At 42.9% G+C, this 60948-nt stretch overlaps 2 protein-coding genes and 3 pseudogenes across 3 annotated transcripts; 1 reads left to right on the top strand and 4 right to left on the bottom strand.

Annotated features, from left to right (window-relative positions):
• Positions 1 to 3498: 3498 nt before the first annotated feature.
• Positions 3499 to 5839, bottom strand: LOC116271751 (annotated as a pseudogene).
• Positions 5441 to 9074, top strand: LOC101023192 (ATP-dependent Clp protease ATP-binding subunit clpX-like, mitochondrial). The gene is given in 3 exon segments (XM_021933819.2): positions 5441 to 7641; positions 7676 to 8460; positions 8463 to 9074. Coding segments are annotated over 3 exon segments (1890 nt in total). The 5' UTR covers positions 5441 to 7054; the 3' UTR covers positions 8981 to 9074.
• Positions 9075 to 18973: 9899 nt separating this feature from the next.
• Positions 18974 to 20651, bottom strand: IGFL3 (IGF like family member 3). 2 transcript variants are annotated; one of them, XM_009199863.4, is made up of 4 exons: positions 20515 to 20651; positions 20161 to 20214; positions 19748 to 20049; positions 18974 to 19202 (listed from the first exon to the last, which is right to left on the bottom strand). In XM_009199863.4, exons 1-3 carry the CDS (start codon positions 20537 to 20539, stop codon positions 19775 to 19777), a joined length of 354 nt encoding a protein of 117 aa, XP_009198127.1. In that variant the 5' UTR covers positions 20540 to 20651; the 3' UTR covers positions 18974 to 19202; positions 19748 to 19774. The 2 variants fall into 2 exon arrangements, with proteins under 2 accessions (XP_009198127.1, XP_003919413.1); XM_003919364.5 differs by having other exon boundaries at positions 19779 to 20049; positions 20515 to 20649.
• A 3360-nt stretch (positions 20652 to 24011) lies between these two features.
• Positions 24012 to 25398, bottom strand: LOC110742446 (annotated as a pseudogene).
• Positions 25399 to 35187: 9789 nt separating this feature from the next.
• On the bottom strand, positions 35188 to 37436 carry LOC110741860 (annotated as a pseudogene).
• Positions 37437 to 60948: the final 23512 nt, after the last annotated feature.

Raw genomic sequence — 60948 nt, 5'->3', positions numbered from 1 at the left:
CACTAATACCTGTAAGTTTCTGTTTTTCATCTGAGCTGCATAACAAAGGTCACAGGACATGCTCGAGTGATCCTAGATTGTAGCCATCTAGGCACCACAGCAAAGGACATAAGTTTGGGCAAGACTCCTTTAGCAAAAGCTAGATAACAGCCGTAGGGGCCACAGAGCAAGAGACATATATAAACCTGAGTTATGAGCCTGTCACTGTTTGATAAACTGCCTTTGTTCTTCTTCTTTACATTCACTTTTATGCCACTCAGAAGAAGGTATATAAGCAAGACCCTGTCTTTGTTCAGGGCCCAGTTTTTGGACATTAAGTCTGCTGGGTCTGAGTGCACTCAGTAAAGATCCTCCAATATTTCACCCTGAGGTCTCTCTGATCCTCCTGGTTTCTGCAACAACACAATCACTCACTGCCTTTTTTGGCTGGGGATGGGAGCTCCCCTTGCCCCCTGTGGCTCTCCAGGATTGGTTTTAGGATACATCAAAAACTGTAATGTTATACTTTCATATTCTCATTGCTTATTTCATATCAGTGGCTGAAATTTTCCCAAATAGTTTAGTATACAGTAAAAGTGGCAATGTAGAGTTTACTTAATGGACTTAAGTTATAATTAGGAACCACTTTTATTTACAGAGAATCCATAAAATACAACTTTTTTCCTATTTTATCCTTCAGCTATGCAAAAAGTTGTTCAACCTTTACTGTAGGTGTTTAAGCATGCAAATACAGTTTATAGTGGAGATACCTTCTGACAAGAAGTAAACACCCAGAAGTGATTTTGGTCTTCATCAGAACTCATTATTATTTGTCTGTTTTCCAAGATGATATGATACACCATGTTCACTTACATTTTAAAATTCTGTTTATATATGTAATTCAAATAACAATTATTTTACTTCTACAATTAATGTTTCATTCTATATTTAAATTTCCTGTAAGAAAGATTCCTTGATTTAATAATGAGGAGCTTTATTATTTTTTTTAAATATGGTGACATGTTTCTATATAATTGTGTGCAATTTTTTTACTTCCAGCAACATAAATACTGAGTCATTTATTCTTTATTGCTCATACCCTGGGGTAGTTGTTGAGTTATCTAACATGATGTAAGTACTGTCTTTTGCAGTACTTCATACTCTTTGTTTGTTTTGTTATAGCCAGAACATTATAAAATCCAGTTCTTAGATCAGACATATGTTGAAAGTAACCCTTTTTCCACTTGAATTGTTAAATTGTTTACTCTAGGGTCTTTACTCTATAACTTGCAGTGCTATTCTTTGTTCCAGCACATTGGATGTCACCTCTATATCAGTTGGTCCTGTCCCAATAGTGGCAGAATGATATCAAAAAGTGAAGGTCTCAGTGTAATATGAAGCCTTCAGTTTTTTTCTCACTCTGTTGCCCAGGCTGGAGTGCAGGCGCGATCTTGGCTCACTGCAAGCTCCGCCTCCCGGGTTCACACCATTCCCCTGCCTCAGCCTCCCGAGTAGCTGGGACTACAGGCACCCACCACCATGCCTGGCTAATTTTTTGTATTTTTAGTAGAGACGGGGTTTCACCATGTTAGCCAGGATGGTCTCGATCTCCTGACCTTTTGGGAGGCCCGTCTCGGCCTCCCAAAGTGTTGGGATTACAGGCGTGAGCCACCGCGCCCGGCCGAAGCCTTCAGTTTTTAAAAGTAGTATGTATATCTGTTGGATATTCTGGTGGTAGTCTCAAAAGGATGACCTGATAACCTCACAGGCATCTTTAGTTAATGGGACAACACTGAGAAGTATTCATGTGGCAATAAAAAGGAATAGAAGAGTTAAGCAATGAACCACCCACACTGCTCTGTGAGCGTAATGGATATGATCACACCCACATTGCCAAGTGTCTCTGCCAAAACATATGGAAATACATCTTTCTTCTAGCATTCATGCCTCATTAATGGCTGTGACTCTTTCACAGTCATGGTGTCCGTGTATAAGATGCAAATGGCTATGATCAGATGAGTGACATCTTCATTGAGAAGCTCAACAGGTATTGTTATGAGCATAGATACCAATCAGGTTTACTGCCAGCCCTCTAGCTGAGACTGGTGTTAACATGTGTATCTAATCCTAGATGATCAATTGAGCCACCGACTAACACAAAAACAAGTTTTGCCATTAGAAAAATCTATTAATAGAAACCCAAACCTCACCATTATGAAGTATATCCTTGTAACAAACCTGTAAATGTACACCCCAAGTCTGTACAAATAAAAAATAAAAATAAAAAATATTACATTATGATGAAGCAGTGAAACATAAAACTTTGTTACATGGAACTTTTCCTGTTGCATTCAAAACTGCTTCATTAAATAGTCCTCCAGAATAGACTCTACGACTTTCAAAGCTAGGAGAAATTGGAGTGACCAGTTTATTCCTTTTATGAAGATTTATCCCTGAGATGCTGAGCGTCTATGTGTCAGAAGCTCCCATCTAACTTTCAAAAGGCAGTTTAATTTCCAATAATACTAATTCAACAAAACTGAGAGTTTAAATTAAGCAATTTAACTAATAGGCAAGTATTCTTTGTTGTGCTTCACATTTATTTTGGAGGTCCAAGATCTGCAATTATGACAAAAACCACTACCACCACCTGAGGGTACATTCTGTTTGGCCTTAAATAATTATAGTGGCCCCCACCCCATGTCAGAAATTGGTTTCAGAGTGAACTAGTGACCCTGTTTTTCCAATGAGAAAGGGAAAAAGCTATGGGGCGTCTAGGAAGGTCCCTCCTTCCTAAGAAAAAGACTGAGAATCTCTTTGGATCTCTGGACATTACTGTGTTTGGATGTGATACCAAAACTGTTGCATCCATGTGCCAGGAGCCTGGAGGTGAAACCAGTACAGTCATGACCACAAAGCCGAGATGAACACAAGCTGGGACCTTGAGGACATGGATGAGCAGCTGAATCAAGCAGCCCTGAAACTTGTTTGACCTTAGAACTTCCAAATATGTTAGAGAACAGATTTTCTGATAGCTTAAGCCTGGGGAGCAGGAGTGGGAGTAGACAGCCTGTCACTGTGATTGCTGCCAATGGCTGAAAGTGATTTGGAAGAATCATCACATTCTGGATGTAATGTAATGTTTTGGTTTGGTTTTTACAAATCTGCTATCAAATTGATGATGTGGCTCATACTTAGTGATGGTGTCAAGGAAATACAGTACATTAGAGCTGCTGCTCAGAGTGGAAAGGTGCATTTGAGGGAAGACGTCAATTCCTTCAAAACACTTGTAAGTTTGTTTTAATACTAATTGAAATACAAATGGAATTTTCTTGGAAAAAAGAAAAAGTCTATTAATAAATTGAGAGAGAATTTCTATTTGGGTGCACCCATAGGAGAAAAATCCCCATTGCATTCCATCTTTTCATCAGGGCAGCAATAAATATCGTGACTAAAACACAGCAGTCATAGAGTGTGTGAAATACATCTGAGATGAGACCCAGACTGCTGGTCAACACATCACAGAATGATTCTACAGAGGCAAAAAGCATTCCGTCCTCTCTTAGAGGCAGATGAAAAGACATTGGTAGACAAAATGAAGACCTAGCACTCACTGCCACTCCTCCAGACAGAATGTGTTCTGCACTTTCCTGGTATGCCGTTTTGTTCAGACTGTTGTTGGATGTATTCAAAAATTTCCAAAGCACTAACAAAAATGGGAAAGGATCAATTGTGGGGACATTTGGAAACTTCCATTTTGACTGAACAAATGGATTCCACGTAATCCAGGATTACGACAAAGAAGATAAGCATTGTGCAAGGCATAAAGAGAGAAAACCAAGATTTATCTTTAATCTCAGTTGTCACAGGAAAGATAATGACCCATGGGCACAAGAGAAGCGGGAAATAAGATGGGATAAAGCTTGAAGACTTTTGGCTCCACTGATGTCTATAGAGAGCTTTCTGGGAGCTGTATGAAAACCAACTTTACACCACAAAGCCAAGACTAGCAATAATATTCCATGCTTGTTATCTGCCATGCCTAAGAAGGCAATGGTTGTGTAAAGCATGTAAGTTAGAGCCCTGGACTATCCTAATTAAATAGGATGTTCAGGCCGGGCGCGGTGGCTCAAGCTTGTAATCCCAGCACTTTGGGAGGCCGAGACGGGCGGATCACAAGGTCGGGAGATCGAGACCATCCTGGCTAACACGGTGAAACCCCGTCTCTACTAAAAAATACAAAAAAAAAAAAAACTAGCCGGGCGAGGTGGCGGGCGCCTGTAGTCCCAGCTACTCCGGAGGCTGAGGCAGGAGAATGGCGTGAACCCGGGAGGCGGAGCTTGCAGTGAGCTGAGATCCGGCCACAGCACTCCAGCCTGGGCGACAGAGCGAGACTCCGTCTCAAAAAAAAAAAAAAAAAAAAAAAAAAAAATTAATAAATAAATAAATAGGATGTTCAGCCGTTTTTGCCTTGAGATCATCACTGTCAAAAAGCAGCAACAAATAGATGACAGCAATAATGAAGAAAGCAGTCCCCTGTATTGAAGTTCTGCTCTGTGTTACAAAAAGAGCTTGGTTTATGGCTGTATTTCTCAGAGATGAGAGACAAAATATACAGACAATGGCCAGACCACATATAAAAACAGAACTCTGACCCATGCCCTACAGCTACCTGCCTAGGAAATCAACCCACTTTTCTACAATAAATAGCCCAGGAAGCCACTTGCTGTAAGTCACACTTGTAGGAAGTCAGACTATCTCTAGTAACAATCCAGGAAACTAAACAATAACTCCAGTAACAGTCAGCTCCAAATGGCCAGGACTTGATTAATAACTGACAGCTTCCCAAATTTTTGTTCCTGTTTCTAACTTAGGAGCGACCTAGGAAAGCCAAATATGTACCCTAAACCAATCGCATAGGATGCCGTACATCTAGTTAGCTATCCTCAGCTTCCCCATGCCAACAGCCTCAAATCAGGGAACATGTGAAAAAAAGGATGATACCTTTTCCACTGTAAAGCTTTCCTACTGCTCGGCTGGCCTTTGAGTCTCTCCCAAAATGGAAGTGATGGTGGCTGACTTATTTGTTGTAGAATAGATGGCCTTTGCTTTCTCATCTGGTTAGTCTTTATTTTCACAGAAGTTATTGGTGAGCTCCATTTATTAAAGTCATGGGTGCTGATATGGTTTGGCTCTGTTTCCCCACCCAAATCTTACCTTGAATTACCGCATGTGTTAGGGAGGGATCTGATGGGAGGTGATTGGATCATGGGGGCAGTTTCCCTCATGCTTTTCTCATGATAGTGAGTGAGTTCTCACGAGATCTGATGGTTAAGAAGTGTGGCACTTTCTCTCTCTCTCTCGCCTGCCACCATGTAAGATATGCCTTGGTTCCCCTTCATCTTCTGCCATGATTGTAAATTTCCAGAGACCTTCCCAACCAAGCAGAACTGTGAGCCAATTAAACCTCTTTTCTTTGTAAATTACCCAGCCTCAGGCAGCTCTTCATAGCATTGTGAAAACTGACTAATACAAGTGCTTTTTGAATATGCAGATCCCTGGACTCCCCACAGATTTACAGAATCAAAATCTCTGGGAGTGAGGCGCAGGAATTTGCATTTTCATCCATAGCCCTAGTGGCTCTCATGCATACTAATAATGAGGACCAGCGTCCTAGAATATCTGGCAATTGTCTTTCTTTGGCTTTTGTATCACAACTATGTTATGTGTATGAAATACCTAACTATCTCCACTTGTGTGTTTCAAAAGGTCCTTTTGCCTACAGGAGCAGGCTAAATCTCGTGACATTCCCCACATTCAATCCTCACCCAGAATTCCTGAGCTCTGGGGAAGGTGCCATCTCGAGCCTGATTTGCAAGCCAGAAACACAGGCTTTCTCTTACAGGGAAAATGAAAATACATTTTCAAAATGTGAATAACCCCCAAAATGTCAGGTAAGGCACATAAAACGAAAATCGGGCAGCTTCAGTAGAGAACACAAGACAAAATGAAATGCGACAAATCACTGGAAACGTTGAGGGAAGTAGCAGTTCTGGGTCGGGGAGGCAGAAACAGCTACAACTTGGGAGCTGTGGCCAGTGTGTTCTCTGAGAGGTAGCTATGCAGACCCAAGCTGTCAATCAACCCCAGAAACCTCTGAGGCGGTGAGTCTGGTAAGGCACCCTGACTCTGGTGACTCAGCCTGAGTGGGAGCAGTTTCACTCCCCAACTCTCTGTGTAATCTCATCTTGTGTTTGCAGCCAATACCTACCCAATACAGAAAATTAATGTCTGGGAGGAGGCCAGCAGCTCTTGACATGCAAAGTTCAGATTATTTTCAAGCCTCAAGAAGGGAACCAGCAACAGGGATGAATGAATGAGTAGAGCCACTCACCAGCAAAAAGTGTTGGAATTTTTTCTACGCCACTCCAGCTCCTCATTGCAGTGTTGCTGTAGAGAACTGATGTCCCCAGTTCTGCCCATCTCAGGTATACTCCAGGAGGCTCCCTGGCTGACAGCTTCCTTTCTCTGCCACCTGTGTGAAGGAGCTGCCACTCTCTGTTCTCAGGTCTTAGTGACTGAGGATGGGTCCATTTTTCCTTTTGTTGATGTTGTAAGTGGGACTAGTAATTCTATTTTTGGATTGTTCATTTCCCAATCTTTTAAGAAAGGATTTTCTCTGTGAGTGTGAGTTTACAGAAAAGAGCTCTCATTGTCTTTGTGGCAACACCACCAGATAATATTGATAATGCATTGCTGGCAATATCTACCTGCGGTTTTCTGTAAAAAGTGCTATGAGTTTGAGGACATTTACATAATAGTCTGACTGGGAAATCCTAGATTTTAGTAATTAAAAAAATACATCACGAGGTCGGGTTGGGTGTCTACTCTGGTGAGTAGAGGGCTGTGGGGCACAGAAGCGCGAAGGCCTGGCTGCCGGGGAGGTGAACTCTGCACGGAGTCTGGGGCCCGTGGAAGGGTTCGGAACCGAGTCAGCGAGCCTTGTGAGCAGGATTCGCACTGCAGAGACCCGGAGGTCCTCAGGGGGTGAAGCCCCAGCCTAGGCCCCGCGGAAATGCCCAGCTGCGGTGCTTGTACTTGCGGTGCAGCTGCCGCCCGGCTCGTCACCTCACTCACCTCCGCGCAGAGAGGTATTTCTGGTGATCGCATTCATATACCAGTTTTAGGAAGGCTTGGGACATTTGAAACTCAGATTCTGCGAAGAGCTCCTCTTAGATCCTTTACAGAAACACCAGCATACTTTGCCTCAAAAGATGGGATAAGTAAAGATGGTTCTGGAAATGGAAATAAGAAATCAGCAAGTGAGGGAAGTAGTAAGAAATCAGGCCCTGGGAATTCTGGGAAAGGCGGAAACCAGCTGCGCTGTCTTAAATGTGGCGACTTGTGCACACATATAGAGACCTTTGTGTCATCCACCCGTTTTGTCAAGTGTGAAAAATGTCATCATTTTTTTGTTGTGCTATCTGAAGCAGACTCAAAGAAAAGCATAATTAAAGAAACTGCATCAGCAGCAGAAGCTGTAAAATTGGCATTCCAACAGAAACCACCACCTCCCCCTAAGAAGATTTATAACTACCTCGACAAGTATGTTGTTGGCCAGTCATTTGCTAAGAAGGTGCTTTCAGTTGCTGTGTACAATCACATTGTGGTGGTTCCATTGCATAAGTTCCGTATGTATTATGGGAATACATGATAATATCCCAGCTAATCTGAGACAGCAAGCAGAGGTTGAGAAGCAGACATCATTAACACCAAGAGAGTTAGAAGTAAGAAGACGGGAGGATGAGTACAGATTTACAAAATTACTTCAGATTGCTGGAATGAGCCCACATGGTAATGCTTTAGGAGCATCAATGCAGCGACAGGTAAATCAACAGATACCTCAGGAAAAATGAGGAGGTGAAGTATTGGATTCTTCTCATGATGACAGAAAACTTGAAAAAAGTAATATTTTGCTACTTGGACCAACTGGGTCAGGTAAAACTCTGCTGGCACAAACCCTAGCTGAATGCCTTGATATCCGTTTTGCTATCTGTGAGTGTACAACTATGACTGGATATGTAGGCGAGGATATTGAATCTGTGATTGCCAGACTACTCCAAGATGCCAATTACAGTGTGGAAAAAGCACAACAAGGAATTGTCTTTCTGGATGAAGTCGATACGATTGGCAGTGTGCCAGGCATTCATCAGTTACGAAATGTAGGTGGAGAAGGCGTTCAGCAAGGCTTATTAAAACTACTAGAAGGCACAATAGTCAATGTTCCAGAAAAGAATTCCTGAAAGCTCCATGGAGAAAGAGTACAAGTTGATACAATAAACATCCTGTTTGTTGCATCTGGTGCTTTCAGTGGTTTAGACAGAATCATCAGCAGGAGGAAAAATGAAAAGTATCTTGGATTTGGAACACCATCTAATCTGGGAAAAGGCAGAAGGGCTACAGCTGCTGCAGACCTTGCTAATAAAGTGGGGAATCAAATACTCACCAAGACATTGAAGAAAAAGATCGGTTATTGCGTCATGTGGAAGCCAGAGGTCTGATTGAGTTTGGCATGATTCCTGAGTTTGTGGGACAGTTGCCTGTGGTGGTTCCATTGCATAGCCTAGATGAGAAAACACTTGTACAAATACTAACTGAGCGACGAAATGCTGTTATTCCTCAGTACCAGGCCTTATTCAGCATGGATAAGTGTGAACTGAATGTTACTGAGGATGCTTTGAAAGCTATAGCCAGATTGGCACTAGAATGAAAAACAGGTGCACGAGGCCTTCGGTCCATAATGGAAAAACTGTTACTAGAACCAATGTTTGAAGTCCCTAATTCTGATATCGTACGTGTGGAGGTTGACAAAGAAGTAGTAGAAGGAAAAAAGGAACCAGGATACATCCGGACTCCAACAAAAGAATCCTCTGAAGAGGAGTATGACTCTGGAGTTGAAGAAGAAGGCTGGCCCCGCCAAGCAGATGCTGCAAACAGATAAACTGTCATATTGCTGTCCTGTATATACAGCTTTTCCTTCTTTTGTTTAGGATCATAACTGTCTCTACAGTCTGATATTAAAGGCATTGGATCTATCTTGGATATCATACATGGTCAGAGAAGCCTTTAGGATAAGAATCAGATCATGTATATTATTGTAACATCACATTGATTTTACAGAGGACGTTATGTGGACTTCAATGACACAGTGTTTAGAGATAAAATGTACATTATTTTGGTTCAGTTTTTTAAAAAAAACTATGCTTTAACAAAATTCTTAGGAATTATTTTAAGCAATGCAGGTATTGCAATAACTGTAGATGTTACAATAATGTTACTCCACAAATGGGAAAATAAATTCTTTAAAATTGAATATTGAGAAAAAAAAATACATTGCTTTGCCTCTAGCAAATAAGAACAATATCTCTTTGCTGATTCAGCTATATTGAATCTTTCCAAAGCATTTGCTTCAGTTAAAGCAAGTTTCAATTAGTATTATTCTAATTAGAACAATTTCTAAATTTTTACAGATGAGGTTTCACTATGTTGCACAGGCTGGTCTCAAACTTCTGGCCTCAGGGAATCCTCCTACCTCAGCCTCCCAGGTTGTGGGGATTACATGTGCATGCCACCGAAATGGGCCAATTAGTATTTCTTTTAATGGACAAATTATAATTGTGTGCATTTATCTGATACAGTGTGATGCTCTAATTCATGTAACGGAGTTCTGGGAAAGGCGTACCAACCCACAGTGGTACCTGTGTGGAAAGATTAAATCAAGCTAATTAACATGCCAATTACCTTGCTTATATTTTTAGTTTTAATAGAGCCAGTAAATCTTTTCCACTCGAATTTAACTTATATTAAATTATTTATATTATATAACTTACACAAATTAAATTAATTAACTTGTTTATCTTACATTAAATTAGGCAATTATAATAACTAGTAAAAATTTTATATACTGGTTTGGCATAAACTTAATTGGTTGGAGTAAAAGTAGGCAAGGATTCGATTTTAAAATGAAGCCTTAAAATCTTGAGCTGTATTTGGACTATTTTTTTCTCATTATGTAAGGTACTTTATTATTTATTTGAAAAGTAAGTTTAAGCTTTAATTGAACTAAGCTTATTCAGTAAGTTTTTTCAGTATACCTGGAGAATAAAGGTTAATTGAGGCTGCAGTTAGGAAGTTTTCTCTCTTTTTAAATTTTTATATTTTGTAGACATGAGGTGTCGCTGTGTTGCCCAGGCTGGTCTTGAACTCCTGGCCTCAAGTGATCATTTTACTTTTGTCTCTCAAAGTGCTAGGATTACAGGTGTGAGTCATTGCAGCAGGCCAAGAAGAATTCTCTTAAAAGTCATTTTTAAAAATCTGATTGAATTGGTAGTTTTCAATCCCTTCTTTTTTGTTGTTTTGTTGTTGTTGTTGTTTGTTTGGTTGATTTTTTTAGAGACAGAGTTTGTGCTGTCACTCAGGCAAAAGTGCAGTGGTATAACCATAGCTCACTGCAGCCTCAAACTCCTGGGCCCAAGGGATCCTCCCACCTCAGCCTTTCCAGTAGCTGGGACTACATGCATGTGCCATCATGCCTGGCTAGTATATATATATATATATATATAAAATTGTAGAGACAAGATTCTCACTCTGCTGCTCAGGCTGGTCTCAAACTCAGGGCTCAAGTGATTCTCCATCCCTGGCCTCCCAAAGTGCTGGGATTACGGGCATGAGCCATTGTGCCCGACCCCAATCCCTTCTGTTACCAACTTTAGGTTTATGAATGTGTCCTATTCAGCTATGTGACACACACACACACACACACACACACACACACACACACACACACACCCTGTATAGTTTTCAGGTTGTTTTTGTTTTAATAGAGATGGAGTCTCATTATATTGCCCAGGCTGGCCTGGAACTTTTGGGCTCGAGTGATTCTCCCGCCTGAGCCTCCTGAGTAGCTGGGACTACAGGCATGAGCCACAGCACTTGGCTTTCCAGGTATCACATTGACACTAGGGGGTCTCCTATCTTCCTTGAGTGGCATAGCCCAGGAAGTTATACCACGCTGTTGTTCTCACACATGGGCAGATTTCTGCAGTCAAGAAAATTAGATCTTCACAGGGACATAGGCAGTGCAAAAATTCTACCACTGATGGACAGTCTGACAATTCCTGCTGCTGGCGTTGGTTCTGAGGTCCAGTTTAGCTCCTAGAACTTCATCTGTCTCCTTATGCCTATCACTCTCCTGTTAGCAGATTCACCACCCACATCAAACTTCTAACTTTTGCTATCTCCATCCTGGAGCTTGTAATCCCAAGCAAGATTTGTTTTAAAAATGTTTGCATTTTGGGCCAGGCGCGGTGGCTTATGCCTGTAATCCCAGCACTTTGGGAGGCTGAGGCAGGTGGATCACCTGAAGTCACGAGTTCAAGACCAGACTGAGTAACATGGTGAAACCCTGTCTCTACTAAAAGTACAAAAATGAGTGGGGTGTGGTGGTGGGTGTCTGTAACCCCAGCTACTTGTGAGGCTGAGGCAGGAGAATCGCTTGAACCTGTGAGGTAGAGGTTGCAGTGAGCCCAGATCGCGCCACTGCACTCCAGCCTGGGCGACAAGAATGAAACTCTGTCTCAAAAAAAAAAAATTTTTTTTTTCATTTCTAGTCGAGATTTAAAACATTCGGTTTGTGTGGGAGAATTGTGTTACCTTTGATTTTTTGTGGTTTCCTAATTCTGCCTTTCAAACAAACACTGTATTATCTAAGAAGCACAGGCATGTGTAAACGTCTTCGTGCGTAAGTACTGCATAAGACCTAAAATTAAGGCCCAACATTATATACGTCCTTGATAGCTGGGGACATTGGGAGGGCCTTACAAGTCTGAACCACAAAGTTTGCCCCTCATGCTGCTCCTGTGGATAAGGTCTCTCAGCCAAACAACCCTCCCTATCAAGGAGACCGGTTATAGTTCTTGTTTATTCCTGAATAGCTGGTTTCAGTTCCCTGCCAGACCCTGAAATCACTTAAGCAGCCCAGTCACATTCATTCTGTGAATCCATTCGTTCTTTTTATTTTTTATTTTTTTGGAGATGGAGTCTCATTCTGTCGCCAGGTTGGAGTGCACTGGCACGATCTCGGCTCACTGCAGCCTCCACCTGGGAAAGTTCAAGTGATTCTTCTGCCTCAGCCTCCCAAGTAGCTGGGACTACAGGCACATGCCACCATGCCCAGCTATTTTTTTTTGTATTTTTAGTAGAGACGGGGTTTCACCACAGTGGCCAGGATGGCCTCAATCAAGATGTGGGTCACCGCGCCCGGACTACCATCCATTCTTTTTTTTTTTTTTTTGGAGACGGAGTCTTGCTCTGTTGCCCAGGCTGGAGTGCAGTGGCCGGATCTCAGCTCACTGCAAGCTCCGCCCCCCAGGTTTACGCCATTCTCCTGCCTCAGCCTCCCGAGTAGCTGGGACTACAGGGGCCCGCCACATCGCCCGGCTATTTTTTTGTACTTTTAGTAGAGACGGGGTTTCACCGTGTTAGCCAGGATGGTCTCGATCTCCTGACCGCGTGATCCGCCTGTCTCGGCCTCCCAAAGTGCTGGGATTGCAGGCTTGAGCCACCGCGCCCGGCCCATCCATTCATTTTTAAAATGAATCTTGCTTGGGACTACAGGCCCCAGAATGGAGATAGCACTTCCTCCTGCAGGAACCAGGGACCACCTCACTCTCTTGACACTACAGAGCCTGCCTTCCGTAGCCCCTGCTTGTTGGGTGCTCCTAAATGCAACGTTTGTGGCCATTCTTAGCATGCAGTGTCCTCCCTCAGGCTGTGAGCATAGGTGGGGCTAATGATCTACTGTTGATTTCATCCACCCAGAATTAACGTCCTGTGTTTTGCCATCCCCACAGCCCTAGGGTGGGAATCCTTTTCTTATAAACGAGGTAAACAGGAGGCAATTAAAACAATAAAAAAAATTAAAGGAAAGTTTAGTGTTCATAAATGTGTTTAACATTAAACCACCGATAGTCTAGAAGCAGCCTTTGAAACTTCTGTAATTTGGAATAGACTTTGGAGCAGCCTTTTACACTTTGGAAGCAGCCTTTTAAACTTCTGTAATTTGGAAGTTCTGTAGTTTGGAAGTTCTGTAATTTGGAATAGACTTTGGAGATGAATCATAATGGCTGAATAGATGCAGGTAGGTGTCCTCCACAGAGAAAACCAGAATAGCAAGTAGATACTCACATTTCAAACAAATGGTCTAGGAGAGAATGCTGGGGTTCACCAGAGAAGAGATGGGAAGCACCAGAAGTAAGCAGAGGGTCCGAGGCAGCTTGCCCGCCTGGGATTGACTGAGCTGGGAGAGACTCCTGGATGTGGGGGGGCAATAAGAGGGACAGCCCCTGGGCTCCACACTCCCAAACGGGCTTTTATAGTCTTGGCTGTGGGAGAAACACCGGACTCACCAGGGCCTCAGGCCCGACATACGAAGCTGCCTAAAGATGTTGCTCCAGAAAGGGAACCCACACGCACTCCCACAGGCATCTGAACCCTGGGCAGCCTCAGATGGGCACTATTTTGAGCCCAGACATCAGGTATCTACGGACAGCTGCTGCCACTGTGCTGCTGCAAGAAGGCGGAAGGGAGACCAGGCACCCCTGGGAGGGTCACTGCCGCCCTGCCGAAGGCTGCAGTTGAGACTTAGACATGAGCAGACTGCATTCCCCATAGCTTCTTGCCCATGCTGCTTGCGTGGGAGGGACCTCAGCCTCTGTGGTTGCAGGCCCAAGGTGCAGTTTTCATAGTTGAAGTTCAGGCTGTGCCCCACCCTTGGCCTCAGTTAGAGTTGACTTGGCTGCAGCTGTGGCCCGGTTTAGGAGGGACAGGGAGTCCAGGCTCTCCTATACATACTCAGGATAATACTCAACACCCTGCTGTGGGATGATGCTTTTCTAGGAGGGGTCTCTGTCTTGCCTGGTCACAAGCCCACAGCTGGCACCATTTTAAGTGTTTAACACTTGGCTGTGCCCCGCCCTCCAGGTGAGTTTGAGGTGATGTGTTCCACACCCTGCTGGGAGAGGAACAGGGTAGACCAAGCTCTCTTACCAAACAGGGTAGTCCAAGCTCTCCAGGGTACACCACACACAGGACAATGACCACTGCAGTGCTACAAGTGACTGTGGGACTGGGGACAAGCCTGCCAACTGATCGCATCTTCTTATAACACCAACATGGAGGGCTTGAGTCCCAGTGAGCTGCTCCCCCACTGCTACTGCTATCTCCCATGCCACACCAGCTGTCCAGGGGCCTGAGAACCTGCCCACACACCGGGATCATCGCTCCCACTACTAGCTTCTAAGCCAGACATCTGGAGGCCCAAGAATCAGCCCCTAGAACCCACTAACTCGAACCAGGGTATACGGCTCTGGGGCCTAAAAACAGTCACTCTCATCCCACTGCTGCCACTACTGGGGCCAAAGACTGGCTCAGTTGACATCCAAGTCCCCAGTTAAACTTTACTACAACCTCAACTAATAGCTGTAGCTTAAGCCTCTGAGGAAATCACAGATACCACTGACCCCGAATACTGCCAAAGAAGTCATACAAAGACCACTCTACTGCAGGTCAACCGGGATAATTTCCCTAACCCCTTCATGAGACTTGTGACAGGGGTACTCAAAATACCTGTAGCGCTCAATTGCTCACCAGTGGGTGGGGTGGGGTGGGGGTGGAGCATGCTGGCAAGGGGATGCAGGAGCCAGGGCAGGCGTGTTTTGGGCACTGGCAGGAGCACAACTCTGTACTGGCCCTGTGGCAGCATCTGGGGGATGCTCACAACCCATGAAGCCTCAGAGGGAGTGTCGCAGTCAGTGCTCTTTTGGCTCTGCCATCCACGAATGGCTTAGGTGTTTAACAGCTCGTTGTGACAGCCCTGTGTATCCTGAGCTCCTGCTCAGTGTCCAGGAAGAATCAGGTTGCATGAACGAATTGAAGATAGTAAATGTCGGGAATTTTATTGCCAATGAAGGTGGCTCTCAGTGGAAAGGGGAGCTGGAAAGGGGATGAAACAGGAAGGTATTTTTCCCCCGAAGTCTGGCCGTCTCCAGCTGGGCTCCTCTCCAAAGCTATGCCATCAGGCCATCCCTCTGAAGTCAAGTTGCTTCTCTCTGAAGTTCATCTGTAGTCTCTGATGTCCAGCTGCTTCTCCTCTTCTTCCCTTCTCTGCTCTCTGCCAGTGGAGCCTGGGGATTTTATGGGTACGGGACAGGGGCAGGGGTGACGGGGCAGGCCAGGAGTGGTTTTGGAAAAGGCAACATTTGAGCAGGAAAACAGGGATGTAAAGTTCCCCCATGGGCCGTGGTTCCAGCCTTGAGGGTGGGTCTCTTACCAGGTACCCTGCCCTTTTGTGCCTAGAATTTTCCTGCCTCCTGTTCCTATCACAGTGCCCCAAATCAAAGTGTCTTAACAACGTACATCCTCAGGAAAAAATTATCCCCTACAAAAGCAATTTTAACAAACTGGAACAAGTGACTTGGCTGCTACACCCAATGTGTAGATATCAACAGAAGGACACAGTCACCATGAAAAAGCAGGAAGATATGACACCACGTGAAAGATCATAACAATTGTCCAGCAGTAGATCCCAATAACAAAGAATTCCTCAAAATGCCAGATAAAGACTTAAAAATATGGATCTTAAAGAAAATGTGATGCAATAGAAATCTGAAAACCAACACAAAGAAATCAGAAATTCAGTTTGGAATATGAATGAGAAATTTACCAAGAAGATACAGATATCATAAACTTCTATAATTTGGCTATTGCACAGCATGATGCATATAGTAAAAGAAAATGTATATTTCAAAATTATTAAGAGAGTACATTTCAAGTGTTCTTACCACGGAAAAATGTCAAATATTGAAGGTAATAGATATGTTAATTTCCTTGAGTTTAATTATTCCACCTTGAATTCATCAATCATGCTGCATCCCATAAACACAACTATAATTTGTCAATTTAAAATAAAAAATTAAAAAAATAAACTTAAGAGGTTTATTTTTACTTTTATTTTTATGCTTTTTAAAATTCACATCCAATTTATAGCCCTTTAAAAATATATTTACATTTCAAGATACACATTTGATGGAACATGTACATTTGTCAGTGCTTAGAAAGTTCCAGTCCTATAGTCCCAAAAAAAGACAAAAAAAAAAAAAAAAACCAAAAAAAAACAAAAAACAAAGTTAGCCAGATGTGGTAGAATGTGCCATGTGAGTGTAGTGCCAGCTACTTAGGAGACTGAGGTAGGAAGATCACTTGAGCCCAGGAGGTTGAGGCTGCAGTGAGCTGAGATCATGCCACTGCACTCCAGCTTAGATGACAAAGTGAGATCCTGTCTTGAAAAAAAATAAGAAGAAGAAGAAAAGAAAATTTCTAAGATTTTCCTCCCATCCGCTCACTCCAACACTCATAGCCTGAGCATCTTCCCAAGATGCATCTCAACAACTCACTGAGATGAGAATTATTTCCTCTCAACTGTGAAGAAAGAAAAATTGAGGAATTATGAGACAAAGACAAGGAGAAGAGAGGAAAGATTTCAGAATTAGCCAGAGATAAAACAACAGTGTCTCAGGTGATGACTCTCTAGGATTGGTGTCACGTGAGTAGTAAAAAGAATTCACCAAGACAGTTGTAGGTAAAGAAAGGCAGATTTTTTAAGCAAAAATAGAAAAATATGTTGCAAGAAAGCAAAGGCAAAACAGCAAGTGGAGAGCTGACTGCAAAGAGACAAAGGCTTGCTGGGGATTTTATAGGATGGTGCTTGTGCTGGAGGGAGCTACTTACAGTACTGATAATGGCAAGGTTGCAGTGAGCTGATTTGCATTTTTCTTTTTTTAAATGAAATTTAGGCCGGGCGCGGTGGCTCAAGCCTGTAATCCCACCACTTTGGGAAGCTGAGACGGGGGGATCACGAGGTCAGGAGATCGAGACCATCCTGGCTAACATGGTGAAACCCCGTCTCTACTAAAAAATACAAAACACTAGCCGGGCCAGGTGGCGGGCGCCTGTAGTCCCAGCTACTCGGGAGGCTGAGGCAGGAGAATGGCGTGAACCCCGGAGGCGGAGCTTGCAGTGAGCTGAGATCTGGCCACTGCACTCCAGCCTGGGCAACAGAGCGAGACTCTGTCTCAAAAAAAAAAAAAAAAAAGAAAAAAGAAAGAAATTTAACTTGGCTTTTACTGCATTTTTAAAATGTAAAAATGTAAAAACAAACACAACATAGTATTTCAATGCTGTACCTTTATGCAAATGACTTCATCTATCTTTTTAAAACTTGCTGTGATATAGCTAATGCTAAAACTGACACAGCTTCACTTTCTTCTTTTTCTCTATACTGAAAGCTGCAGAAATACACCTTTAACTCCAAGGCAATTTGGTTGAAGCCCTCAAAATAAAAAGTATACATCCACTTCCACTGCCCTGACTTTCCCCACATTGTTAATTGTGATTCTCTGTGCCATGTTAGTAGATTAGGCAGGCTATATATAATTTGTACAAAACATCTTTAGCCAGGGTAAGGCTTTAGAAACTATCTTAAAAAGAAACTTGTCAAAATATTTTTGATATTTAGGACAAATACTAAATATTATAATTTTCTCCCAGCACATCTGTTTACACAGCCCAATTAGCTAGGTGACCTGTTAAAGACCGGCTTATGGAATGAATAGGTGAAGTCATTTCCTGAGCCAAAAGATACAGATAATAAATGTTAATAATAGCAGCAGACTAAAAAATTCCTTTTTGTTGTTTTCCATAGTCAACGGTTTTAGCAAAAGAACTTTAGAAAATGACAGATTTTTTTGGTAAAGTTAATGCCTGAAAAGAGTTTAATAAAGAACATCCAAGGCCTGATTGCTATTTTTCTGAATGTCACTTCTAGTTACTTTCTGTAAGTTACATTCAGTTACCATCAGACATCTTACTGATGCATGGAAAAATGCCCCAGAAACTTGCAATGGTTTACATACATTTTACATTACATGTATTACCTCTTAAAACCCCCAACAGAATAAAGTCTTAGCAAACACAAATTTTAATTTCTGAACACCCTTCCAGTAAGACTGTAAAGGTGGGAGGAAGGGGAGGAAGGATTTGTTTTTTGTTTTCCTAGTCTACTTGATTAAAATTTAATCTTCCAAGGGTTTGTTTAGCTCACTATCCAGGCTGCTAGCATTATGATGAACATTATGACTTCTTTCCAGGGTCAAAAAATGACATTTGAAAGTAACGTAAATGCTATGACATGATTTTCCCAAGCATGACCTCATCTTGAAACATTAGAATATTTAAGAATTCTAAAGATTGGTATACCACCACTGCACCAGATTTTTTTTATTTTATTTTATTTTTTATTTATTATTATTATACTTTGAGTTCTAGGGTACATGTTCATAACGTGCAGGTTTGTTACATATGTATACTTGTGCCATGTTGCTGTGCTGCACCCATCAACTCATCAGCACCCATCAACTCGTCATTTACATCAGGTACAACTCCCAATGCAATCCCTCCCCCTCCCCCCTCCCCATGATAGGCCCTGGTGTGTGATGTTCCCCTTCTCACGTCCAAGTGATCTCATTGTTCAGTTCCCACCTATGAGTGAGAACATGCGGTGTTTGGTTTTCTGTTCTTGTGATAGTTGGCTAAGAATGATGGTTTCCAGCTGCATCCATGTCCCTATAAAGGACACAAACTCATCCTTTTTTATGGCTGCATAGTATTCCATGGTGTATATGTGCCACATTTTCTTAATCCAGTCTGTCACTGATGGACATTTGGGTTGATTCCAAGTCTTTGCTATTGTGAATAGTGCTGCAATAAACATACGTGTGCATGTGTCTTTATAGCAGCATGATTTATAATCCTTTGGGTATATACCCAGTAATGGGATGGCTGGGTCATATGGTACATCTAGTTCTAGATCCTTGAGGAATCGCCATACTGTTTTCCTTTAATTATTCCAACAGCTACAGGAATTTTTTTATAGTTTTTTAATTTTATGAAATTAAAGCTGAAGAAAATAACTGATTTAGAAACCATAATAAAAGGAGAAATCCTTAGCCAGAGATATCAGTTCTTCCTGAAAAAGGATAGGTTACCTCCTCTCATTGCAGTTTTTGTCAAGGTATCTTAACTGGTTTCAGGTAGAATTAAAAATTCACCTTAAAAATAGAAACAAACAAAAGGGACATTAACTAATAAAAATATGCTCAAATTTACTGACAGAATCATGGGCACTTCATACAATACTTAGACTCTACCAGTTTTAAGTAAAATAACAAAAAAATTACAATTACAAAGCCAGTCTTTTCCCTTGGGGAAACCAAAATCCACTTTTGACCAATTGTTCCCTGCATATACATATACTGTATATTATTATAAACTTCTTCAGAGAAGCAAAGCATCTTTGTCTTCCCGACACTGGATTATTTAGCATGTTAGGTTTTTACATCAGGAAGGCAACTGCATGACTTATATTTTTCTACCAGCTGAGGATCTGGTGATAGCTGGGTGCAAGAAGTTTGTGAGTTATTTATACAGGAGGGCTATTTGTCCTGGACCATGAAGAAAGGCAGACTTATAGCTTATCTGCTTCTTCTTTTTGCTTTCCCCTGCTCCCACCAGGCTGACTCTTCTGCCCTTATTAGAACTCCACAAACAGGAGTTCCCCTTCAAGCCCTCCGTATCCCTCATCCCTCCCTCATACCTTTAGTTAAGAGCAAGGTAGGGGCCTTTACCCGATACAGCTCCGGGAGATGGGAGATGAGTGACACTGAGACTTCATACCCAGAACCTTCAGCTTCACAAGAAACTTCTGCTGGGGGCCAAAAGACTCGGGACAGCAGAGCTCAAAGCAGGGCCAGAAGGTGCAGTTGGAGCCACAGCGACGGGTCTGCTCTAAGGACAAGATGGCATCATCGTAACAGCACTGCTCCGAAGGGTTGTAGATCTTGTTCCCACACCTGGGCGCCGGCTGGCACAGCCATGGTCCTGAGTCAACAGGAGCATCTAGGGGCAGACATTGATGGTGTGCATCCAAGGAAGAACAGATACTCAGTTCCCGGTCTCTCTTCCCAACGTCACCTCTTCCCTTTTCATTCTTCCCTGTCCTGTCCTTACCTGTAGTTCCTTGTGAACAGTGGGAGAGGAAGACTGTTATCCCCCAGACAAGAACTAAGGGAGAAAGAAAAAAGGTTCAACATGGAGCTGAGAATGTGACAAGTACGGAAACAAACAAACAAAAAAAACAGGGGTTAGGGTGGTTTAAAGGTGGAGATTATCACTTGGGGCTAAATCTGTATGGGATCCTGTTCAGGCAGGCTCTGAGCAGCACGCTCGTCACGCTTTGAGATAACTAGAAGGTAACAGGAGGCTGGAATAATGTTAGAGATAAAGGGGAATGAATTGGGTTGAGGTTTGGGAGCTGCACTGGGGATGGGATGAGATGATGTTTGGATTTGGGGTCCTACTTACCCAAGATGCAGCATCGTGGCATCATGCTTCCAAAGAGGCTCTCAGAGAACTAAAGGAGAGGGGTAAAAGGCTGGAACTTATGGATGCAGGCTAAATGGGCTTGTCTGTTACCCTGGTAAGTTTACTGATTGGACGGTTGCTGATCGTGCCACCTGCAGTCTCCCAAGCACACTCCTTGAAAGTAACTGAAGTCTCCCAAGCACATTCCTTAGTTTCTGTAAGGAGGAGACTGGGTGGCGTAAGGGACCAGAGAGCCGAATATTGCAGACTGACTAATTGCATTCTCTGTATACTGTTCCCAGACCTCAGGGTGAATGAACGTAGGTTGGTCCTACTCCAAGTTAGGCTTCTAAGAGTTTTCGAGCTCTGGCATTGATGAGGAGAGAGTGCCCAACTAAGCTCCAATCAGAGAGAATACTTCAGCCACTTCCCCATCTGGTTTCACGTTCTTCCCTTCCTAATGCTTGTTTCTTCTAAATTACCCAAGCACGATGTCTCTGGAAATGTCAAGGGGACCCTTTCTGAAGCCACTTTGTTTTTTGCTCTGGAGTCATTAGAGTTGTCACCTGCCCTAGCAGATGAGTCATGGCTCTGGAAACTTCAATAAGGGGGGTGGGGGTGGAGAATAGCAATGGCCTAAATCTCCTGGTGTGCTTGGTGCAAGGATTCAGAGACCTCAAGCATCTTAGTTACATGGTCAGGGAAAGTACTAAACACCTGCTTTTCATAATCATATTATATTAGTGGCCAATGATATGTGATGTAGTACTTAGATGTGTGTAGTACTTAGGTGTGCAGACGGAGGCAAGGGAAAGGCAGGGCAAACTGAGGCCTGCCAGGCAAGTGCCAGCTAAGGAAGGGCTTGGACAATTTCAAATAATCCCAAAGCTGTGGAAAGGACCTCAGCCTTCATGGGTATGTGATGATTCCATCAGAAAATGTCTAAGGATTGGCCAGACTTTCCATCCTCCACTTGCTGGCACAGCACAGGGATGAGTTCATCCAGCCTGTACGATAGCCTTTGAAATGGTTCTCCTTTTCTGAGCTTCGTTCTTAGCTTCCTGTACATGTGCGGAGGTGTGGGGTGTGGTTTGGGTGCACAAGGCTGCTTTTCCCTACCCCGGAACCTAAGAAGGCCAACCATGTGAAGATTCCTAGTGAGCCCAGGCTATCAGCTTGTTTACTACCAAATGTTAAAAAGAAACGTTCGAGTTTGATTAGGTAAATTACAAAGGACAAATAATAATATCTTTAATATACAATTTTCATTCTTCTTCCAGATGAAACTTCAGCTTGACTATTGGGCATTGGGAAGTTAATGTGTACTTAACTTTTCATCTTACAGAAGTGGAGAGGGGCAACTTGAAGGGATAATTTTTAATACATTTTATAATGATAATCATTTAGATAAATTATCCTTAATGTTGTATCTCATTAATACTAAGATGTCATTGAAAGACACACTGTTGTTTTACAACTCTAAGCTGCAATCTCATCACTTAGAATGTTTATACTTATTAACGGAGCTTCTTGCTCTGTTGAGACGTAGACTTTTGGAAGGCAAATAGAAAAATAAAAATATGTGGGAAACAAATGTGTTAAAGATTTCTTAAAATGTCTCCACATTTGGAGACTGCCTCCTATGAATCATCTTTCAACCCCAGATTGGTTCCTGTGCTTTCTTACACAACATCGTTCTCAGTTCTACCGACAGCACTGGTCATGCAGAGTTTGGTTTTATTCTAAGCTGCTGACACCCGTGCTGCAAGTTATCATTGAACTGGTGCCACTAGCCCCTTCTTTCTTTGAATTTTCTTTCATCTACTCCTAGAGATTTTGACAACTCCTTCTGCCTTTCTTTCTTTTTTTTTTAAAATTATACTTTATGTTCTAGGGTACATGTGTACAACGTGCAGGTTTGTTACATATGTATACATGGGCCATGTTGTTTTCCTTGTGCTAGGCAATCCTTTTGTGCCTATCTCAGAAACAAAATGTGATACTCTTCATCCCTTTGTCTTCTTGTGCCCCATAAAGCACTTGGTTATTGATTTGCAAGAAAATATGTACCTGGGTTTATTCCTAAAACAATGAGTATGTGCTTCATTAACAGTAAATTTACATCATGGTCTTCTACTAATGTGTCATTCTGCACACACAACACACGAGCCAAATCATGGTGTTTTCTGATATTTAAAATGACAATTACACTCAACACATGAAACATAAGCAATCCACACAACTTAATTGAAGTGTCAAGAATATTAACCTGAAGACTTAGTTTGTCCCTGTACAAGCGACAGCAGCTATGTCACTCTGCTTGTCTGACAGCTATTGCAAGACCTTATTGATGATAAGTTGCATCACTAGTTCAAGGATATGGGAATGTAGACTATATATGTACATCTCTGAGTGGAGGAGAGTCATTTTAATTTGAAACTGAGTATTTATGAGGATCAGATGAAGTCACACTTGAAAAAGCTCCCAGCACAGTAGCTGGCATGTGTCAAGCTCTTAGTGTTTTCTCTTCTCAACTGTGCTTTCTTAAGAAAGCTGCAAAACAGGCTGGCACAGTGGCTCACACCTGTAATCCTGGCACTTCGGGAGGCTGAGGCAGGAGAATAGCTTAAAGCCAGAAGTCCAAGATCAGCCTGGGCAACAAAGTGAGACCCTGTCTGTGCCAGAAAACAAAAATAAAATTAGTTGGGCATGGTGGCGCATGCCTGCATTCCCAGCTAGTCGGAAGGCTGAGGTGGGAGGATCACTTCAGCCCAGGAGTTCGGGGCTGCGGTGAGCTGTGATGGCACCACTGTAATCCAGCCTGGGTGACTGAGTGGGATGCTGTTGAAAGGAAAGAAGAAGGAAGGAAGGAGAAGAAGAGAATAAGAAAGAAAGAGCAAAATATACACATCTTGTTCCATGAACTATTGACAATTTAGGTCATAGGCAATCATCCTTAGTCTAAATTTTCTTGAAGGAAGAAATAACTTTCTGGCACTAAGTTTCAACATAATTTAGGTACTGGACAATTTTTGCTGATTTAATGAAAATTATCAATCCTCCTCCCAGAAAATTGTTCTTAAACGGATGTATAGGTAGATAGGTAAGATGTGTAGGTAGGTAGGTAGGTAGGTAGATAGGTGATGGATGGATGGATGGGTGGTTGGATGACAGATAGATGTTAGACTGATAGATGACAGACTGCATGCAATTTCCTTTTTTAGTCACTAATTTTACTTTTTTAAAATGTTAAAAATTTAATTTTTCATAAGTTATTGGGGTACAGGTGGTATTTGGTTACATGAGTAAGTTCTTTAGTGGCGATTTGTGAGATTTTCGTGCACCCATCACCTGAGCAGTATACACTGCACCCTATTTGTAGGCTTTTATCCCTCACCCGCTCCCAACCTTCCCCCTAAGTTCCCAACGTCCATTGTATCATTCTTATGCCTTGGCACCCTCATAGCTTAGCTCCCACATATTGGTGAGAAGATACGATGTTTGGTTTTCCATTCCTGAGTTACTTCACTTAGAACAGTTTCTCCAATCTCATCTACGTTGTTGCAAATGCTGTTAAATCATTACTTTTTTTATGGCTGAGCAGTATTCCATTGTATATATATACATGCCACAGTTTCTTTTTTTTCTGCATTAAACTTTTTAAATGGGTCTCAAAATTCTGTGATAAATTTTTGGTCAAGCTGTTTCCATTAAAAAGTACTGATTTAAAAAACTAGTAACTTAAAACTGCCACACGCAAAAAAGAAAACCAAAGTGGTCCACAAAACATTCTCCTTTCCTTTTGAAGGTTTTATGATGCATTGTTATCCCTAACCAGTCTTTTATTACTAAAGTTAAATGGCCAATTGAAACAAACAGTTCTCAGACTGTTCTTCCACCACCGATTAAGACCGGGGTGGCAGGTATTAGGGATAATATTCATTTACCCTTCTGAGCTTTCTGGGCAGACTTGGTGAGCTTGCCAGCTCCAGCAGCCTTCTTGTCCACTGCTCTGATGATACCCATGGCAACTGTCTGTCTCACATCATGAACAGCAAAGCGACCCAGAAGTGGATAGTCCTAGAAGCTCTCAACACACATGGGTTTGCCAGGAACCACATCAACGATGGCAGCATCACCAGACTTAAAGAATTTAGGGCCATCTTCCAGCTTTTTACCAGAATGGTGATCAATCTTTTCCTTCAGCTCAGCAAACTTGCATGCAGTATGAGCCATGTGGCAATCCAGTACAGGGGCATAGCCAGTGCTGATTTGGCCTGGATGGTTCAGGATAATCACCTGAGTGGTGAAGCCAGCTGCTTCTATTGGTGGGTCGTTTTTGCTGTCACCAGCAACGTTGCCAAGATGAACATCCTTGACAAACGCATTCTTGACATTGAAGCCCACATTGTCCCCAGGAAGAACTTCACTCAAAGCTTCGTGGTGCATTTCGACAGATTTTACTTCAGCTGTAACATTGACTGGAGCAAAGGTGACCACCATACCAGGTTTCAGAACACCAGTCTTCACTCAGCCAACAGGAACAGTACCAGTACCACCAATTTTGTAGACATCCTGGAGAGGCAGGTGCAAGGGCTTGTCAGTTGGATGAGCTGGTGTCAGCTGGATTCGGTCCAGAGCCTCAAGCAGCATGGTTCCACTGGCATTGCCATCCTTACAGATGACTTTCCATCCCTGGAACCAAGGCATGTTAGCACTTGGCTCCAGCATGCTGTCACCATTCCAACCAGAAATTGGCACAAATGCTACTGTGATGGGGTTGTAGCCAATTTTCTTAATATAAGTGCTGACTTCCTTAACGATTTCCTCATATTTCTTCTGGGTGTAGGGTGGCTAGGTAGAATCCATTTTGTTAACACCAACAGTTAGTTGTTTCACACCCAGTGTGTAAGCCAGAAGGGCATGCTCTCAGGTCTGCCTATTCTTGGAGATACCAGCTTCAAATTCACCAACACCAACAGCAACAATCAGGACAGTACGGTCAGCCTAAGATGTCCCTGTAATCACGTTTTTGGTGAAGTCTCTGTGTCCTGAGGCATCAATGTCCAATGACGACAATGTTGAGATGAGTCTTTTCCTTTCCCATTTTGGCTTTTAGGGGTGTTCTGGTAGCAAACTCATTGCAAAAAAGTACCACAGTTTCTTTATCCACTCGTTGACTGATGGTTATTTGGGTTGGTTCCACGATTTTGCAATTGGAATTGTGCTGCTATAAACATGCATGTGTCAGTATCTTTTTCGTATAATGACTTCTTTTCCTCTGGGTAGACACCCAGTAGTGGGATTGCTGGGTCAAATGGTAGTTCTACTTTTAGTTCTTTACGGAATCGCCACACTGTTTTCCATAGTGGCTGTACTAGTTTACATTCTCACCAGCAGTGTAGAAGTGTTCTCTGATCACTGCATCCATGCCAACATCTACTGTTTTTTGATTTTTTGATTATGGCCATTCTTGCAGGAGTAAGGTGGTATCGCATTGTGGTTTTGATTTGCACTTCCCTAATCATTAGTGATGTTGAGCATTTTAAATTATGTTTATTGGCCATTTGCATATCTTCTTTGGAGAATTTTCTTTTCATGTCCTTAGTCCACTTTTTGATGGGATCGTTTACTGATTTGTTTGAAATCCACAATCCCTATCAAAATACCACCATGATTCTTCACAGACTTAGAAAAAACAATTCTAAATTTCATATAGAACCCACATAGCCAAAGCAAGACTAAGCAGAAAGAACAAATCTGGAGGCATCACACTACCTGATTTCAAACTATACTATAAGGCCATAGTCACCAAAACACCATAGTTCTGGTATAAAAATAGGCACATAGACCAATGGAACAGAATACAGAACCCAGAAATAAACCCAAATGCTTACAGCCAACTAATCTTCAACGAAACAGCCAACTAATCTAATCTTCAACGAAGCAAACCAAACCATAAAGTGGGGAAAGGATACTCTTTTCATCAAATGATGCCGGGATAATTGGCTAACCACATGTGGGAGAACGAAATAGGATCCTCCTCTCACCTTATACAAAAATCAACTCAAGATGGATTAGGGACTTCCATCCTGAAACTGTACAATTCTAGAAGATAATATTGGAAAAACCCTTCTAAATCTTGACTTAGGCAAGGATTTCATGACCAGGAACCCAAAAGCAAATTCAATAAAAACAAAGATAAATAGTTGGGACTTAATTAAACTAAGGAGCTTTTGCACGGCAAAAGGAACAGTCAGCAGAGTAAACAGACAACCCACAGAACGGAGAAAATCTTCACAATCTATACATCTGACAAAGACTACTATCCAGAATCTGCAATGAACTTTTTAACTTTTATTTTAAGTTCAGGGGTACATTTGCAGGTTTGTTATATAGGTAAATTTGTGTCATGGTGGTTTTTTGTACAGATTATTTCATCACCCAGGTATTAAACCTAGTACCCATTGATTATTTTTCTTGATCCTCTCCCTCTTCTCATCCTCCACTCTCTGAAAGGCCCTAGTGTGTGTTGTTCCACTCTATGTGTCCATGTTTTCTCATCATTTAGCTCCCACTTATAAGTACAAACATGTGATATTTGGTTTTCAGTTCCTATGTTTGCTAAGGATAATGGCCTCCACCTCCATTTATGTTCCTGCAAAGGACATGATCGTATTCTTTTTTTATGACTCCATAGTATTCCGTGATGTATATGTATCACATTTTCTTTATCCAGTCTACCATTGATGGGCATTTAGGTTGACTCCATGTCTTTACTATCATGAATAGTGCTGCAGTGAACATACACGTGCATGTGTCTTTATGATAGAATGATTTATATTTGGCCGGGCGCGGTGGCTCAAGCCTGTAATCCCAGCACTTTGGGAGGCCGAGATGGGTGGATCACGAGGTCAGGAGATCGAGGCCATCCTGGCTAACAAGGTGAAACTCCGTCTCTACTAAAAAATACAAAAAACTAGCCGGGCGAGGTGGCGGGCGTCTGTAATCCCAGCTACTCGGGAGGCTGAGGCAGGAGAATGGCGTAAACCCGGGAGGTGGAGCTTGCAGTGAGCTGAGATCTGGCCACAGCACTCCAGCCTGGGCGACAGAGCGAGACTCCGTCTCAAAAAAAAAAAAAAAAGAATGATTTATATTCTTTAATAGAATTACTGGGACAAATGGTCTTTCTGTTTTTAGGTCTTTGAGGAATCACTACACTGTTTTCCATATGGTTGAACTAATTTATACTCCCACTACAGTGTATAAGTGTTCCTTTGTTCCTTTTTCTCTACAACCTTGCAAGTATCTATTATTATTATGTCTTAAACTTTTTAATAATAACTATTTGGACTGGTGCAAGATGGTATCTCACTGTGGTTTTGACTTGCATTTATCTAATGATCAGTGATACTGAGCTTTTTTGATATGCTTGTTGGCTGCATGTATGTCTTCTTGAAAAGTGTCTGTTCATGTCCTTTGCCCACTTTTTAATGGGGTTGTTTGTTCTTTTTCTTGTAAACTTAAGTTCCTTATAGATGCTGTATATTAGACCTCTGTGAGATGCATAGTTGGCAAAAATTTTCTCCCATTCTGTAGGTTGTCTGTTTACTCTGTTGATAGTTTCTTTTGCTGTGCAGCTTTTCAGTTTAATTAGATCCCATTTGTCAATTTTTGCTTTTGTCATGATTGCTTTTGGCATCTTGGCTATGAAATCTGTACTTGTTCCTATGTCCAGAATGGTATCGCCTAGGTTATCTTCCAGGGTTTTTTATAATTTTTGCTTTTACATTTAAGTCTTTAATCCATCTTGAGTTGATTGTTGTAGATGATGTAAGGAAAGAGTCCAGTTTCAATCTTCTGCATATGGATAGCCAGTTATCCCAGCACCACTTTTGAATAGGGAGTCCTTTCCCCATTGCTTGTTTTTATCAGCTTTGTCTCAGATCACATAGTTTTAGGGATGCAGCCTTATTTCTGGGCTCTCTATTCTGTTCCGTTGGTCCATGTGTCTGTTTTTGTAGCAGTACCCTGCTGCCTTGGTTACTGTAGCCCTATAGTATAGTTTGAAGTCAGGTAGGATGTTGCCTCCAGCTTTGTTCTTTTTGATTGGGATTGCCTTGGCTATTTGGGCTTTTTTTGGTTTCATGTCAATTTTAAAATAGTTTTTTCTAGTTATGTGAAGAATGTTATTGGTAGTTTAATAGGAATAGTGTTGAATCTATAAATTGCTTTTGATAGCAGCGGCCGGCCGTCTGTGGCTGCAGCGGGGAGGTGCGCTGCAGTGGTGGCAGGAGTGACTGCGGGAGCAACAGTGGTGGTGGTGGAACCCCTGTGCCCCGCATCCCCTGTGCCCTGTGTTCCCGAGGCAGCTGACTGCGCCACTCCCACCCTTGCACGGCCTAAAAGGACCCAGTCTCAGGCCTGGCGCCTCCACTGCAGCCTCAACCTTGCTCCTCGCTGCGTCCCAGGAACCCACAAGCACCAGGCAGAAGGCACAGCCAGGACTCCTGGGGCCTGCCCTGAGAGCATCGAATTTGTGCAGGGTTGGTCAGGGCCGCTGTGCTGCCAGCACCTTGCCTGCCATCACTGCAGGGAAAATGTAGAGAAGAGGTGGGCAGTCCCCCGAGCCAGCCCCTGGGAGCCCTGTGGAGCCCACTGCCCTGGGCACCACCACAATGGGGCCGGGCTGAGTCACCCTCCACCAGGGGAGCAGCCTGGTTGGGCACAGAGGGGCAGGCAGAGAGGAGCCCTGAGGTGGAGCTGTGTCCAAGGTGGTGCCACACTTCACAGAGCCATCTGAAACCAGGAGGAGGCAGGTGCCCCACCCTCCTGGGTGTGGCTACAGCTGCCCAAGTCAGGGCTGCAGTTTCCCAAGTTGCGGCTGCAGACCGGGGCCTCCCTGTGTTCTTGGGGGCTGGGAGCAGGCAGGAGCCCCACCCTCCCAAGCACAGGGAGGACCTAGGCATCTCGGCACTTTTTCCATTTCCATTTGCTGAGGAGTGTTTCATTCCCATTATGTGGTCGATTTTTCAATGTGTGCCATGTGGTGGTGAGAAGAATGTATATTCTGTTGCTTTTGTGTGGAGAGTTCTGTAGAAGTCTATCAGGCCCATTTGATCCAGTGCTGAGTTCAGGTCCTGAATATCTTTGTTAATTTTCTGACCCGATGATCTGTCTAATACTGTCAGTGAGGTATTAAAGTTTCCCACTATTCTTGTATGGATGTCTAAATCTCTTTGAAGGTCTCTATGAGCTTGCTCTAGGAATCTGGGTGCTCTTGTGTTGGGTGCATATGTATTTAGGATAGTTAGGCCCTCTTGTTGAATTGAACCCTTTACTATTATGTAATACCCTTCTCTGTCTTTTTTTTTTTTTTTTTTTTAAATCTTCATTGGTTTAAAGTCTTTGTCTGAAATTAGGATTGCAACTCCTGCTTTTTTTCTGTTTTCGATGTGCTTGGTAGATTTTCCTCCATCCCTTTATTTTGAGCCCATGGGTGTCTTTGCATGTGAGATGGACTGCAAGCAATTTCAAGGGTTCAGGTTCACTGTTTATTTAAACCAAATACTACAGGGTATGATCTCCTGAACTAAGCGGGTGAAGTATACGTTTCCTATAAAGCAGCCTTTTTCATTACCTCACAGGGCAATAACTTCTTTAGAGTTTTGAAAAATCTTTTTGTTCCCCCAGCAAGCATCAGATGATGAGTTAAAGAATATACCATATTATTTAAAATATTGCATTTGTTTGTCTACATGCCATATATCGAGGTTCTTGGAAGCACCTTTTCATTATGTTTATAAACTGGTTACTTGCAAGTGGTTGCTTGCCAGTTTAAACTAGCTTAAGCTGTGGCAAAAAGAGGAGCTTATGATCTTTGGTAGGTTCCAAATTAAAAAATAAAGTGAGCAAGAACTAAGATTAGAAGAAATTTACAAGCTTAGATGAAGGTTCCCAGTATTTCTCATTATTTTTATGTTTAATGATGTATATTTCCTTTCCTGTAAATAATGATACACTATTCAGAGTAATTGTTATGGGTTGTTTGCTTCCTTCTTATTAATTTATAAATGCTCTTTGTATATTGGAGATACCTTTTGTCTGTTATGTGTTTTCCTCGCATGTTTTCTAAGCCTTTGTGTTTGTTTCTCAGTAATGCTGGTGGAGTCTTCTTTTTTGAGATATTTTAAATTTTTATGCAGCAGTGTCTTTCACCACTACCCTACATCTTCTTCCCACTTTTTGGCTTCCACTTACTTAAGGAGGTCACCTCCAACTTAAAGTTCTATGACTAGTTCTATATTTTTACGTTCATTTTAGTCATCTTTATTCACATATAACTTACTTTTTCTATATGGTGCAATGCTGAGTCTAAGTTAATTTTCTTGCTAACGAATGTCCTATTGAATCTAAAATTACTTGTTGACTAGTTTCATCCCTTCTTTTCTAATGTATAATGTTACTTTTCTTATATCTCAGTTTTCCATCATTAGCTTTATCTGTTGATGGACTCTGTTCAACTGATTTATGTGTAATTTTTCTAGGTAGTGTCTGGTTCATTTACAGTAGCTTTGTTTTAAATTTTAATAATAGACCAAAACTTCTCTCCTTATTATACTACATTAAGCTTTACTTGACAATATTTGTGCAGTCAGCTTTAAGAGCTCCAAAGTAATTTTCTAAACCCTCCTCCTAAAAAATAGCAAAATTTTAAAATGGGAATTCAGATGAAATTATTTTGTAAACATTGTTTAGCTTTGGAAAGGATGAGCATTGTAATGTCTTAATACTTTGTCTCAGAGGTTTACTGACTTCTTTTTTTATTAGGTCTAGTTTGCTGTCAACACCCATTTAATTTTACATAAACATGCTCTTCGAGGCTGAAGCGAATATGACTGATTTCCAATGTGAAAATAAAACATAAAAACCCCTTCTTGGCTCATGCCTGTAATCCCAGCACTGTGGGTGGCTGAAGCAGGCAGATCACTTGAGGCCAGGAGTTTCAGACCAGCCTGGCTAATATGGTGAAACCCTTCTCTACTAAAAATACAGAAGTTAGCCGGGCATGGTGGCCTGTGACTGTAGTCTCAGTTACTCGGGAGGCTGAGGTGGGAGAATCGCTTGAACCCGGGAGGCGGAGGTTGCAGTGAGCCAATATCATGCCACTGCACTCCAGCTTGGGCAGCAGAGTGAAACTCCCTCTCAAACAACAACAATGAAACTGTTCTTGGAGTTATTTCTAAACAGAATTTGTCTTAATACTAACATAACAGAAATGTATATGATTTTACATTAGTATGAGAGATAAGAATATTCTTGGCCAACAGGAAGTGGGTTAAAGCCTTGCAGAGGAAGGAAACAGTGAATTTTGCCATTCACTCAACCAGTTTTCACACACACACGCACACACACACACACACACACACACAGAAAGTCCAGAAACCCGGCTGGTAAAAAAGTCTTACCCTTTTGCTGGCATGCTAGGGTTTTGGGTTCTCTTTTTCTGAGCAACTTTGGTGACCTTGCTCCCTGTGGCATAGCTGTGGGGGGCCAAGCCATGTTACAAAAGAAAATGATCCCTTTCCATTTCGTGGAACCATAGGCAAAAGTCTCTCATTTTTACAAGAGGCCAACAAGTGGGTTGCATGGGAAAATAAGATATTGAATTAAATGCACAGAAAGAAAAAATTCATTGGGACACAAGTGACACAAACTTTGGCTCCACAGACTGTCAATTCTCTCCTTAAAAAGCCAGCAGTCAAAGTTGATAGACTCACACACCCGGACAGACAGATGACAGCAAAGTCCACAGGCTTCCCCTCCTCACATGGTATGGCAAAGAGAAAGTGAAGTGGTGAGGGGTGTTTTATAGAGTTACTGGATTGAGGGCCAGTGTGACAGAGAAGGGGAGAGAGAGGGAGAGGAAGAGGGAGGGAAAACGATAGGGGGAGAGAGGGAGGCAGAGGGAGAGGAAAGAAGAAGAAACGGAAGGAGGGAGAAAGGGAGGGAGGGATGGATAGAATTTTTTCTTGGGACTGGAACCCAAACCAACTTAGGCCAGGGGAAAGGTACGCTCTGTCCCACTGCCTGCTGAGTTGATCAGATCCAGGTAGTCAGCGATTTCAACCTGTCCCTCGCAGATATCTGTTCAGGTGACCCAAACCAGTAAGGATTAGGAGAGGAGACGCAAAGCATCCTAAATGACAGAAAAGTTAGGAAGTGGAAAGGAGAGAAAGCAAGAAGAGAAGGAAGAAAAGCATTGCCTGCAGGAGGAAGGGGGAGGCAAGGAGGGCTGGCAGGCGGGAGAAAGACTCAACCATCGTAGTGACACTGGATCAGAAGTTCAGGCAGCTGCTTGTCAGCCATGAAGGGATCCTGTCCAGCAGTCCCATCAGCTCCCAAGTCTCCCCCTCAGGGAGAGAAAGGCTCCCCACATCCCATTGTTGGGAATGGGTGCTCGGTGTCACAAAAATCAACACTGAGACAAAGGATCTCTCAGCAAGGCTAGTTTACTTTCTGCAGAAAGAGGGCGGCTTGCTAGCGGTCTTGCCATGAGAGCACACATGAACAAAGGAGACAGGGTCATTTATAACCTGATGTGCCACCCTGCTGCTGTGTCCGGCTTCCATTGGCTGGAATGGGACCTCACATTCTGTACTTGACCCGACTGGCTAGCAACTTAGAACTTCCCTAAAGAGGCAAAGGTAGAGGAGAACAAAGGAAGAGAGGAAGTAACTTCTAGAATGCTGAGAGAGGCAAAAACACTTCCAGATAAGGAAGAGAAATAGGCCATGACCTAATGCTTGCTTGGGCCTGTTCAGGCATGCCAGGTCAAATATCTGGGCTAAAATGTGGGAGCTAAGAACACAGAGTATATTGATTTCTTTATTACGGCTAGCAGATATTTAAGAATATTAGCACAGGTCTTTGAGTAAATTTTGCTTCTAAGAGAGGTTACTATCTGTTCTCAAGGAGGAGGAGGAGCCAAGTCCCTTTGAAGAGGAACCTCTATTTATTTTATTTTCTACACCATGATCCCAGGCAAGCCCCTAAATAATACATTACTGGTCATGGATTCTTGGACTCTCAATGCAATAGAAATTGACAAGAGGTCAAAATAGTTTTCCCAGACAAGGCTTCATTGGAGATTATGCCTGGATATAAGACGGGCAGCACAAGAGAGAAAGAATTCCCTGATGACTCCCTGAAAAGAGCTGGTAGTGCTTTTTTTATTAGGCAAAGTGTGGGAATGGACATTAGGGGTAGGATATGCAGGCTGGGCTGGGCAAAGCAGGAGAGGTGTAGGGTTTGCAGGTCAGCAATATCTGCTTAGGATGGTTTTCTTGAGGAATGGACCACCTGGTGGTCTGGCCCGTGGCAGCAAGGCTGTGAATCAGTTGTTCAGCATTCTGTCTGGAATCTTGGTTGTCTCCTAAGACCAGTTCCCGGGATTCTTTAAGTAAAAGGATTATTAGCAGTGAGGTAGCGGTGTGGGTTTTGTGATCAGCAGGAATGCTCTAGTACAGCAGTCCCCAACCTTTTTGGCTCCAGGGACTGGTTTCCCAGGGAAGACAATTTTTTCCGTGGACCATGGAGGAGGGGGATAGTTTCAGGATGATTCAAGCACATTACATTCATTGTGGTCTTTCTATTATTTATTACCTTGTAGTATATAATGAAATAATACACATTATATATGACCTATACACCTCACCATACTGTAGAATCAGTGGGAGCTCTGAGCTTGTTCTTCTGCAGCTAGACAGTCTCATCTGGGAGTGACAGGAGACAGTGACAGATCATCAGACATTAGATTCTCAGATTAGATAAGGAGTATTAGATTAAATAAGGAGTGTGCAACCTAAATACCTCACATGCACAGTTCACAATAGAGTTCATGCTCCTATGAGAATCTAATGCTGCTACTGATCTGACAGGAGGCAGTGCTTAGGCAGTAAGGTGAGTGATGAGGGGCAGCTGTAAATACAGAGGAAGCTCCACCCACTCACGCACTACTTACCACCTGCTGTGCAACCCGGTTCCTAAAAGGAGACACACTGGTACCAGTCCATGGCCTGTGGGTTGGAGACCCCTGCTCTAGTAGGGATGAGATGAAACCAAGCCCTGTCTCTCCTCTGTCTCAAGGAGAGCCCTAGGTACATAATACTGAGAAGAGGAGCAGCTCTGTAATTGCAGTTTTAGGCACAAGGAAGCATCATTGGGCATCCTGATTATCTCTTTAATGAATGTTCACTGTCACTATCTTGATAATATCTGTTAGGTATCATTTACAATATTTTCTTATCTACTATCTTGAAATAATTTTAAACTTAACTACTATCTTGAAATAATTTTAAACTTACAAAAAAGTTGTACAGTCAGTTTATTTTTATCTTTCACACAGATTCCCATAATGTTCACATCTTAAGTGATCTTAATACAATTATCGAAAGCAGGAAATGAATATTGACTAACACTATTAATGGATCTACAGACTTTATTTTAATTTTGTCAGTTGTCCCCTCGTGTCCACTTCCTGCTACAGGATCCAATCCAGAATCCCACATTGCTTTTGATGATCATGTCTGCTTCGTGCCCTCCCAACTGGGATAGTGCTTTGTGTTTTCTTGAGTCTCTATTTCTCTATGTGGTATCCATTAACTACAGGGTTTAACTCATGATCAGAGTTGTTTGCATCTCCCCCGACAGCCAGAGCCCCTGCTCTGAACCATCCCCTTTAGTGTAGGGGAGAGAAGAGGGTTAGATCAAAGGTTTCAGTCACCTCCTACAGGAACCTCACTGAAGTAGGACACAAGTTCCTGAAACCTTTGGTTTGAGGTCCTCCAGTGAGGGAGGTAGGACTTCACTGATGCAAGAAACATGCTGGAGGAATAGCAAGTTGACCTCCATTCCAGTCTTCTGTGGTTGTGTAGATCTAAAACCAATTTCCACCTCAAAGGGAAGACTTTCCTGGACAGGCTTGCAGCCCCGAGTGGAAACATTCCACTGCCTTTGACTCCTGACTCCGTATCTCTTTTCCATAACAGTTGTGTAAATGTTTATTATCTGGCAATTGCCTAACAATTCTTGGCTTCCAGACCTCACCCATGTCAACATTTTTCAAACTCAGGAGTTATCTACAAAGGGTGGCAGCAAACACTTTCTTTGCTTTAAGGAATCTGAATATAGGCCCTCCATCTTTCGGCTTGTAAGGTTTCTGCAGAAAGGTCCACTGTTAGCCTGATGGGATTCCCTTTCTAGGAGACCTTCCCCTACTTTCTAGCTGCCTTTAATATTTTTTCTTTTACAGTGACCTTGGAGAATCTGACGACTATGTGTCTTGGGGATGGTCCTCACGTATAGTATCTCACAGGAGTTCTCTGAATTTCCTGGATTTGAATGTCAACCTCTCTAGCAAAGTTGGGGAAATTTTCATGGACAGCATCCTCAAATGTGTTTTCCAGGTCCCTTGCCCTCTCTCCCTCTCTTTCAGGGATGCCAATATGTGGTAGGTTTGGTCTCTTTATATAATCCCACATTTCTTATAGGTTTCATTCATTTTTTTTAAAGAAAATTTTATGTCATGAAAAAAGTCATCAATCAACTAGATTCATACTTGTTTGAAAAAGAATTGAAAATTTATTGAATAGACAGAATGTGGGCATCTTGCTCCACATGGGAATGAGAAGATGCTATGGGTTCTCTAAGAATTGCACAGTCTGAAAAACTAACAAGAAAGGGGAAGGGAAGGGAAAAAAAATCACATGATATGGGGAGCCATCTCACATTATGAATAATCTACCAAGAAACATTTAAAAAAGAAAACTCATTATTATTACAGTAGCTTTGAGTTTATGGTTCTTGCAATGACTGTATTCCATTGAAGGCATCTCAGTAACAGGAGGCTGTTTTAGCAATCCCATGTGTAAATATTAATAAAAAATAGGTAAAATAATGTAATTCATCTCTTGCCATCACACCAGAAATCATGACATTTCTGAGAACTGTTTTGCTTGAAAATGGGTTAAGCTGTAAGTTGCGCTGAAGCTCCATCTCTCCAGCCTGTTTGAGTGCAACATCCACTAGAAGCTGAAATCCACTAAAGTCCTGGTTGAGGTCCATTGGAGTAGGGGGAGGAGTGTTGAAAAGACTACTTTGTGTGTCGGTACTTGGTCCAGATTTACACATGTCCTCTGGGTACATGAGAGAGGTGTCTGTAAAGTTTTGGCCGCTACCTGCTGTATATCTGTGTTTTGTCCCATACCAACCGACTGGCAGAGAGAGAAAGGGACATCTTTCAGTGCAGTCACAGTGGTATGGCAGATCACTGATGGACGAGCCCAGACTGATCCTGGGGAAGACGGCTTAGGAGACAGTGGCCTCCCTAGGGCTGGGTTTGGCCCAGCTGTATAGGAATGAAATGGGGTCTCCTCTAGAGCTGGCATGAAGTTTTTGATGCCCATCACCAACTCCACAGAGCTTGTTTCAGAAATCTTGGGCCCACGGCGGGAAATTGTGAACTGATTTGGATCTTTGCCATCCTTTCTCAGCATGTCAGGATGTGTACACCACATGAAATATTATCTCATCCATAGGCTCATTTATCTGAGAAGTCTGCAGTGGGCGTTGATGAACCAGTTACAGACCTGTAGTGTAGACAGATGTGTTTGCTGGGACAACAGTGGTTCTTCTTGCTTGGAAGGATAGGCACTGTAATGGTGCTCATACAGCCAATCCTGAAGAATCTGCACAGACTCCTTGTGCAGGTTGCCCCTTCTCCTTCTCTTGCCTGAGCCAGAGGATGAAGGAAGGTCCAAGGGAATGTCCATGCTGTCCTCATCCTCAGTCTCACTGCCAGATGCTGCAACAATACCTTTCATTGTTTCCATGAGTCGGCACAGAGGAGCAGGACCCTGCGCGCCACAGGATGGGGGCCATGGAGGTTCCCACCAATGTGGCCGGTGGGTCCCAGCCTCGGTCCCCAGCTTCAGGGAGAGAGTTTTGTTCATTTTAAAAAATTATTTTTTAAATTTTTGTCTGACTGAGTTGATTCAAAGAACCAGTCTTTGAGCTCTGAGATCCTTTCCTCAGCTTGGTCTATTCTGTTGTGAATATTTCTGATTATATTATGAAGTTCTTGTAGTCAGTTTTTCAGCTCTGTGAGATCTATTTGGTCCTTTCTTAAAATGGCTGTTTATTCTTTCAGCTCTTGAATCATTTTAGTAGATTCTTTAGATAACTTGGATTGAGTTTCAACTTTCTACTTAAATCTTGACGATCTTCATTGCCATGCAGCTTCTGAATTCTGTCTGTTATTTCAGCCATTTCGGTCTGGTTAGGAACCATTGCTGGGGAGCTAGTGCAGTCATTTGGAGGCAAGAAGACAACCTGGCTTTTAGAGTTGCCAGAGTTCTTGTGCTGGTTCTTTCTCATCTGTGTGGGCTGAAGTTGCTTTAATCTTTGAAGTTGCTGTCCTTTGGATGGGGCTTTGGGGTTTTATATTCTTTGATGCCCTTGAGGGTTTAACTACGGTATAAGTTGGGTTTAGTCAGCTGGTTTCATTTCTGGATGATTTCATGGGGCCAAGGCTCAGCTCAGCACTTCTGGGCTGCATCGTCTAACCCTGGGGAGCTGGTACCAGGCCCATGGCTTTGTCCTCTGGATCTTCAGGGTTAAACACCTACTGCACTAGAGGGGCTAAGGTGTTCCCCATTCACTAGCAACGACACTCCAATGTAGGGTGTTGACAGAAGTGCTTCATCTGGGTCATGGCAGTGGGATCTTCACTCGCACATGTGTTGGTGGTGGTGGAGCATTGATGTCTGTGTGCATGTGCATGCTGGCAAAGTGTTGAAAGGAGGCTGTGGGTGAGTGCTTGCTGGCAAAGTGGTGAGAGGAGGCTTTGGCTGGGTGCATCCTGGTGGGACCTGTCTGCAAAGGCTCTCTGATAGTTGGACAGGGTCTACTGGTGAAAGGGCTAAGGCAGTGGCCCCTGGGAGGCACCCCAGTTTGGCAACTGAGGCTGTGTCGCAAACAGATGTGGCAGGTAGGGAACCTGGGAGAGGCCAGTACACTGGGAGGCACTCATATCAGATTGGCCCCATCCCCTGGGCAAGACAGTCCTGTTCTGTCCAGGTCTGACAGTCAAGAAAGGCCAAAGCCACCTAGAGGAGCAAGGTGAGCCTTGGGGAATGAGCGTCCCTGTGCATTCTTCACTGCAGCTGTTTCCAAACTGGACTCTCTGGGCTCCACACAGGCTAGATTCCTGTCCCTGCCAACTCTCCAAGCAGCTTTCTCTGCCAGCGCAAATGTCCATGGGGGCTGTGGGACCTTTTGCAGCTAGGATTCTGGGGGTCCCCTGCAAGAGTGGGCCACTCCATACCTATTTAACTCCTCACTTCCCCAGGAGCTGCTCAGGGCCAGGATCAAGTCCTCATGCTCAGCAACCCTGTGCAGGGCTTCCAGCTTCCTCCCCTTCCAGCTGAGGGCCTGCCTCCCTCACTCCACTCTCAGTGCCTTCCTTTCAAAGATCTGCTTGGGGTATGCTGGGCTTCTTGGTGGTCAATCTCTTGGTGGGAGAAGCTCTTCCTGGCTGCATCTGGTTGGCTATCTCAGCTCCTCTCACCAGTCAGAACCAATTTTTTAAAAAAACTAAATCATTCCAATTGAATTCTGAGATTTTAAGTCTGAATTTAAGAAAGAACCTCTATGCACTTGTAAGAAATATATGTTACATATGAGGTTCCAGAAATGTTAAAAATTAATATGTAGAAAAGATACGTAATGCAAACACTAGCAAAAGAAAATTACTGTAGTTAAGTGAATAGCAAGGTAGGCTTTAATACAAAAGATAAAGCTAGAGATAAAGCAGGACAAGGAATAATGACACAGGGGTCAATCCAAAAGCAACATATAATAATTATGAATGTGAATATTCCTAATTACTTAGCTTCAAAAAAGTAACTAAAATAAAAGTGGAAATAAGCAACTTCACAACTATGGTGAAAGATTTTAATACACTTTTTGGGATAGCTTATGTAATAAGGAGAACAAAAAATCAGAATGGGCTAAAAATTTGAACAATGCAACTAACACACATAACCAAACTTACATGTGTATATGTCTATATGTATTTATATGTGTGTATATATTTATATGTGTATACATATATATGTATATATAGTATGAGATACACACACACACTATATATATGTATATATGCACACACACATACACACACACAAATATATATATATATATATATATATATATGGATGGAGTTTCATTCTTGTCACCCAGGCTGGAATGCAGTGACATGATCTCAGCTCACTGTAACCTCCACCTCCTAGGTTTAAATGATTCTCCTGCCTCAGCCTCCTGAGTAGCTGGGACTATAGGTGTGCACCACTGTGCTGGGCCAATTTTTGTATTTTTAGGAGGGACTTGGTTTCACCATGTTGGCCAGGCTGGTCTTGAACTGACCTTAGGTGATCCACCCACCTCAGCCTCCCGAAGTGCTGGAATTACAAGCATGAGCCCCCATACCCAGCCTATATATATATATCTCAAAATGGTAGAACGTACATGATTTTCAAGTCTATGTAGAACATTTACACTAAATTGATCATATGTTGGCTCATAAGGAAAATCTCAGCTTCCAGAGGATGAACATTATTAAAAATAGGTTTTTGAGCTGGGCACAGTGGCACCTGCCTGTAATGCCAGAAACTTAGGAGGCTAAGGTGGGAGGATCACTTGAGCCAAAGAGTTCAAGTCTAACCTAGACAACATAGTGAGACCTCGTCTCTAAAGAAAATGTTCTCTGGGACTCCCAGTTTCTAGTCAAGCATGTAAGAGGCTTGGAACTCCTCACCCCCATCTTAACAGAAAGTAAATACTGAACAAAGTAAAAAATTAACAACTCTTAGATAAGTGGGATCACAGAGCAAACTACTGCCCTAAGATTTGTTGACACAGGCAGGTGGATACAGAGAATCAAAACTACTGCAGTAGAAACCCATCAGCAGAAACGTCTGTGGGAACCAGTACCAGGATAGGAAAACATGAAGTCTAATGAATGAAATCCTGGAGGCTCAGTGTGGACCAATCTGAGAATTAAAAACTCCAGGGCGCCCAGTCTAAGGGGAGCCTCTGCACTTTTCTAAGAGTTTTACCTCCAGGAACCCTATGAGGTTCTCACAGCGAATATGGGAGAAAAATCTCCTTCATGCTCCGGCATGAAGGGGGAAGGGGAAAGTAACCATTGCAAAACACACCAGAGTGTTCTGTTCTTGTTAACAAGCTCTGCCATTAAGAGAAACCATTTTACCAGAGCCTAAATTATTAGGGTTTTATCAGAGCCTAAATGACCTGGAGGAAGAGAGTATCATTATTATACGGGACAGTAAACACCTATTGTTTGCGCTAAAGGGAAACCTTACCTCTGTCTTTCAAGGAGGTTCACTACACAAACATCCTTGAAAAGAGTGTGGAACAAAAGGACAGTCAATGCCTCACTGCCAGGCCGGCAAAATTGCAAGCGATCCATGGAGAATTGTCTCTGACACCAACAAACCCATATTTTTGAAAAGTAAATAAACACATGAGCAAGGTGATACTAGTGGGCAGGAAAACGCTACCTTGCTGCCGTGGTGACTGTGATAGTACCAGGTGTCTGGGAAGACACGCCAGGATCACAGAGTGGGGCCTGGTTTTAGAAGAATGCAAATCTGGTCGTGAGTTTCACTGCTCAAAATTATTGAATGACTCCCCACCATGTCTAGGATGAAACCCAGGCTCCCCAGCTCATCCCATAAGGCTCTTCACTACCTGGGCCCGCCTTTCCCTCCAGCACCTTCTCCACCTACACCCGCAGTGGTCCTCCGTCATCCAGCTGAACAGCCACTCCTAGAAACACCCAAAACTGGCTTCAGCAACATGACTCACCTACCAGCACCTGCTTGAAGCCCTGCTCCCAATAACTTAGTTCCCTTCAGTGTTTCTCCTTCTCCCCACCTTCCCACCCTGCTTCCAACTTCCCTCACTGATAGAGAATAAAGGACTCACTCTATGCATCCCATAGGACTCATGCTTACCTCTCTCATTATCTTGTTCTGCCATTGGTCACTCTCCTGGGTATTTGCCCAACCCGAATTCTCCCTAAATTATCAAAGATACACATGCAAAGAACAAAACTTCCAGTACATGGTTTTTAAAAAGTACAAATAAAGTATCCTTCTCCTCCTTTTCCCTCACCCCTCACTTGCTCATTGCTGTTAGCAGATTCTGGCTTCAGTATCTTTGAAGTTTCCTATCATACTCTCATAATTCTCTCTCGTGACTTTAGGGACCCAGGTTCACCATTACCAGTTGTGGAATTTTAACATTTACTTAACCTCTCCGAGCTGCAGTTTCTTCTTTAAGCACAATGAAATAATGACTTATAAGCATCCAATAACATAAATGTGTGTGTAAAGATCATGTAAACTGGGGACCCCACACACACCCCTTATCATGCCAAGTGAATCCACCTTGGGAAGTATGTTGGACAGAAAATTTTCAGAATGTAGAAATTTGCATTCTATAATTTTAATTGTCAAAAATAATAATGTTCCTAGCCCAGTTCATACCACCAGGTAATTTCCTCAAACATTACAAAAATACTCTTAAAAAGGTTTTTAGCAGTCTATCCAGGGTTTCTACATGAAATATAGCATCAAGGGCCGGGCACGGTGGCTCAAGCCTGTAATCCCAGCGCTTTGGGAGGCTGAGATGGGCGGATTACGAGGTCAGGAGATGGAGACCATCCTGGCTAACACGGTGAAACCCCGTCTCTACTAAAAAATACAAAAAAAACCTAGCCGGGCGAGTTGGCGGGTGCCTGTAGTCACAGCTACTCGGGAGGCTGAGGCAGGAGAATGGCGTAAACTCGGGAGGCGGAGCTTGCAGTGAGCTGAGATCCGGCCACTGCACTCCAGCCTGGGCGACAGAGCGAGACTCCATCTCAACAAAAAAAAAAAAAAAAAAAAAAAAGAAAAGAAAAGAAATATAGCATCAAAAAGAGTTACTTCTTTGTTAACATTTACTTACTGGTGAGTATGGGTATCTGAAGTAAGAAATATCTGCGTAATATCTGAGTCAAGTTATCTATTCCTTCTGCAATGAAAAAACAATGCACTGTGATGTAATATAAATATACAAATATGTTATCTATCTATGTTTAAATTATTATATGAAAGAGACTGTTTAAATTGGACTTAAGTAGGTAGCACCGCTGGTTGCTGTTAGATATTATTACTGGGACCCATGCTGGGTGAAACCCTCCGGAAAATGGTAGGGAAGATGAGAGATACTGCTCTGTATGTCCAAACAAGCCCAGAGAGCTGCTGATATTGGCTAATTGCACTCTGCATCCTCTTGCCTGGACTTCTGTCAATTTAAAAGCTTCCACTGGCTTCTACATGCACATTATAACAGCTTTTGATACAGATAATCTCATTTAGCTTATCACTGTCAAGTCTTCACAGCAAATACTATTATAGCGTAAGTTTATATAATGAAGAACACCTCTACACTACAAAATCCGAAGAATTTTCGTTTAACTCCTATAAATGCACTGGCTTTGTGAGGTTGCTGGGTGGAAATGCAGGGGTTGACTGATACATGTTACTGCAGTTGATGTTTGAACAACACAGGCTTGAACTATGCAGGTCCATTTGTATTTTCTTCCACCTCTGCCACCCCTGAGACAGCAAGACCAATCCTTCCTCTTCCTCATCACCCTCTTCAGTGTGAAGGCAAGGATGAAGACCTTTATGATGATCCGCTTCCACTTAATGCATAGTAAATATATTTTCTCTTTCTCAAGATTCTTAATAACATTTTCTTTTCTCTATTTTACTTTATTGTAAGAATGTAGTGTATAATACATAGAATATACGACCTATGTATTAATCTGTTTATGTTATCAGTAAGGCTGCCCATCAACAGTAGGCTATTCGTAGTTACGTTTTTTTGTTTCTTTTTTCTTTTAGACAGAGTCTCACTCTGTCACCTAGGGTGGAGTGCAGTGGTGCAATCATAGCTCACTCCAGCCTCGAATTCCTGGGCTCAAGCAATCCTCCTGCTTCAGCCTCCCAAAGTGCTGGGACTACAGGTGTGAGCCACCAGGCCCAGCCAGTAGTTACATTTTTGGGGAGTCAAAAATTATATGCAGATTTTCAGCTGCACAGGGATGTCAGGACCCCTAACCCACACACTGTTCAAGAGCCAACTGTATTATCAGATGGTATCGTTGGCAATAACTATAGCTCACATTTATAAACCCCTTCCCATTTGCCAAGCACTGTAGGTAATGTCTCTGCTCAGACCCCTCCAGTGGCTTCCCTGTGGCTCAGAGAAAATCAAGACTGTGCACGGTGGCCTACTGAGCTGTACAAACAGGCCCTTGGTCTACTCTGACCCATCACCTGCTGCTCACATTCCCTCCCTCAGACCCACCACATAGCCTCTGTTATTTGTTGAATGCCCCATGCTGGCCACCCCAACTTGGGCTAGAACCCTAGGGGATTCCTTGAGTAACCTGTGGGCCCACCCCTCACCTCTGTCAGGTCTCTGCTCAGAAGATACCTCATCACAGAGGCCTTCCCTGACCACCCTCACTTAGCATTGTCTACAGCAGGTGTTGGGAGACTTTTTATGTAAAGAGTCAGGCTTTGCAAAACATAAGTTTCTTCTGCAGCTACTCACTTCTGCCGTTGTAGTGCAGAAGCGTGAAGACAATACATGAATGAATGAAGGACTGAATGTGGCTGTGTTCCAGTAAAACCTTATTTATAGATACAGAAATGCTAAGTTCATTTAATTCATATAAATTTCATATATTTTAAATGTGTCTTGAAATGTTACTCCTCTTTTGATCTTTTTAACCATTGATACAATATAATTATTCTTAGTTTCTGGCAGTTGACCCTCAAGTCATGACTTGCTGATACCTGTCCATGTAATTCTCTATCTCCTAAACTCCTTTGTTATTTTTCCATGGCATACATCGCTGGTTGATATCATATCATATCATATCATATCATATCATATCATATCATATCTACTTACTTGATGTTTATTTTCTGTGTCTTCTGAACAAAATCAAACCCCTTATTTTGCTCACTGCTGTATTCTTTGCAACTAGAACAACACTTAGCATAAAATATGTATTCAAAATTATTTCTGAATAAATAAGTGAATACAAAGGTTAGTTTCCACACCCTGATTTTAATTATTTTATTTAAACACATACAGTAAGTTGACTCTTTTCTTTTTTTTTTTTTTTTTTTTGAGACGGAGTCTCGCTCTGTCACCCAGGCTGGAGTGCAGTGGCCGGATCTCGGCTCACTACAAGCTCCGCCTCCCAGATTTACGCCATTCTCCTGCCTCAACCTCCCGAGTAGCTGTGACTACAGGCGCCCGCCACCTTGCCCGGCTAGTTTTTTGTATTTTTTAGTAGAGACGGGGTTTCACCGTGTTAGTCAGGATGGTCTTGATCTCCTGACCTCGTGATCCGCCCGTCTCGGCCTCCCAAAGTGCTGGGATTACAGGCTTGAGCCACCGCGCCCGGCCAAGTTGACTCTTTTCTATGCACAACTTTTTAACACAGGTATAGATTCATGTAATCACGATCATTATCAGGTTACAGAACAGTTCCATCACCCCAAATCCGACCCCAACCCTGGCATTCACTCTTCCGATAGTTTTGCCTTTCCTGAGTGTCACAGGAAAGGCTAAGTGGATTCTTACCTATGTAATTGTTGAGACCATCTTCTTGTATCTGACATGGTGCCTTTGAGATCTCACCAAGTCATGGTGTATGTAAATAGTTCCTTGCCTTTATATTGCTCAAAAGTTTCCATTGTATGTGTGTACCACGGTTTGTCTCCCATTTCCCCTGTTGATAGATATTTGAGTTGTTTCCATTTTTTTGCTATTACAAGTAAAATACTATGAATGCTTGTGCTTTTTGGTGGGAACATACGTTTTCATTTCTCTGGGATAAATACCCAGGAGTGTGAGTGATGGTTTATATGGTAAATGTATAATTTTATAAAAACAGCCAAAATGTTTTTCGGAGTGATACATATATATACCATTTTCATTTCCATCAGTAAAATAGGAGAAATTCAGTGTCTTTACTTGCTTGTTAGCACTCGGTATTGCCGGTATTCTCTCTCTCTTTCATATATGTTTGTGTGTAATTTCATAATATCTAAATATGCATACTCCAGTACTTGTTCACCTGCATCCCAGTGGCCCTCCTTCGTCCAGTCCAACACAGTCAATCCTTGCAACACCCCAAACAGGCTTCCACACATGACTTACCTACCAGTGAGTGACCCACTCACCAGCTTGAAGCCCTCCTTCCAGTAACTCTTAGTTCCTTTCAGCGTTTCTTCTTCTCCCCACCTTCCCATCTTGCTTCCAGCTTCCCTCACTGACAGAGAATTAAGGATGCACTAGAATTGGTAAAATTTAAATATATATATTAAATAAATAAATCATATAAATACATATTTATACATATATGTATTTATTTATTATATTTATTATATAAAAATATATATGTATTTATTTATTTATTTAATATATATATTTAAATTTTACCAATTCTAGTAGATGGGAGGTAGTATCTCAGTGTGGTTTTAATTTGTAGTTCCAGTATGGCTAATATGTATAAATAAATAAATATATAAATACGTATTTATATGTAATTATTATATATAAATATATATGTATTTATTTAATATATTATATACATTTAAATTTTACCAATTCTAGTAGATGGGAGGCAGTATCTCACTGTGGTTTTAATTTGTAATTCTAGTATGGCTAATATGTATTTATATGAAGGGGTGACCTGCCCCTCCACACCTGTGGGCGTTTCTCGTTAGGTGTAACGAGAGACTTGAGAAAATAAATGAAACACAGAGACAAAGTACAGAGAAAGAAAAAGTGGGCCCAGGGGACCAGTGCTTAGCATACAGAGGACCCGTGCTGCACCAGTCTCTGAGTTCCCTCAGTATTTATTGATCATTATCTTGACCATCTCGGAAAAGGAGAAGTGGCAGAATAATAGGATCATAGTAGGGAGAAGGTCAGCAGTAAGACATATGAATAAAGATCTCTGTGACATGAATAAGTTTAAGGAAAAGTGCTGTGCCTTGATATGCATGTGCAAACATCTCCATAAACCTTTTTAGTGCATAAAGAGCAGTATTGCCACTAGCACATCCCACCTTCAGCCCTAAGGCAGTTTTCTCCTTTCTCAGTAAATAGAACATAATATCGAGTTTTACACCGAGATGTTCCATTGCCCAGGGACCAGCAGGAGACAGATGCTTTTCTCTATCTCAACTGCCAAGAGGCCTTCTTTCCTCTTATACTAGTCGTCCTCAGCACAGACCCTTCACAGGTGTCAGGCTGGGGGATGATTAGGTCTTTCCCTTCCCACGAAGCCATATTTCAGACTATCACATGGGGAGAAACCTTGGACAATACCTAGCTTACCTAGGCAGAGGTCCCTGGGACCTTCCGCAGTGTATGTGTCCCTGGGTACTTGAGATTAAGAGAATGGTGATGACTTTTCACAAGCGTACTGCCTTCAGGCACTTGTTTAACAAAGCACACCCTGCCCAGCCCCAAATCTGTTAAACCTTGAGTCACCACAGCACATGTCTCTTGCAAGGACAGGATTGGGGGTAGGGTCACAGATTAACAGCATCTCAAATATAGAACAAAATGGAGTCTCTTATGTCTACTTCTTTCTATATAGACACAGTACCAGTCTGATCTCTCTTTCTTTTCCCCACAAGTGGGGTGTTAAAATCTCCCATTATTATTGTGTGGGAGTCTAAGTCTCTCTGTAAGTCTCTAAGGATTTGCTTTATGAATCTGGGTGCTCCTCTATTGGATGCATATATATTTAGGATAGTTAGCTTTTCTTGTTGAATTGATCCCTTTACTGTTATGTAGTGGCCTTCTTTGTCTCTTTTGATCTTTGTTGGTTTAAAGTCTGTTTTATCAGAGACTAGGATTGCAACCCCTGCTTTTTTTTGCTTTCCATTTGCTTGGTAGATCTTCCTCCATCCCTTTATTTTGAGCCTATGTGTGTCTCTGCACGTGAGATGGGTCTCCTGAATACAGCAAACTGATGGGTCTTGATTCTTTATCCAATTTGCCAGCCTGTGTCTTTTAATTGGACCACTTAGCCCATTTACATTTAAGGTTAATATTGTTATGTGTGAACTTGATCCTGTCATTATGATGTTAGCTGGTTATTTTGCTCGTTAGTTGATGCAGTTTCTTCCTAGCATCGATGGTACATTTACATTTTGGCATGTTTTTGCAATGGCTGGTACCGGTTGTTCCTTTCCATGTTTAGTGCTTCCTTTAGGAGCTCTTGTAGGGCAGGCCTGGTGGTGACAAAATCTCTCAGCGTTTGCTTGTCTGTAAAGGATTTTATTTCTCCTTCGCTTATGAAACTTAGTTTGGCTGGATATGAAATTCTGGGTTGAAAATTCTTTTCTTTAAGAATGTTGAATATTGGCCCCCACTCTCTTCTGGCTTGTAGAGTTTCTGCTGAGAGATCTGCTGTTAGTCTGATGGCTTCCCTTTGTGGGTAACCCGACCTTTCTCTCTGGCTGCCCTTAACATTTTTGCCTTCATTTCAACTTGGTGAATCTGACAATTATGTGTCTTGGAGTTGCTCTTCTCGAGGAGTATCTTTGTGGTGTTCTCTGTATTTCCTGAATTTGAATGTCGGTCTGCCTTGCTGGGTTGGGGAAGTTCTCCTGGATAATATCCTGCAGAGTGTTTTCCAACTTGGTTCCATTCTCCCCATCACTTTCAGGTACACCAATCAGATGTAGATTTGGTCTTTTCACATAATCCCATATTTCTTGGAGGCTTTGTTCATTTCCTTTTACTCTTTTTTCTCTAAACTTCTCTTCTCACTTCATTTCATTCATTTGATCTTCAATCTCTGATACTCTTTCTTCCAGTTGATTGAGTTGATTACTGAAGCTTGTGCATTTGTCACGTAGTTCTCGTGTCATGGTTTTCATCTCTATCAGGTCGTTTATGGACTTTTCTGCATTGGTTATTCTAGTTATCCATTTGTCAAATCCTTTTTCAAGGTTTTTAGTTTCTTTGTGCTGGGTTTGTAGTTCCTCCTTTAGCTCTGAGAAGTTTGATCGACTGAAGCCTTCTTCTCTCAACTCATCAAAGTCATTCTCCGTCCAGCTTTGTTCCGTTGCTGGTGAGGAGCTGCATTCCTTTGGAGGGGGAGAGGCACTCTGATTTTTTGAATTTTGAGCTTTTCTGCACTGCTTTTTCCCCATCTTTGTGGTTTTATCTACCTTTGGTCTTTGATGATGGTGACGTACAGATGGGGTTTTGGTGTGGATGTCCTTTCTGTTTGTTAGTTTTCCTTCTAACAGTCAGAACCCTCAGCTGCAGGTCTGTTGGAGTTTGCTTGAGGTCTACTCCAGTTAGGCTCTCCAGTTAGGCTACTCGGGGGTCAGGGACCCACTTGAGGAGGCAGTCTGTCTGTTCTCAGATCTCAACCTCCATGCTGGAAGAATCACTACCCTCTTCAAAGCTGTCAGACAAGGACATTTACACCTGCGGGGGTTTCTGCTGCATTTTGTTTAGCTATGCCCTGTCCCCAGAGGTGGAGTCTATAGAGGGAGGCAGGCCTCCTTGAGCTGCGGTGGGCTCCACCCAGTTTAAGCTTCCAGGCTGCTTTGTTTAGCACCCCTCCCCCAGCCTCGCTGACACCTTGCAGTTAGATCTCAGATTGCTGTGCTAGCAATGAGGGAGGCTCTGTGGGTGTGGGACCCTCTGAGCCAGGCGCAGGATATAATCTCCTGGTGTACCATTTGCTAAGACCCTTGGAAAAGCGCAGTATTAGGGTGGGAGTCACTCGATTTTCCAGGTGTTGTGTGTCACTGTTTCCCTTGGCTAGGAAAAGGAGTTTCCTTCCCTCTTGCACTTCCCGGGTGAGGCGATGCCTCGCCCTGCTTCAGCTCTCACTTGTTGGGCTGCACCCACTGTCCTGCACTGACTGTCTGACACACCCCAGTGAGATGAACCCGGTACCTCAGTTGGAAATGCAGAAATCACCTGTCTTCTGTGTCGCTCACGCTGGGAGCTGAAGGCTGGAGCTGTTCCTATTCGGCCATCTTGGCACCAACCCTGGCCTTTCTCTTTCAAGCAGTCATGAATTCCTTGGCAGTTGTGAATACCTTGGTTGCTGGCTGAGAGTTATAATGAGCTGTTCACACTAATTAACTTGGTAAACAGGAATGTAGTTCTCATAGGTCTGTTTTCTGTGTAGCTATTTTGTGTAGATGGGGAGGATATGTATTTACAGGTGGAACTTCTGTGTGTGGGCAAGGAGAAGGCATATTGGTAGACAGACAGACACATTCATGCAAACAACTGCAGAATTAGGAGAGGAGAGCTAGTTTATTGCATGAATCAATCCTGAAGAGCTGGACATCCAGTTAAAAGGGAGAGAGGGGGAAGAGACTCTTCTACTAACAGTGCACTTTTATAAAGCCCTAACACCTCTCCTGATCTCTGTCTCACCCTCCTACCCATCTCACTGTGGTATAGGAAGGAAGTCAATGGAAAACACAGGAGCATATTATAATAATAGCCCACATGGTATCCCATCACACAAATAAGAGTGATGGTGACAATAAAATAATGGTAAGAAACACGGAAGGAGCGTTTCCTTGGACAAAGCACTCCAGAAACAACAACAAAAAGGTGCTGCCTTTCCATCTATTCTATGAATCCCAGATGTCTGTTCTATCACTGTTCCTTTTTTGTTCTCCCTGGCAGAGTTTTTACAGCCCCTGCTCTTTTTCTAGATTATGCTGCATCTTCACAGTTTCCCCTAAATGACTCTGAAGAATTATAGACAGTGCTGTCTACAATTATAATAATGGATATGGTGATCCATTTCCAAGACAAAGTACTTCAAACAGGCTGAGGCCCACAAACTATGGAAGGACAGAATATACTAGGCCCGTGCTTTAATAGCTGGTGCATGCTTGTCGGGGCCCCCTTAGTTACCCTCGCCTGAACCAGAGTTTAGCCTAGAATGAAAGTTTACTAGCCAGCAAAATAGCTCACTTTATCTATTCTTATCAGCTTGCCTGACTACCTAGGTCATAAGTCAAACACTTGAAAAGCTCCTGAGCTGACTTTGATTGCAATGCATTATAGGCTGCAACAAAATGCAGTGAGACAATCCTAAAGAAAACACCTAAAAGCCTCAACCCAGCAACCCATAGGCGACGTCTGGGAAGATTGTGACCCCATCGTACTCAGCCTACGAGGAACCGGGGGAGAGACTTGTGCACTAGGGGATAAATTGCTTATTGTAACTGTACAAGGTGTGCCTGCCTACCAGACACTCAATTTTGCAAGACCGTCATTAAAAGTCTTGCTTCCACTGTTTTCTGTGTCTCTGAGTCCATTCTTTGGGCTTGGACGGGTGAGTTTGTTTCTCACAGTGCAGGTCTGGAGGTGGACTGAGATGGGGATAGAGGGACCGCTTTGAAACTTCAGGGTGGATGAATATGGGGAGCTTAGAGGCAGCTGGTGTTTGGTGAGTAGTATGCTGTCAGATAAGTAAGAGCCGAGGAATCTCTTCCAAGTGGCTTTGCGTGGGCAGAGTTCAAAGAATGACACTGACTCACAGCTTTGAAAGGTTCTAGGGAAGACTTTATCCTGAGGTTTCGAGAGGTCTGAGAAGGTAGCAGCCACTTGGAACAGATCCAGGAACATCTTACTAAGCTGTTGATGCATTTTTTTCCTTATGCTTTCTGCGACTTCATACCCCACCCTTTCCAAGAGGACACTGCTTCCTCCCACCTCCCTAAATGTGGGTAAGTTCATAGCCTACATAAGTCCTTGTGTAAAGTCACTAACCCATTTCCACTGCTGCTGTCCCATCAGCTGCTCTGAAGCTCCATGGTACCCAGAATCTTCGGTAAGGCAACGCTAGCCGCAGGTTGAGCTAATGCCTACTGTTATCTCTAATGTACCTCTGAACCTCATACTTAATTCTCTTTTCCCTATTTAATTGTTGGTTTCCCACCTCATAATCACTCGTGTCCTCTCTGACTGCATTGCAATCTCTGTCCCTACCTATAAATTCCAGAAGCTTAACCCTTCCCAGAGCCCTCCCTGCATTTCCTCACCTGCCAAGCCCAGTCCCCAGAACCTGCACACAGAGTCAGTCCCAAATTCCACTGTCAGTTGTTACAGCGACCAAAGAAACTCAGAGACAGCATCTTGTGCTCCATGATCATGATCTGGTGACCCCAGAATCACTGTCATTCTCCTTCTGCTCTCAGCCGATCTTTATTTTTGAACTCCTGGGCTCAGACTCAGAAGGGACTGCAGGTGAGAATGGGTGTGGTGCGTGGAGGGAGAAGAGAGGAGGGAGGATTATAGCACTGTGGATAGGGTTGGGAGCTCTCAGAGGCCCCCTGCCAGCTCATCAGCTCTGACTCTTCCAGATAATGAACTGTGGTTGTGCCAGTTGACACTCAGGAGTGGAGACCAGATCTGCAATCTCTTGCGACTGTGAAGAGGGGATCATCCTGCCCTCGAACCACACCCAGCTCTGTAGCCCAGGCACTGCTGCCTGGAGTTCCTGGGCTTTCAGCGCCAGGAAATCATGAGGTTCAGTGTCCCATGCATGAGGATCGACTACACCAGGAGTGTGCTCAAGTAAGGGCAGCCCAGGCAGTGGACTGTTTTGTTGTTTGTATTCCATCAAGATGAGCAATGCCTGCTGTGTTCATTAACTTCTTATTGGGCAACCATTGCGCTCTCTCTCTTTCTTTCCTCTCTCTTCTCTCTCTCTCTCTCTTTCTCTCTCTTTCTTTCTGTCTCTCTGTCTCTTTCTCTCTCCCCTTCTCTCCCTCTCTCCCTCCTCCCCTTCTCCCTCTCTCCATCTGTCTTCCATCCCCCTCTGCTCTCGTCCCCTCTCCCCTCCCTGTCTTTTCCCTCCTCTCCTTCTTTCTCTTACTTTCTCTCTCAAGTTGAAGGAAGAGTAGCTCAATCATCTTCCAGAATTGCCAGTCACCTGGCCCCACAGCCCCCAACCACCGCATGCCCACTTAGCTGTTCCTTCCCTTCCCCTCTACCCTCACCCCTGGCAACCACCAGTCTGCTTTCTGTCTCTTTGGATTTACCTATCTGGGACATTTCTTATAAATGGAATCACACCATATGTGACCTTTTGTGTCACTTTTTTTTTTTTTTTTTTGCTTAATGTTTTCAAGGCATATCCCCGTTTTAGAATTTATTAGTAGTCATTTAGAATTTATTAGTAGTCATTCCTTTTTATAACGAAATAATATTCAGTTGTATCCACATATCAGCATTCATTTATCCATTCATCTGTTGATGGACACTTGGGCTGTTTCCACCATTTGGCTATTGTGAATAGTGCTGTTACGAACATACGTCTACATGTATTTGCTTGAGAACCTGTTTTCAGTTATCTTGGGGTGTAGCCTTAGGAGTGGAATGGCTAGGCCACAGGTAATTCTGTTTAACTTTTGGAAGAAATGGCAAACTGTTTTCCACAGAGGTTGCATCAATTACACTCCCACCAGCAGCGTATGGGGCTCACATTTCTCTGCAGATTCTCCAGCCTTTGTTATTTTCTATTTTTCTGTTTATTACAGTTATCTGGGTGGGTGTGTATGATAGCCTGTGTAGTTTTAATTTGCATTTCCTTAGTAAATAACAACCCTGAGCGTCTTTTCCATGTCCTTATTGGCTATTTGTATTCCTTTTTGAGAAAAGGTTTATTCAGATTTTTCCATGTTTAAATTGGGTTATTTATTTTATTATTATTTAGTTGTAAGAGTTTTAAAAGATATTCTGGATACTCATCCCTTATCATATATATAATTTGCAAATACTTTCCTCATTATGTGGATTGTCTTCAATTCCTTGATGCTATTGCTTGTAGTGCATAGGTTTTTAATTTTTGATGAAGTCTATTCTTTCTTTTGTCTCTTGTGCTTTTGGTGTCATATCTAAGAAAATGTTACCTAACTCGAGGTCATTAAGACTTACTTCTATGTTTTCTGCTAGGAATCTTTTTAAGAAGTTGATGAAGAATAATTGTGTATATTTATGGGGTAAAATATGATGATTTAATATATGTTTACCTTGTTAAATGATTAAATCAAGTTAATTACCATATCTACCACCTCATATACTTTTTTGTCACTGGAACATTTAAAATATACTCTTCAGCAATTTTGAAATATACAACACACCATTTGTTTTTAAGAGGCAGGGTCTTACTCTGATGCCCAATCTGGAGTGCAGTGGTGTGATCACAGCTCACTGTACCCTCCACCTCTGAGGCTCGAATGATCCTCCCACCTCAGCTCCCACATAGCTGAGACCACAGGCACGCACCACCACACCATGCTAATTTTGTTTTTCATGGCGACGATGTCTCACTGTGTTGCTCAGGCTGGTCTCCAACTTGTGGGCTTAAGCAACCCTGCTCCTTGGCCTCCCAAAGTGCTGGGATTGCAGGTGTGAGGCATCATGTCCACCCTACAATACACTATTATTAATTATAGTCACCGTGCCCTGCAGTAGATCTCTAAAACCTATCTTTCCTGTCTAACTGTAACTTTATATCCTTTGCATATCTCCCTGTTCCCATCTGCCCACACCCATCCTCTGGTAACTGCCATCGTCTCTACTTCTATGAGTTCAACTCTTTTAGATTCTACATACAAGTGAGATGGTGTGGTATTTGTCTTTCTGTGGCTTGCTTATTTGACATTTCTGCTAAGAGTTGTATATGTTTTGCTCTTGTATTTAGGTCTATGATACATTTTGAGTTAATCCCTGTGTATGCTGTGAGGAAGAGATTCTGTCTCTGCCCACTCTTTTGTGTATGAATATACAGTTTCCCCAGCACCGTTTGTTGAAAAAATCATTTGTTCCCTTACTTCATCATCCTAGCACTTTCGTTGAAATTTGATTTCAACAAATCTAAGGGTTTATTTTCTGACTGTTAGTTTGATTCATTGATCTCTATGTCTATCCTGTATGTCAGCTCCTACGCTATCACTGTAGCTTTGTGGTAAGCTTTGAAATCATGAGGTATCAGTTCTACAATTTTGTTCTTTTTCAAGATCGTTTTAGCTATTCTGGGTCCCTTACGTTTCAATATGAATTTTAGAATCAACTGATTAATTTCTTCAAAGAAGGCTGGGTGCTTTGGCTCATGCCTATAATCCCAGCACTTTTGGGAGGCCAAGGCAGGTGGATCGCTTGAGCTCAAGAGTTAGACACCAGCCTGGACCATATGGTGGGACCCCATCTCTACCAAAAAATACAAAAAATTAGCAGGCGTGGTGGTGTGCATCTGTAGTCCCAGCTACTTGGGAGGCTGAGGTGGAAGGATCACTTAAGCCTGGGAGGTGGAGGTTGCAGTGAGTCGTGATCGCGCCACTGCACTCCAGCCTGGGTGACAGAGTGATACTTATCTCACAAAAGTTCTTGATATGGATTGCATTGATTCTATAGGTCAATTTGGGAGTTTTGGCATCTGAACAATATTAAGTCTTCCAATTTGTGAACATGGATGTATTTCCATTTATTTATATATTCTTAATCCTTTTCAACAATGTTTTGTTATTTTAGTGCACAAATCTTGCACCTCTTATGTTCAATTTATTCATAAGTATTTTATTCTCTTTGGTACTATTGTATGTGGAATTATTTTCTTAATTTCATATTTAGATGGTTTTTTTACTAGTATATACAATTGCTTTTTATATGTTGATCTCTTGTATCTTACAACCCTGTTGAATTTTTCTATTAGTCTTTAGGTCTTAGTAGCTTCCTTAGGTTTTTTTTTTTATTTTTTTCTTTTTCTTTTTTGAAACAGAATCTCACTCTATCACGCAGGCTGGCGTGCAGCGGCATGATCATAGCTCAATGCGGCTTTGAGCTCCTGGGCTCAAGTGATCCTCCTACCTCAGCTTCCTGAGCAGTTAGAATTACAGGCGTGTGCCACCATCCCTGGCTACTTTTTTATGCTTTTATTTTTATAAAGATGGGATCTCGCTGTGTTGACCAAGCTGGTTTCAAACTTCTGACCTTAAGTGATCCTCCCCACTTGGTCTCCCAAAATGCTGGGATTACAGGAGTGAGCCACTGTGCCTGGTCCTTAGGATTTTTAACATACAAAATCATGTCATTTGCAAATAGAAATCATTTTACTTTATCTTTCTCGGTGTAAATTCATTTTCTCTTCTTGCCTGACTTTCCTGGCTTGAACCGCCAGTGCTATGTTGGATAGAGTGGTAAGAGTGGATATACTTGTCTTGTCCCTGATATCAGGGGGAGAGTATTCAATCTTTCACAATTAAGTATGATGTTAGCTATGAATTTATTGTAGATGCTCTTTAACAGGTTGAGGAAACTCTTCTATTCCTAGTTTGTTCTTTGTATTTTATCATGAAAGAGTGTAGATTTTGTCAAATGCTCTTCCAGTATCATTTGAGAGAATTACGTGTCTTCCCCCTATAGTCTAGAAAGATGGTGTATTATATTAATTGATTTTCATATGTTGAGCCAACTTTGCATCCCTGGGATAAATCCACTTGGTCATGGTGTATCATTCTTTATATATGCTGCTGGATTTGGGTTGCTACATTTTGTTGAGGATTTTTGAACTTATATTCATAAGAGATGTTGGTCTGTAGTTTTTTTTCCTTGTGATGTCTTTGTCTGATTTTGGTATCAGGGTAATACAGGCCTCAGAACAGATTGGAAAGTTGTGCATGCTTTTTTTGAAAAGTTTGTGAATGACTGGTATTAAGTCTTCTTTAATTGTTTTGTAAAATTCACCATCTGGGCCTGGATGGGCATTTCTCGTGTGTGGATATTCCTCATTCTCTGCATCCTTGCCAGCATCTGTTATTTCTTGTCTTTTTAATAAAAGCCATTTTAACTGAGATGAGGTATTTTATTGTGGTTTTGATTTGCATTTCCCTAATGTAAGTAACGTTGAACATTTTTTCATATACTTTTTTCATGTACTTGAGTGTTTGTATGTCTTCTTTTGAGAAATAGGTATTCAGATCTTTGGCCCATTTTAAAATCAGATTCTTTATTTTTCCCAGCAATACAATTATGTACATATTGTTTTATGCCATCACTTTTAAGACCAGTTAAGAGAAGAAAGGATAAGAAATAAGCAATTATACTGTTTTTATAAGGAGTTACAAATTGTATAATTGCTTATATAATTACATAATTCTGGTTTATTAGTGCCCTCCAGAGGTTGCAGCCTTGGGCATGAGTGCTGGATCGCTAACTACTCCAGATAATTATGGTTTTAGCTGGGTTCTTTTTTTTTGGGGTAGCTCTTGCCTTTTTATTACAAATTTTATATATATATGTGTGTGTGTGTGTGTGTGTATATATATATTTTTTTCTTTTCTTTTTTTTTTTTTTTTACTTTAAGTTCTGGGATACATGTGCTGAACGTGCAGGTTTGTTACATGTGCCACGGTGGTTTGCTGCACCTAACAACCTGTCATCTAGGTTTTAAGCCCTCTTGCATTAGGTATTTGTCCTACTGTGCTCCCTCCGCTTTCCCCCTAGCTCCTGACAGGCCCCGGGGTGTGATGTTCCCCTCCCTGTGTCCATGTGTTCTCACTGTTCAACTCCCACTTATGAATAAGAACATGTGGTTTGGTTTTCTGTTCCTGTGTTAGTTTGCTGAGGATGATGGTTTCCAGCTTCATCCATGTTCCTGCAAAGGACACGAACTCATTCTTTCTGACTATTCTTTCCCTGATGTTTCTGTGAAGCTTCTGGCTCATCTGCCTTTGTTGGTATCACTTGCATCTGTTAGACCCTCTAATTGTTAATTGATCGCTCTATTCTTTTTAATAGGCCTACAGCACAATGCATAAATCATTCTATAGGCTGCTGAATGTCTAGCCCTTTTGCCAAGACAGAGTGTTGCCAGGGTTTGAGGCTGTCTCTGACCCCAGGAGGGCCCTTCTTAGTTATCTCTTTTTCTGATTTTCTCTGTTAAGCTTCTGCCTGGTGTTTTTGTTTCTTGTTACTACCATCACAGAATTACCACCCTCTTCTTGTTTTTTTAGCACCAAAATTTCCAATGTTTTTGTACAATGTCCTTAGGCATGTACTTCTCCACACTCTATTTCAAGAAAAGCCAGATTTAGGGAGACTTGTGGAGCTCCCTGTTCTGATGGCCTCCCTGTGCCCCCGGCAGAACCGCTGAGCCACTGGACTGGAGCTGGTGTCAGGGACAGCAGCCAGCTTCTCCTGCCGCGATGTCTTTGCTCTAACAGCTGGAACACTGGAAGCGGGTGGTAGCTGCCAGTCTTCTCGGTTTGCTCTTTCCTGCGTGGAACCTCTGCCCCATGAGTGAACTCAGGCAGGATCAATGAAGCCCAGTGTGCTTCACCCGCGAAACTTGGCGTGGAACTTCCATGTGAGGAGAAGGAGCTGGATGGGAGAAGGAGCTCCGGCCCTGTAAGCCACAACTTCTAACTAATGTAGAACATCTGCAACATGGAGGCAGCAGGATAAAAGATGCTGGTGCGGCCGGCGCGGTGGCTCATGCCTGTAATCCCAGCACTTTGGGAGGTGGAGGCGAGGTCAGGAGATCGAGACCATCCTGGCTAACACGGTGAAACCCTGTCCCTACTAAAAATACAAAAAAATTAGCCGGGCGTGGTGGCAGGCGCCTGTAGTCCCAGCTACTCGGGAGGCTGAGGCAGGAGAATGGCGTGAACCCGGGAGGCGGAGCTTGCAGTGAGCCGAGATTGTGCCACTGCACTCCAGCCTGGGCGACAGAGCGAGACTCCATCTCAAAAATAAATAAATAAATAAATAAATAAATAAATAAATAAATGGATGCTGGTGCGCTGCCCTTTCTGGCAGGTAACCCCAGGGCATCTTGTGCATGTCAGGGTTAGTGGGGGGCCCAGTGTGTGTACTGTAGACACCCATTTCTTTGTTTTGTGGTGGAGCAGTTCATCATGAATCTTGCCGTTTGCACATGATCAGCTAAGTGAAAGGCCCATCCCCAGCCACCGTGATGCTCATTCCTGTGACCCGCCCCCCACTCTCCTCTATATTGCCTTTGTAGTAATTTATGTGTGGACCAACTCCCATGCAGGGTAATTTTGGACTATCAACATAAAGCAGCACAGCCTTGATAATGGGTGATCAGAAGCTCAGTGTGTTCCTCTCTCCATACTGAGGCTTACAATAGACTCCTGGGTCTTCATGAACCCATAGTGTTCCCCATGGGTTCTGTGTTCCATGACCAGTGGTTTTCAGATGCTCAGTGTTCTTCCTGGTTATTGGGAACCCACACCCAGCTGGCCTCTATGGCCATCTGACAGCACTTCAGATGTATGGCTGATGGGAGGTGCCTGACTCCTTGTTTGTCCTCTGATGCCCATGTATTTCTTACCCTTGCCTGACAGTTCCTCTGCCTCCTAGCATATGGCCAGAGGCACGCCTTTAGCACCTCGGACAGAGCCCCCATTCATCCTGGGGCGGGTGGCCAGCTTTTTGTGGGAGCATGGTGGGCAACTGAGAAGTCTTCCACAGTGGGATAGAGAGTCCTGGGATGTAGGAACCAGCCCTACAGGGTCTGTGGGTTTTTCTCCCCGTGTGTGGAGATAAGCAATCATAGGAATAAAGACATAAAACAGATAAAAGAAAAAACAGCTGGGCCCGGGGGACCACTACCACCAAGACGCGGTGACCGGTAGTGGCCCCAAATGCCGGGCTGCACTGTTGTTTATTGGATACAAGACAAGGGGGCAGGATAAGGAGTGTGAGCCATCTCCAATGATAGGTAAGGTCACGTGGGTCACATGTCCACTGGACAGGGAGCCCTTCCCTGTTTGGTAGCCGAGGCAGGGGGAGAGAGAGAGGAGACAGCTTATGCCATTATTTTTGCATTTCAGAGACTTTCAGTACTTTCACTAATTCTGCTACTGCTATCTAGAAGGCAGAGCCAGGTGTACAGGATGGAACATGAAAGTGCACCAGGAGCCTGACTGCTGAAGCACAGCATCCCACAAGGAGACAGGCCTCCAGATAAATCTTCCACAAGAGGTGGTGGAGCAGAGTCTTCTGTAACTCCCCCAGTCTGCTAAGTAGGGGGTGCTTTTCCTGGGCACTGACGCTACCGCTAGACCAAGGTCCACTAGGTAACGGGCATCTTCCCAGGTGCTGGCATTAACACTAGACTAAGGAGCCCTCTAGTGGCCCTGTCCAGGCATAACAGAAGGCTCACACTCGTCTTCTGGTCATTTCTTAGCATGTCCCTTCAGCTCCTGTCTCTGTATGGCCTTGTTTCTCCTAAGTTATAATTGTAGAGCGAAGATTATTGTAACATTGGAATAAAGAGTAATTGCTACAAACTAATGATTAATAATGTTCATATGTAATCATATCTATGATGTATATCTAGTATAACTATTCTTATTTTATATGTTTTCTTTATTATACTAGAACAGCTCATGCCCTCGGTCTCTTGCCTCGGCACCTGGGTGACTTGCCTTCCACACTGGGAAATGCCTCAGTAACACGTCCTGAGTTGACAGGGTAGGATCTGAGTAATAAATTTGTGAATGAGCCCTTGGGGGCTGAAATCAGGAACTCTGCAGGGACCCCAAAGCCCAGAACCCAAAGTTAAACAGTGTTATGTGTCAGTTTGCTGGTGCTGCAGAATCAAAGACTCTACATTCAGTGCAATGGAATAACCACATCATGATTGCTCCTGCGTCCATAGATCATCTCATGAGTCTGTTGATCTGGGCCAGGCTCAGTTGACCTCGATAGGGGGGTCACTCACATGTCTGTGCTCAGCAGGTAGATAGACTGGACCCTTGAGCATGGGGAGACTGCGCCTGGCCTGAGATCACCTTCTAGCCCTTCCTCAAGCTCCAGTCAGGACACAGAGACCCCCTTGGACCCACTCCTGCCACAGGCTGGGGTCCCAAAGATGGCTCGTGGTCTCCTCAGGAGCCTCTTGGCCTCTCTCTGCATCCTCAGCCTTCTCTGATCACATGGAGCCCCCAGGTGAGCCCAGGAAGGACTGGGAAGCTGAGGGAGGGGCGTGGCTCCCAGGAGATCCCAGGCTGGCACCCTCCTGCCCTTCCACCTGGACCTCACCAGCTCTGTCCCTTCCAGTGGCCCCCATGGGTGTTTATCTGATGCTGTGCCAGCCACAGGCAAGATGTGGGGACACGTTCTATGACCCCCTGCAGCACTGTTACTATGACAATGCCGTCTTGCCCTTGGATGGGA

The sequence above is a fragment of the Papio anubis genome, chromosome 20 (genome assembly GCF_008728515.1).
Source record: "Papio anubis isolate 15944 chromosome 20, Panubis1.0, whole genome shotgun sequence".
In the NCBI taxonomy this organism is placed as follows: Eukaryota; Metazoa; Chordata; class Mammalia; order Primates; family Cercopithecidae; genus Papio; species Papio anubis.
Note: the sequence above shows the minus strand (reverse complement) of the source record. Positions and strands in the feature narration are given on the sequence as shown.

Bases quoted from the DNA above. Each gene is read 5' to 3' on its own strand.
- IGFL3 (XM_009199863.4), bottom strand. From the start codon at position 20,539: ATGATGCCACGATGCTGCATCTTGG. The intron at 20,215-20,514 runs GTAAGTAGGACC...TTTCTCCCTTAG, and splicing joins GCCACGATGCTGCATCTTGG to TTCTTGTCTGGGGGATAACA. The intron at 20,050-20,160 runs GTAAGGACAGGA...GTCTGCCCCTAG, and splicing joins CTGTTCACAAGGAACTACAG to ATGCTCCTGTTGACTCAGGA.